The sequence below is a fragment of the Aulonocara sp. 'chitande type north' Nkhata Bay genome, linkage group LG2, assembly GCF_057382095.1.
Source record: "Aulonocara sp. 'chitande type north' Nkhata Bay isolate Kocher_YH1m ecotype deep benthic linkage group LG2, A_spYH_male_GT1.1, whole genome shotgun sequence".
NCBI classification, from domain to species: Eukaryota; Metazoa; Chordata; class Actinopteri; order Cichliformes; family Cichlidae; genus Aulonocara; species Aulonocara sp. 'chitande type north' Nkhata Bay.
The window spans coordinates 31,670,029-31,736,280 of NC_141345.1; the positions used below are offsets into that span (position 1 = coordinate 31,670,029).

At 38.2% G+C, this 66,252-nt stretch overlaps 2 protein-coding genes across 3 annotated transcripts; one reads left to right on the forward strand and one right to left on the reverse strand.

Moving 5' to 3' along the window:
- Positions 1 to 25,385: 25,385 nt before the first annotated feature.
- pcgf1 (polycomb group ring finger 1) lies at positions 25,386 to 37,646 on the forward strand. 2 transcript variants are annotated; one of them, XM_086259141.1, is made up of 9 exons: positions 25,386 to 25,534; positions 29,283 to 29,388; positions 29,533 to 29,685; positions 29,921 to 29,992; positions 32,854 to 32,956; positions 33,159 to 33,204; positions 35,857 to 35,940; positions 37,087 to 37,167; positions 37,449 to 37,646. In XM_086259141.1, exons 1-9 carry the CDS (start codon positions 25,448 to 25,450, stop codon positions 37,497 to 37,499), a joined length of 783 nt encoding a protein of 260 aa, XP_086115267.1. In that variant the 5' UTR covers positions 25,386 to 25,447; the 3' UTR covers positions 37,500 to 37,646. The 2 variants fall into 2 exon arrangements, with proteins under 2 accessions (XP_086115267.1, XP_086115260.1); XM_086259134.1 differs by having other exon boundaries at positions 35,854 to 35,940; positions 37,449 to 37,642.
- Positions 37,647 to 42,050: 4,404 nt separating this feature from the next.
- On the reverse strand, positions 42,051 to 45,021 carry lbx2 (ladybird homeobox 2). The gene is made up of 2 exons (XM_086264217.1): positions 44,248 to 45,021; positions 42,051 to 43,465 (listed from the first exon to the last, which is right to left on the reverse strand). Exons 1-2 carry the CDS (start codon positions 44,570 to 44,572, stop codon positions 43,005 to 43,007), a joined length of 786 nt encoding a protein of 261 aa, XP_086120343.1. The 5' UTR covers positions 44,573 to 45,021; the 3' UTR covers positions 42,051 to 43,004.
- Between the last annotated feature and the right edge of the window lie 21,231 nt (positions 45,022 to 66,252).

Consider the following 66,252-nt stretch of genomic DNA (forward strand, 5'->3'; position numbering starts at 1 on the left):
ATCTTTGGATGTCCTTGAAATACCAGGAAAACTATACCTGACAAATACTTAAAGATTTTACAACAAGATGCCTAAGAGAGTTCGGGCTTTGTTGAAGAATGGGGTGACCATGCTAAATATTGATTTTCAAGCTTGTCAGAGTTATAAAAACTCTGTTTTTGCCTTATATACTATATTTCTATTATATATTATACTTTCCTGGTAAAATATGAAGAAATGAGTGGAAGCTCAAGATTTTTGCACAATACTTTATAAGTATTAAAAACAAAATATAGATAAGCATAATAGGTCCACTTTAAGGAGTGCTAAGTCACATGGGAAACATTGTAGCGCTGCAGTCTAATCAGCAGCGGTGTAGCAGACGACAAAGTTTGCCTACCATTATATTTGTTAATTTATATATCCCTTGGGTTTTCTTTCCTCTAATCTACACAATCTGTTATTATTCTCTCGTCTACATCTGCAAATAAACAAACTAAGCTGCTCAGTGATGAATGGTAATGCCCTGAGCTTTGTCCATAATTCCTCTGTCTGGTGTTAATTAGCACTCCGGGGCTGAGGTTGACCATGACATAATGCTGTGTCTGATGTCATGGAGTCCAGCGACCTCGCAGGTCAGCCGCCACATTGCACTCAGCTTCTTTGATGCTCAGAAATACTGAGTCATTTGTTACGGTCTTTGGGTGGCATTGGATATCATCTTCCTCAGTGTCCTGCGAGTGCTTGTTCTCTGGAACAGCAATAAATATCTGACCATTACCCTTCATTATTCTCTGCTAGGTTGCAGGAGTCTGATCCTCCCCAAAACAGACAACTGATTTTTTCCCATATGAGTGAAGAGCAACAGGATAGCCGTAGTCACAACAGAGCTGGGAAACAATTGTTCAGTGTCTGTTATTTCAAACAACAGTGGCATTGAAAGGATTTTCTTTATCTATACACCTAAAACATTCAACAGAAAGTAGAAAGCTTAATTAAAAATCCTGAGTAAATCCAGTGAGGCATTAACCTACCACACAAGAGACTTCATATCCGAGATCTCAGACTCATTAAGTGATATACAACTTCCTAGAAATTATTCTAAAAAGGATCTTAGGCCATTTCATGTAAACAGTATAAGTAATTAAATATGCTAGTCCTAAGCTTTAAAAATCTGACTCCATAGTGTAGCGGTTTACGTATTTGCCTAACAAGTGAAAGAGCTCTAGTTCAGTTCAAGGAATAGACATGAATTCTTGAGGGTTGTATCAGGAAGGGCATCCAGCATAAAAAAAGCTGCGAAAGCAGTCACATGGAGCTACCTGGTGGAAACTCCAAGGGAGCAACCAAAAGTGGCTTTGCTTTCCAAAAATGTTAAGCACTGAGAATAAGCATGGGAATTAAGTATTAGAAAAAACATGTATAGCTCTTTGTAAGACAAATCAACTGCCTGTCTCACAAAGAGACAGATCTCAGCAAAAAATACTTAACGCAGGTCAAATGTTTCCTTATTACAAGAAGAATTATGGTTTGTGGCACCCTATTTGAATAAATTAGAACCTTTTTAACATAATCTTTTTTTTTTGTCTCTCCTGGCTTCAATCCCTGGTAATGACTTCAAACCCAAGGGCATATCCAACCCTGATTTGGGCACCATTGCGCCTATAATTGGCATCAAGCTAGATTCTAAACATTTTTGGAAAGTAGGGACACCTGTTACAGAGCTCTTTTAATAATTAAAACAGCATAGTCGTGACAGAGAAAACATTGTCTCTTGTGCACTGGCAGCCAGTGCTGTAATTAATCAGTAAAGTGATCAAACAGAATGCTGACATGGTACTAAAGACAGAGCTTGAGTAATTAACTTGCGCAGCCAGCCCAAACAGTAACTATACAGATTAATAGTTTGCGTAACTCCAATTAAAGGAATTCTGAGAGACAGAACCAAATATTTTTGCCCATCTTACATGCACTTACATTTCTGATCATATGCACTGAAAGACTGGGATGATAAAAGTGGTTGATAAGTAATGCACATAGATTTTTTTTCCCTCATTTCACCTGTACCTTTATGGGACATGCAAATGAGCCTAAATTACATCCATGAAATGCCAAAAACAATGTTTGTTTATCAAAATGAGCATCTACATAAACAAAATTATTAAACTTTGTTTAATAATTGTCTGGTGTGTCTTAAATGCAAATGCCTCTAAGACACATCAGAGGTTGTAATTGTAATTTGCATCTGAACATAAATATGCAAAGACAACTGCATTTGCAATTTCATTTGCATTTTTCTTCTTGTATTTGTGTATCACATCCCCCCCACCACCCTGACAGCACCACTGGCAAACAACAAGGCTTCAACATGTGTCAGGGAGCAAGCACAAGCATGTGGGAGGCACCTGATCAGCGTACCAGTCAACCGATGTGTCATTTGCATAGAAAAGGATAAAAACAATTTGAATGAACACAAAAGTGGTGTCAGCTTGCAAAGTAGGACTAAGTTTACCTGTTGGGACCACATGACTGACTGAAACATGGCATATCCATTTGACTATGACAAGCCATTTGGACATTTGAATTGTTTGAGGCAGAAACCGTTTGTTCTGACAACGCACCAACAGGAAACTTATTCAGAGTTGTCAAGCCTTTGCCAGCTTATGTTTTAAGCCAGGTTTGTTTCACCAAGCAAAGGTGCTTGTAAAAACAAAGTGAGTAACAGAAGACTTCTCTTCCTCCTCGCCTTCTCCTTTGCTCTAACAAGGTGCAATGTTTTCTGAAAAATGAAGTCAGTGTTGAGATGCCATAAAGTTCCTTTCCATAAGTAGCCAGGCTGGTAAAGCCAAAAACCTGTTTTGCTCTCTATGGGTAATTTTCTTAAGGTTATGCATTTTCAGTTTTGGCTGCTTTGAACGACATGTGAATGTTTACACAAGTGTCTCAAACTTTATACTAGTCTTCACCTCAACTACTTGAACACTAACACTACTTCAACAATAAAGCACTTACCATGTGGCACTGGTGACTTTGGTTGTATTTTTAGCAGCATTAACTGATACTGAATAATACTGGTTCTTTGAAGATGAGGAAAAAAGACAATGATATTCTCAAATACCCACACTAGACCCATGCTCATTGCTCTAGAAGTTACTTTACAAAGTGTTTATTGCATGGCTGCATGGTTTATTGGTGTTTATTTTCAGAATTATACCAAAATTAATTTAATGTGCATCTTCAAACTAATTCTAGTTAAAAAAAAAAAAAAACCTCTGTGCTCATTATCACTGAATAATTTCTGTGTCTTTAAATACAGTAATGTAAATGTATTCTTGAATGGATAATGCCTATTGTAATTATCCTTTGTATTCTTAGTTGTATAACTTAGAAAACAGAATATGTGAACTTGAAACACCAAGAATTGCTATGCTATGTTGCCAAATCACTTGGACTGACTATCTGCCTATGACATCTATGATCAATATCACCAATTAGGATTACCATATAACCCAACACCATGCATGACTTTGGACTGTCAGAGGAAGCCATTTTCCCCTTTCAAGCATGGAGAGAACATGCAAACCGCACAGAAAGGCCAGACTCGGGAAGTGGAATTGAATCCAGGACCTTTTTGCTGTGAGGCAACAGTGCTTACAGTCTGTCTAATTACTTAAAATACTATGGGCATTAAAAAGGTCTACAAAATAAGTGACTTCATTTGTCTCTTTTTATTACTTATTCAAACACATTCACTAGATTTAAACTTATTATAACAGCTCCAAAACCAATGAAAACCACATCTTCTGTCTTGTTCTTTCAGATCACTTCAGTCTGGAGCATTTAACCCTGTTTGTCTGCAGGTACAATATGGGTTACATTAGCCGTTTCTGCAAGTGAATACAAACTTTGGACATCAAAGAGCATTGCTAGGACAACGTCATCTAAACAAATGATGAGAGTTTCTATTTTTTCATTGATGAGCGTGGAAGCCTGCACAAGATCACTACAAAAATATGTTAATATTTTCCTTAGCGGAGGTCCAGTATTTGATCTATTCCCACCCAATTTTGATGTGACAATTAACATTTTCAGTTTTGACACTGAAGATAACTGAAAGCATATTATGTTTGACAGGCTTGTACATTGTGGGTCAAATTATGTCAAGAGAACATTCTTGACACTGCGATGCTGCGATGCTGTAAGATATGAACAATAGAGCAGCAATGAGGAAAGCAAAAATATTTTGAATGTCAAAGCTGTTTTATCAGCTCTAGATGCTGCCTTGCAAAATTGAATGAACGATTCTGAGCTGAGGATATAGAGTTCACAAAATACATTGTGCTGAAGAACAAAAGGAACCAGATGAAGACAGGAAAAAGACAATGATCTGAAGAGGTGGACAGCTGCCAGGACGAAACACTAGTACTAATGCAGTTCTGTGAAAAACTAAGTACACCCTTATTGCTTCCACAGGAATCAGGAAGTGAGAAGGAGCCAGGTCCTGCTAATCAAATACACTTGATTGCCTGATTATGAGAAAGTGTGTGCATGTATATAAAAGCAGAGGTTTTGAAAGTTTGGATGCATTTCAGGTCATTCATCTGAAGAAACCACAAGACTAGCAAAAGGGGCGGTATTTGGCCATAATGCACAGCACCACATTTGGCAAGAAATAAAACAAAAAAACAAACACAGCATATCACCACAAAAATCTCATGTCAAATGTCAGAAAGGTGGAAAGGTGGGGATTTGGACTGGTTTTTCAGCCATGGGATCTGGGTATCTTAGAGCCAACGAGTTGAGTTGGATCCAACTTGACGTAGTTAGTCCAACAACTAAAGCTTGGCCCAAGTGTGTCATGCTACAGGGCAATGATCCCAAGCACACCAGTAAATCTACAACAGAATGGGTGAAAAAAGAAATCAAGGCATGGCAGTCAAAGGCCAGACCTCAACCAGATTGAAATGCTGAGGTAGGACCTTAACAGAGCTATGCATCAATAAAACTTAATGAAATAACAGATCACTGTAGAGACTAATGGGCTAAAACTTCACCACAACAATATGAGAGATTGGCAAAGTCATACAGAAAGCGATAACCTCAAGTTAATGATGCTAAATTTGATTTTACAAGGTACTGAATTATAAGGTGTACTTTTATTTGAATTTCTTTTCACAAACTTCTTCTTCTAAATAATGAAATTAACTGGTCTATTGTGCATCATTTGAACTGCTTTACAGACTTTTAGAATTTAATAAGCACCAATAGATTTTTCTTTACTATATCCTGATAAATAAAACCTGACAATGCCTACATTTATTTTTACAATGGCTATATAAATGAGAGGGAGACAAGGGTAACACTGAACATGCAAGGAGCAGTCATAGTGAAGGTAGTTAAGTTTAAGTACGCGGGGTCAGTCATTCAAAGCAATGGAAGGTGCACAGTGCAGGTAAAGAATGTTCAGGCAGGATGAAATGGATGGACACAAGTACCAGGGGTGATTTATGACAGAGGGATAAAAGGAAGAGTAAAGGGGGAAGTTTACAAGATGGTAGTGAGTTTTGCTATGATGTATGATTTGGAAACAGTGGCATTGACAATGAGACAGGAGGCCAAGCTGGAGGTGGCAGAGTTGAAGATGCTAAGGTTTCCATTGGGAGTGGACAAGATTAGAAATGAATACATCAGAGGGACAGCTCAGGTTGAACAGTTTTGAGATAAGGCCGAGAAATGTGGAGAGAAGGGATATTAAATATATTGGACAGACAATGGTAAAGATAGAACTGAAAGAAGACAAAAAAGTTGTCCACCAAGTTGATCCACTGTGGCAAACCCCAAAGGTATCAGCTAAAGAAGATGAAGAAGAAAGATGACTGTATGGCATTTCTGAATCTGATAAGCCGTTAAATGTAAAATCTGTTGCATCAGCTGGACTTCCTTGCTCGCAATTTATTGTCAACATGTTTCTGTACAGCCTCCTGTAGAGTACAGCCTCGTGCTTTAATGCAAGGTCTAAATCCCTACATAAAGTCTTTGCTGGCAAGAATCTAATGCAAATCTTTTACTGATAGAGAGCTTCAATAGTCAGTATGGTGCAATATGGTGTAGAAAGTAGATAGGATTATCCATGATGGATAACAGTTTGTTGCGCGTCTCCTCTCCACCACAGCTTCAAAAGTGTCAAAATCTGCGCTCACCACAAATGAGTGATAGAAAATCTCTCCATTTTGCTGCCACACACTGAATGATGTCAGCTTCTTTCCTTCTGTCAGAAAATAAATGTTGCTCATCCCCTTTTTTCCTCTGTCTTCCAATTCAGCCTGTTGTCGATGTGTGGACGCCCGGGTACTTGTGTTCCTCCACCGCATCAATGCAGAGACAGGACAAAGAGCTTTCCTCTTGCTTCTGGGGTTGATCACCATTTCTCTGGTCTTATTTACATTCAGAAGTAGATTTTTCTGCTCTGACCACTTCAGAAAATCATCCACTAGTACTCTGTACTCCTCCTCCTGCCCATCACTAATATATCCAACCACTGCATGCCACGTCAGAGTATTTCTGGATGTGGCATGACCGGGAGTTGAATTAAAACTCTGCAGTGTACAAAGTGAACAGTAATTGAGACAATGTAGTCCCCTGTGGAACTCCTGTACTGAACTACAACATCATATTGGTGATCCAATGGATGTGTTTAGTAGCATTTCCTTTAGCTTCTCTCTCAGTAGCAGCAGCTGAATCGTGTTGGACTTGAGAAATCAAAGAAGGGAAGAAGGTGATCCTCACCATGCAGCCATTACTATCTAGATGGGAGTAAGCTCTCTGCAGCATGTAGATGATTTCATCATCCACTCCCACTTGGTCTGTATGGAAACTGCAGAGGGTCAAGGGTGTGTTTAACTCGTGGTCTTAGGTGAGTAGTCTATCCACTACCTTCATCAATGGCTGACAGTTGATAAACTCTCACTGTGTTGACGACATAGGCGAGAGGTGGGGCATACCCTAGACAGCTCACCAGTCTATTACAGGGATAACTGAGACAGACAACCATTTATTCTAACTACAACCAATATAAAATTGCCAGTTAAACTGATGAGCATATATTTGGCATTGCATGTGCAACTTTTTTTTTCATTATTTTATATTATAAGTTCTTTACCCATTTCATCTGGATGTTTCAAAATGAAACCTAACAAGTGGTGCTGATCTGAGAACTGTTTTGATCTCCTATGCAATTACTGTAACTACTATTATATAAAGACATAGAATTTTTAATCTAGGAGGGTCAGTTGTTGTTTGGCAGTAACATATGGAATCCAGTCATTATCCCAGATATGCTAGAAAATCCTGGCTTGCTGAGGGTACCAGGCCCTCAGTCCTCGGCATAGTTTGAGGCCTTGGGGACGGGACATAAGCAGTATGAGAGGAAGAATAATGGTTGCTAGGCCAAAAAGAAACTCTAGCCAGTTGACTCTACCCTTAATTCTGCCGTTCAATGACTGCTTTCAAACAGCTTCAGCCATAACTGGGTTTTTTTTTTTTGTTTGTTTGTTTTGTTTTTAGTTAACTGCCTGTCCTTCATCAGCATTGAGAAAAATGCAACCTCTGGGCCCTATTTCTACTTCCTCCCATATTGGAGTTAGGGTAGATTGTACACTACAGTGACTCACTAGCTCATCTTGACGTACAACATTGTATCTTGTGAGGGTATAGGGGCTGGTGCTAGCTAGTTAGCATGCAAACATCACTAGATGTCTCTGGAGTAAAATAGGCACAACTACTTATCCTTTCATAGTCATTATTTTATTGCACGTTCTCCTGTTAAATAGTCATAAATGTTTGCTTACACTGGATTTAAAAAGTACATTAACCTGGTAACCATTATCATTATTTGAAAAATAATGTACTAACATCACCAAAAAGAGCAAACTGAGAGGAAAAACAAAACAAAACAAAGTTACAAGCCAAGCGAATAAAACCATATAACATATCTGAAATCAAGAAATATTGAAACAAATCATATAACAATCTCTATCCCATCTTGTTTGAACTAACAGGTGCTATAACTGCTGATTTAAAAGCCTTGTCTGTTGCTGGACCAATTAGTGGTGTGCATTTACATGTGTCTGGGGCTCATGGTCACTCGTAGATCATACTGACTCAAGTGGGAGCCGTTTGGCCTAGAGCAGCATGAATGAATTATAACAGTTTCCAGCTTTTGGAGGGCCCCCGTGTTCTGGGGATGAATCAAGGTCCTACACTGCCAAAGTGTCCATCTTAAGAAATCACCTTGCACTCAGCCCAGATCCAATATATTTCTGCAAACAAGGAGTGAGCAAGATTCAAGATACCCAAGAAATGAGTGGGATGATACCTTTGATACTTTGCGTGTCGGTGCTCATAAAGCAAAGATTGGAAAAATGTAACAAACAGTCTGATCAAGGAGCTTGATGAAAAGTCATGTCATTGTGTTTGTTGTAGTTTGTTTACAACAAACATGTTGTAAACTGTATGCTGTTTCCAACCAATAAATTAAAATAAATGCTCAATGGGGACAAACTGTGACTACTGATAGAGAAAGGGACCCCAAAGCCATCAGTAGTCATCCAATGGGGACTGCAAATATCTATACTTAATATGGTTTAAACTAACCAGATAGACCAACTTTGCCATTTCTAGAACCACTTCTAATAAACACTTGGTACTACAGTTGTCCTGTATCTGACCTTCAAGATGCCAGGTGTATGCTGTCTTTTAAAAGAGACTGTCTGTGTGTGTTTATGTGTGTATCTGTGTTTCTCTATTAAAGAGAAATGTGACTCTCCTAATTGGATGTAAAATGTCTGCAGCATGTTTTCCTCAAGTGCCCCATATCGAAGGAAAACAACTAAAAGGAAAGGTGATTCAGCCTTTGTGAGACTGAAAATAGCTAATAACTTAAATACGGTACTTTAAAAAGTTTTGCTTTCATGTCTAAAAATACATTCCTAAAGGGACTGTTCTTTTAAATTCTTTTTGAAATAAGTCTGTGCATTTGTCATTTACTCAGACTGACTTCTTGTAAGAAATGTCAAATCATGGACTTCACATTAAGTAAGCGCTCTCGTGTTCAGACTTCAAGCGCAAGATTTAGAAACCAGAATTCACTAATCAAAAGGTGATGTTGAGAAGAAGCCTCAAGACATGATGGTAGATGAAGGGGGGGTAGAAAAACACAGCAATCCTCTCTGGACTAAACATCCTGCTCTTCATAAACCAAGTGGTCCTTTTTTTCTTCTCCACACTATTTGCTAATGAGGGTGAGTGTAATTGTTGCAGGAAACACCGCACTGATCAGAGGTGCAATTTGAGGGAAAATGAGGTTCTGTCGGATGACCTCATCTCTTTGGTCGCATAGGCCGAGCCCTGAGGCTTTTCTGATTTGTCTTCTTTGGTCAGCAGCAATACAAATGTGGGCTGTGTATACCTAGGTGTGTGTGTGTGTGTGTGTGTGTGTATGTGTGTGTGTGTGTGTGTGTGTGTGTGTGTGTGTGTGTGTGTGTGTGTGTGTGTGTGTGTCACTGAGTCAAGTGAAGTCACAAGGGGGAAAAAGTTAGTGAGGATGAGTCCTGATGGGGAGCTTAGATGATTAGACCACCTACACGTAATTCAGCACCAAGTTTAAGAGAGTTGATTTTCAACAGTCTCGCTTCTCTGTCTTATCAAAGTGGAGAAGCACTGATTAGAAATCTTTGATTAAACGAGAATGTAGCTCAATTTTTAGTTTAGTTGATTAAGGATGAGCTAATGTAGACATCATTCTTACTGTCTGTAAAGACCACGGGTCATATCCACAAAGGGTCTTATCTTACCACTGGTAGTCTCTCTGTATGGCAGTTTTCTTTTTAAAACCTTTTCGCAAACTTGATGCAGGATGTATGGAATCAGCAGACCTGTTACCAGCTTTGAGTGGTAACTGCCGATATTTGAGCCCCTGAAAGCTGAAATATTGTGTATACAGATTCCTGTAATTAGTTAATCAATCAATATTGGTTAACCTTTTTAAAAAAAGTAAAGCATGTGTTTTGATCGCATATCAGTTGCTATTATGGAGGTTTATAAATCTAAACAATACTGTTACTGTCGAGAAATTTCTGTAACTGCATCAAGGTAAAGTCAAAGAGGGTTGAGAAAACCACCATCCCCTGTGTGAGAACAGTGTTTTAATTTGTCATGATCTGTCACTATATTCTTACTGCAAAAGTGCAACTTTTCATCATCATTTTACCAACCAAACAATATGTGTGCAGGGGTGCAGATGATCAGCAGCAGCTACATCTGATTGTGAGCAGATCTTAGTGACACCTGAGTCCTCTGGACTACTGCTAACCTCAGTCAGACTAATGAGCTATTTAATGCTTTATGAATCACTTAGTAGTAACACTCAGAGTTACACACCCATTATATTTTCTTCTACCTAAGCAAGTTATGAGCTACTTTTAGCCTTAGGTTATTTTGTGAATACAACTCCAGGTATTTGGAATATGATAGATGGCTATACCGAGCTTTTAATCAGACCAGAGCGACTCTTCATCAAAGCATGATACAAGGGAACTGTGTAACTGACTTACACCCATGATATCATAAAATCTGAATGTGCTTGAGCTTGCCAAGATGATTTAAAGCAGGGGTGTCAAACTCAAATACACAGTGGGCCAAAATTCAAAACTGGAACAAAGTCGCGGGCTAACATTAATATTTATTGAAAAAAAAATCTTCCTCCAGATATAAGAATGAATATTTTCTTATGGACTCAAATAAGTTTTGCTGGAAAACTGAATATGGAACTAGCAAAGCTTAATACTAAACAATATATATATTAGCTGTATAATACCAGTAGGCCAACTCTAATAGTAATTTGTTATGGCTTCGCGGGCCAAATGTAATTAGGCTGCGGGCCAAATTTGGCCCGCGGGCCAGAGTTTGACACCTATGATTTAAAGTGTAAGGAAGAGGCACAAAATCTAAATTAGATTTTTCTTTTCAGTCTGAGAATTCTGAACTGGATGTCTAGTAATATGTTTAAAGCTATAAACATTAAGCAGAAGGCTGAGGAGATGTAAATGAATAATGTATTAATTAAAGTAAGCACAAATTATGCTCACCTCCTTGTTTTATTTTATATGTTACAAAGAAAAAAATAGTAACAGAAGCTTCTGAAAAAGTCCATTGTTCATTTATTTCTCAGGGAACCACGTGTTTTAGTTCTCCTTTAATCATATCATATCTTTGATCCACCCACCTTAAAGCCTCTTACTCACAATCTCCATTAGTTGGGAAATGTGTGCACTAGACTGGTTGTCCTTTTCAGACCTCCATATCCTTCACATTGAGTAACTGTGATGAAGCCTCACAGGAGAGGGATATGATCAGATCAGACAATAGGTGTATCCGGTCTGAGTGCAGGGAAGAGGCTGAGTTAAAAATCAGATATCCCTGATCTTTGTGTCTTCCTGCCACAAACACAGTTTTGTGTTTGTGGCAGGAAGAAATGGTTTGAAGGGGCATTTAAAGAGACACAGATTACAGAGACAAGGGCTAAATCAAGCATGTTGTGATTATATGATTACATTTCTGTCAACAGAGCCAATCGCATTCAAGTTAAGATCGTTGTTATATTTCTGAGATAGGAATGAAATGTAAGAAAAATCCTCAGAGCCATTGTAAGATAATGAATGGAGAAGAAAAAAATACATACATACATACATACATACATACATACATACATACATACATACATACATACATGCATGTATTTCAAGACAATCTATAATTTTGGTTAAGCAGTTTCAGTTGCCAAAGATATAAAACCAGAGATGAAGCAATGGCTGGGGACCACTCATCTGGAGTGTGCTATTATTACTAATTATTACTTATTATGACTTATTTGTTTGATGGAAAATTAAATTTTCCACATAGCTGCTTGATTTTGCTAGTGCAAACTAATTTCTGTAGAAAGATCTATATAAAAAATAAAAATCTGTAGGCAAGGAATGACCCCCACACATGGAAAACAGGAACTCTTGGCCCATATATCCGCTTTAAAACATTGGATGACATTCCCAGAGGCTAAGTCATCAGACAATAGGTGTTGCTTTCCCAGATTGCCCTTAGGCCTATGCACAGATTAACTGTAATTCAGACACTGAGATTTTGAATTAGTTTCATAGTGAACCACAGAAAATATAAAAGTCCTTTTCAGCAGGTTAATTTTTATGTTTTGCCAGTTTTTCATGGGAACATAGCACAGATTTAAAGAGATGTTTAAAGGCCTTTAATCCTCAGTGAAAATCAACCGATAAAGCTTACAATTAGAAAGAAGACATCTTAAGAAGACTTAATCTGAATATTCATGCAGCCACATAGACAAACATGAAATGACTGCAGCCAATTCATTGCTAAGGACATGTAAGTTTCCACATGTCAATGCTAAGCAAACATGCAAAACCTGCAAGCCGCCAAAACTTTATCCCCAGTAATCTCTGACCCTACATCACAGACCATGAAACAACAGACAACCCCCAACCCAAAGCCGAGGACAAGCGAGACAGCACACCTTTGACTGCAGAGAGTAAACAGGGGAGAGGGGAAATCTATATTTCACAAAGTGGCCCCGGCACTCAGGGCTTGGCAAAAGTAAACAACAGCACTAGCAGGCCCATAATTGATGACACCGTTCCTTTTAATACAGTAAATAGATGTCAAACAGTGGTGGAACACAGCAACCAGATTACAAAAGATTTGCAACACCCCAGGATTACAGAAGAATGCCTTCCTTTGATCTTGCACCACTTACTCTTTGATTCCCTGTAATTACTCCAAGCAGCCGCTGTCTTTGACATGACCTAAAAAATGATGCATGGCCTTTAACAATTTCTTAATTTTATGAGGTCTGGGCTCTCTGAGGTGGGGGGGTTATACAGATTGGTAACCAGTAACTAGGGAGACATTTAACCAAAACATTTTATTTTCCTTGATTTTAAGTTTCTTTATAGAGAGACTGAAACGTGTCCATTGTTTGAGGGATTGCTATGGATTCCCAAAGGATAGATTCTAATGGTGAAATGTGACTTTTTCTCTATTGCAACTAGTCCCTCAATATCTATCAGATGGATTAACACCAGATTTTGTACAGACATTCATTGCTCTCTGGAGATTAAAATTTAAAAATGGCTAAAGCACCTTTTATATGATCCTTAGGGAAATCTTTTGATACATTTATTCATCTGATTGTTAAGTGTAAAAAAGATCAACACTACAAATATATAAAATGACTGAACTAAACCAGAAATTAAGACAGAACATAAACCAGAAAATGCTGATTTTCTTTCATGTGTATTAAATACAGCGTAGGCTTAAAACTTCTGGAAAAATGCAATAAAATATATCTCAAAGTCATATATACAGTAATTAAATGCTACGGACCAACTGTGACTAAGATTTCTATAAACACGTCAAAATATTATGGCTTTATATTGGAAATGTCCAGTACTTTTTGTTTTAAAATCTGTTGTATGTCCAAAAAAATCCCATCTAAGTATGTAGTGGCTGCTCTCTTTTCACTTATGAGTACCTTTGAATGATATCATATACATGTAATGTGTTTTGTAAACACAACACTCATAATCTCATCCTGTATGTGTTAGTGAGAGTGAGCAGTGAGCGTCATTAAGACGGCCCTTGTAGATAGAGTGCTTCCTCCTGCAGCGAGAAGTGGTGGTGGAGCGGGTTGACGATCTCAGAAGTTGCATGCTACGGAAGGAGATGGTAAAGATAGATGAAAGACTGCCTGCATGTATGACTGGAAGAGAAGAAGATTAGACGAGGGTAAAGTCTCCAAAACAGTTCCATTATTGACACAGTAAGTGCAGGCAATAAGGGTCTTCTCTTCTGGGTCCTCATCAAAGTTCTTTACAGGAGGCCAAAAGGGAAATAATGCACCAGAAAGCTTCAACCAAATCACTCTTGGGGATCAAAGGATTTCCATTATCTCACACAAATTCACATGCACGCACACACAAATATTCTCAAAGGCATCTTGGAGCAGAGTAATGCTTTGAGGTTCATCTATCTGAATGTTACAAGCTGGTGTTAGAAGACCACCGTGGTTTAGGAAATTTAGGAAATTGAACTACAGTTGGTTGAAAATGATGCTTGCTGAAAATTTGCATAGATGGCATAAGGTAAAGGTAAGACTTACAGATTTCAAAGGCTGTTATTCTTGGTCGTGAAACCAAGAACTTTTTTTGTATTGCCTTTGCATTGTTTCATCATTGTATTAGCACTGCTAAGGTTGTGGGTCTGAAAAGTGAAACCAACACAGTAGTGAGTCAATGTCCATACGCTCCCATGGTAAAATGTCCGACATTTCAGCATAAATATAAATGCTGTTACAATGATTTTGGGCTAGATAGCTAATTTATTCTCTGATGACAACTGTTTAAATTCATCTATTTAAGTCAGCAGTCCCCAACCCCCAGGCCACGGACCGTGAGTCGTTTGGTACCGGGCCACAAGAGTTGAGGCTCAGGTGTGAAATTGATGGTTCTCAGGGTTTTTATCATTTTTTAACGTTATTTTTTATCGTTTTTATCGTTAACTTGGTTTCCCTGGGTCTTTTCCCGTGTGTTATGAATAAATCTTCTTTTCTTGGTACCGGTACTGGTTTTGTTTTGTTGTATTTATTCGCGACACCTTAAATGCCTGTCCGTGAAAATATTGTCGGACATAAACCGGTCCGTGGCACAAAAAAGGTAAAAAAAAAAAGGGAATCGCTGATTTAAGTTGTATGACAGCTTAAAGTTGTGCATGATAAAGGTCATGGCCCCTTTGAATGAGTGGAAGATGCTGTTTCATCTTGTTCAAAGTGAAAGACACTCAAAGGAGCTAGCTATCAATTTTTCAGTTTCTCAAACTTTGCTTTGTGTTGACCAAAACTGGTATTCCATGCACAATTTGGTGATCTGGATCACTTAATTACCAAATTTGGAGTCGAAATATTAAAAAGGGAATATAGGCTATCAGTCAACAATGTCAAACAAAAGACTGTCACTTTGAAAGTGCTCTACTCACCCTCCTCTCAAATCATATTTATTGACAATAATCACAAGTGATATTGTTGTATGAAAATAACTGTACATTTGTGCAAGATAAACACAATTTGTAAAGGTCTGCTTCTGCCACAAAGAATTATGGGATTGTTTCCTTTTATATTGTCATAGGCCCAGAAGATCATATGATAAAGGAAGAAAGACAGGAAGTATTGAAGCAGCTTTTCTCAGCATTTAAAGAACTTGACCAGCTTTTGTCCTTGCTTCCAATTACCATTGCTTGTCTGGGTCATCTTTTTTTTATTTAGCACACTTTTTCATATCAGCCTTTAGTATTTTTTGTGGCCTTTTGTAGTCAGTATAACCTTTTGCAGGATTTTGTTTTATGACCTCGGTGCTGAGCACAGTAGTGTAGTGGTTTGCATTGTCCAAATGCACGCATGTCATGTTAGCTGGTGATTATAAATTGCCCATATGTGTGAATGTGAGTGTGAATGGTTGTCTGTCTCTTTGTGTAGCCCTGCAACAAACTGTTCAGGCTGCAGGGTGTGCCCCCCTCTCACCCTGTGTCACCCCATCAACCCTGTGTCAGATAAGCCATTCTTTATTTATTTTTTTAATGGATGGATGAACGTCTGTGCTTGTGTAATTACATGTGCATACTTATTCAAGAAGCGCAAATGATACAAGCAAAATACTATATGACTGGCAAACATCTAAAACTTAACAAAACAGTAACACCTAAGATATCGCTCTAGTCTGCTGTAGACTGACTCTAAGGGTGGCACTTGGCTAGCCTGCATCCTTCATTGGGATTTAGATGACGCTTCCTTTCTGCAGCGCATGTTATTCCTTTACCCTTATTCTCTTAAATGTCCGTGAAGATAAGATGCCTATGATAAGTAAGCATGTACCTGGACAGAGGAGATACAGTAGAAAACAACAGGAGGAAGTGTGCCTTAGCCATTTGTGGGGCTTAAATTTCAAAAGGAGAACAGAGTGGGCAGAGGAAGCTGGCAATCGTACACGAATGACTCAGCATGCCGTCAAACATTTCCGTAACATCACGTGAGATATAACAATGTTGAGAAGTAGATGGTTGATTGGAATTTATATTTTCACAAAAGCATCTGAAATTTGGTGTTATGCAACATACCCATATCCATAAATAACAAGATTTGCTCCTTGTTATGAGTGTGTGGATTATGAACACAAGTAACAAATCACCTTATCTTAACATGAGTCTGTGTGTGTGTGTGTGTGTGTGTGTGTGTGTGTGTGTGTGTGTGTGTGTGTGTGGGTATCAGAGAGTGAGAGATAAAGACAGAACAGTATTTTATCCTTTTTACTTTTAAGGAGGTGGAAAGAATTACCCAATCTTAGAATTTGGACCAGACTGGTATCATGTAATAGCATTTAAATAACACATCACGTATTTTCACGTTATCTTAACACTTTCTTTTCACTCCACAAACTGCCTTCTAACCCTGACCCTAACTGCGGATTTCTATGCTTGACAGTGTGAGTCCTTAGGGTTTCATAGTATTCAATTAAATTCCAGTGACACAGAAAACCTTATCTATTTATGTTTTCAGTGAATTTTACAATATATTTGTAAGATTTTACAAGTAAAAGGGTAATGTGCTCTACCACATGTGGAGAAAAGTCAGACTCATTATATAATCCTAAAATAACTAAGATAAGTGAAAGCCATGTAACCATGGCTGCGTGAGTTTTTGTGTGCTCTTGATGAGCACAGGCTAAAGCACACACGCATAATTTGAAAAGCTGCACACACAAACACACACACACACACACACGAGTAATGAAAATTCGATAGATGACAGACAAAGCTCTATTGTGCCACATTAATAAGATTTAATACGGGGCTTTCTTTTCTTCCGACACTGGCAGGATAACTTGTTCTTATTGGCAAACTAATCTTATCTCAGTATCTTCCAATAATGTCATTCATTAGTTTGCCTCTAGCTTATTTATACTGTGGACTACAGTTTTCAAAGCACCATTACACACTTGGTAAAATGTAGAAGCTCTATTTTTTTCTCTTCTATCTTATCACAGCAAAGTAACTACAACAGCACAAAAAGAGGAATGATAAAAGCGTTTGTGTGCATGGGCTGTTACAGACATCATCAACAACAGCTGATGTCAAAGAATGTATCTTGAAAGTTTGCAATAATTCCGCAATTACCGGCATGACAGTTAGATATAACACATGCATCCACCAGCTTCTGATAGATAACCATACAGAGATAGAGTAACTTCACTTGGCTCGGGTAAAATCTGCAGGACATTTAAAACAATATGGGATGTGAACATGTTTTGCACTGCTTTGTCACACACCGTGAAGATGTGGTGTATTCTCGAAACTTAGCTTGTCAGCACCTCTTAACTCAGTGTATTTTTTTGGTATGTCGTCCTCTCTGCTTACATTCTGAGTTTTGTTTTGTTTTTACTGCCTTTACTCTCTCTACATTTGTTTCTTTACATGTCAGTTAAGTGCTTCTTGTTTACTTTGGATCATTCCAGACTGCTTTTGTCAAATTATTGTTCTTATATCTTCTGTAACACATACACAATATATATTAAAAAAAAAAAAAAATTCCCCACTCGCCCCTGCGGGCGGTTAATCCTTCAAGCTCGGGTCCTCTACCAGAGGCCTGGGAGCTTGAGGTTCCTGCGCAGTATCTTAGCTGTTCCCAGGACTGCGCTCTTCTGGACAGAGATCTCCGCTGTTGTTCCCGGGATCTGCTGGAGCCACTCGCCTAGCTTGGGAGTCACCGCACCTAGTGCTCCGATTACCACGGGGACCACCGTCACCTTCACCCTCCACATCCTCTCGAGCTCTTCTCTGAGCCCTTGGTATTTCTCAAGCTTCTTGTGTTCCTTCTTCCTGATGTTGCTGTCATTCGGAACCGCTACATCGATCACTACGGCCGTCTTCTTCTGTTTGTCTACCACCACTATGTCCGGTTGGTTAGCCACCACCATTTTGTCCGTCTGTATCTGGAAGTCCCACAGGATCTTAGCTCAGTCATTCTCCACCACCCTTGGGGGCGTCTCCCATTTTGACCTAGGAACTTCCAGGCCATATTCGGCACAGATGTTCCTGTACACTATGCCAGCCACTTGGTTATGGCGTTCCATGTATGCCTTGCCTGCTAGCATCTTGCACCCTGCTGTTATGTGCTGGATTGTCTCTGGAGCATCTTTACACAGCCTGCACCTGGGGTCTGGCCTGGTGTGATAGACCCCAGCCTCAATGGATCTTGTGCTTGTTCCTGTGCTGCCATGATTAGTGCTTCCGTGCTGTCTTTCAGTCCAGCTTTGTCCAGCCACTGGTAGGATTTCCGGATATCAGCCACCAACTCTATCTGCCGGTGGTACATACCGTGCAGGGGCCTGTCCTTCCATGATATATATATATATATATATATATATATATATATATATATAGATAGATATATAGATATATATATATTAGGGGTGCAACGATACACAAAATTCACGGTTCGCTTCGGTTCGATACTTTGGTGTCACGGTTCGATATTTTTTCGATACAAAAAAATGTTCATGCCTTTTTAATTTGTCATTTATTAAAATTATAAATATATATTTTAACTCAAAAGTACAGTTTTTAAATTTAATGTTGCTGAAACAACAAAGTAATAAAAAATAAATTTATCTGATCGAGAAATCACTCATCTTTGGAAAAGAGAGTTTATTACAGAGAAATGGCTCTTTCCAAAATAAAAGCTATACTATACGCTTCTTCTGGGCTATATTCTCAGCAGCATATTAAACATATCAGGTCCCCATAAGGAGAATCATGTGCTAACGGCTGTCTAAATGACTCGGGTAAAGTTTGTAGCATGCGTGCTTGTTGTTTTTGTCTGCTTCCACTTGTCTTTGCACTACGATGATGTCGGTGTAAATGTGCAGTCATATTCGTTGTGTTCCCACTAGTGCTGTCAGCGTTAATCTCGTTGAAATGACGTTAATGCCACAACACGGCAAATCTCCGTTAACGAGCTACCGCGGATCGCCCCGTGCGTGGGGCTGGACGGCCAACACATTAACGAGCTAACTGCGCTAACGCACTAGTTCCCACCAATGTAATTGAGCATTGCGTGGCACATCCGACATGCTGTTTTACTTTTGTTACCTTCAGGGTCATACTTCACATGAAAACCAAAATAGTTCCAAACGCCAGATCTGAATGAGGGTGGGGGAGGTTCAATTTGCCATGTTGCAAGGAGAGTTTAACTTCTGTGTCGCTAGCTTGCCCTGCGCTCAGTGAATCTGCGTTCGACTACTCCGCCTAGGCTGCACTGTCGAGCGCAGATCCACTGAGCGCTCAACACAGACAGCATCGACAGAAGGAAAGTTGATCAAATAAATTAAAATTTTGTATTGTTCGATACATATGCGTACCGAACCGAAAGCACTGTATCGAACGGTTCAATATCGACACGAGTATTGTTGCACCCCTAATATATATATATATATATAGATATAGATAGATAGATAGATAGATAGATAGATAGATAGATAGATAGATAGATAGATAGATAGATAGATAGATAGATAGATAGATAGATAGATAGATAGATAGATAGATAGAATCTAAAGATCATTTTCCTTGCTTTATGAATTGCATGTTTATTATATCTTTTACCTTCATTTTTTTCTATCTAATTCCCTTTTATGCTGTTTTACATGCTTGGTTAAGGCCTGTTTCGGTTTTTATCTTAGACAGATCTTAGAGTTAGATAAACTGACTGTAGAGGGAGACAACTATAAATAAAATTTATGAAAAGTATCCACAACTTAGATGAAATCAAATAATTTTACAATCAAATGCACAAACATACTTTAGGCCACAGTGCCTGCTGCACATTTCTGTGACATCATAACATTTTCTGTGCATGTATTTCTTTTTTCTTTTTTTTCAGTGTTTAAAATGATTAAAATTGTGATATTGTAGGTTTTGTGCCAGGGGGAGGCCTAAGGGCTTGCCCTACATCATTCATTATGCCCTCGCCCATCAAGCAGCACAAGCAGTATTCTCTGGAGTAATTCCAAAAGGGCTCTCATCATTAGCTTGCCACTTGGTGGCCAATTGCTAGAGCAAAGGAGACAAAAGCTGAAGTCCACCCCTGCATGCTCTGATTGCTCTGAGGGAGAGAGAGGGGGGGGAGACAGAGAAAACGAGGGGTAGAGGAAAGATGGGGGCCTCCTTTTTGGCCTGGTAGAACACAGATTCCTACTGCAGAGTAGTTTTAGCACAGGGTGTCCTGAACAGAGGTAAACAGAATCTCAAGCTTCTCTGTGGGTTTTCATTTGATTTAGAGCTCTGTGGTTTAAAGGAGTATCCTCAAGGATGATTGAATTAGGAGGAGTGACAGTTAACATCAGACTCAAGGACAGACAAAGAGGTTTCCTGTTATCTGTCTGATTTATTTAATTGCAAATAATCCTCAAATTCTTCATAATAGCAACGCCTTTGTATTCTTGGCAGGTGTTTGATCCCTCAGATAAACTAATCATTTCCAACACAAGTGAAGGACTATTGAAATAACTGTCAGATTATGGACACACCGTGAAAAAGGGGGATTCATTTTCCATGATTCTGACATGAAGTAATGACATTAAATTAAAGCCTTTGATTTATCTTGATCCTCTTCCTCCTTGTTGGCTTTTTTGCCTCTTCTCTGACTTGCTTTCACTCTTCCGACTAGTAGATTTGGCCATGCTGTGATCTTACTGTGCCTCCAGGCCCTCAGGTTATTTGGATATTGTGTGGAGTCAGAGCTTTGTCAATCAGATAAGCAGTGACCTTGCAGACCTAGCAGATAAGACGTTACATGGCAAGAGGAAATGGCAGCCAGCATGGGACACAAGGCTCGACTATGAATGCTCAGTGAAGCGACACTGATCACAGCTGTTCTGTACAAGAATGAAAATATATTACTTGTGCCTTTTGTAATTTCCAATTTATAGTGACTGATCTGATTTGGACCTTGCTGACAAGTGCTTGTCTTATTATCTGTTGAATAAAATCCCTGCAAGGTATTACAAGTTTGACTAAGAAAACAATGACTGGAAAAGGAAACAGCCTTGTAGAATTTTATATTAAAGGCCAATATTATGGGATTGTGATCATTAGCCATTAAATTTTTGTACCATCTTTTAAAATACCAAAATTTAAAATGGGTTACATCAAATCCGAGTATTTTTAAACAGCTACAAAAAACACAGTCCCGATAGTCACAATAAATGACTTGCACATAGCCATTTCAACTGCCATGGAGTCACTGAGTTTGTAAGGAATAACACAAACTTGCCACTCATTCCATTGCACTGAGAAATTACAAAAGGATGAATGAGGGGCAGGTCTTTGTCTAGGACCGCAGCTTTGGGTGGTCCACAGGTTGGAAGCCCTCTGGGAGGGATCAGGCAGACCTCCACGTATAATGCCAAGAAGACGACTGTTATTTTTAAAGGGTACACACTAATTTAAAGGCATCTTTGCCACAGCCCAGAGTTCATTTTTGTTTGAAAATTATTTTTTCCACAAAGCTATTACTTTGCTTTTAACCATAAGTAAATAATTGTAAGTGATTTTTGGAAAAATAATCTGGTTTTAGCCAATGTCTGACTAACAAAACCTCAGCTTCATTACATATATAAAAGCATGCAATGTCTCTCCACTGTGAAACCCAAGAGAAATACCAAAAATACACCATAACACAATATAATCTATTGATTTAAATAACAAATACATAAGCCACACGATAATCTTTGAAAATGTTTGCTGAGCCTATACTCATTCATTTCAACACTCTGCTTCATATTCACACACATTTAGGTCTGGGAGCTGCCCAGGGCAACCACAGTTCTCTGCTGCTGGGGCACTGAGCTGATGGTTCACTTCTTTTCTCAAGAGACCCTTGATGGATGTTGTTCAGCAAGGGAAGAGAAATACCCATTCAGCCCTCTAACTGTCTAGGAGTTCAAGCACTTCACTCACAAGCTCTCCCAAATAAAAGGGTTACCACTAGAAATATCAGACAAGTAAAGCCAATTACACTCACTTTAGCTGTTGTGTAAGTTCATGGCATAAAGGTTTCCAAACTAATTTCCTCAGTGAGCATTAAGTACAAATTTTTGTCTGCAGTGGTGGTATCAGCCCACCCTCCACGATGCCTGAGTACTGCAGTCAGAGGATTCAGGTTACAAGACCTACCGTGTTCTGCATGTAGCTGTTGATTGTGGTTTAACACATGAGACTGTGGTGTTTTCCCCACACTTCAACTTTTCTCCAGGGACGCCTTAAGGTATTGTACCACCATACCAAACTTTCCCCCATGTCAATCCAAAGGCAGGCTTGAAATGTCCCAACTACTAACTACATACGATACATGGCTGCATAAAAAACTGCAGTCTTCATGAGTCTGTTATCAAGTACATTCCCGTGTCCAATCAATAAAACACTAACTCAGAAAACTCAGTAATTTAATGTACTAACTTGACTAAGTTACCAAGGCTGTTTGTGTCAATACTTTATATAGACCAACTCAAGAGTCAGGACCCCCTAAGTCAATTTGCCAGATACAAAGACATCTTTTCAGAAGCTTCAATAACTCTGAATGTATAAATGACATTTACATATGTGATGTTAAATAAACAGAGATCTATTTAATCAGCAGCAAATCAGAAGACCTGAAAGCCTGCAGACAACTAAATCAATTGTGTGACTGCAGCACCCTCTATTGCCAAAAGTGGAGACTAACTTATGAATGAATGCTTCCTAGACTGAGCTCGAAGACTATCCCTGGACAGTCTGTCACAGGGCTAACACAGAAAGACAGACAAACATTCACACTGTCATTCACACTTATTGACAATTTAGAATCATCCGTTAACCTAATCCCCACATGTCTTTGGACTGTGGGAAGAAGCCTGAGTACCCTGAGACAACCCATACAGACATACAGGAGAGTACATGCAAACTCCACACAGAAAGGCTTCAGCTAATTGGTGGATCCAAACCCAGAGAATCTTTTTGCTGTGAGGCAACAGTGCAAAATAAGCTGAGTTGAGGGTAATTACTCTTCCATTTCTATCTTTCTATAAGTATCCTTACTGGCCAAACCCAAGAATATCTAGAACCGCTTTGGTTAACAGCAGCTCCCTTTGTAACAGATCTTAGTTGGTGGAAATTTTTAAGCTGTTAATACACTTTTAATGTTAAAGAATTTAGGATTCTAGTGACAACTGATCAGAATCTTTAAGTAAAAATCTGACTTAGCCATACACACATTTTAAATCACCAGAGAGACTAGTGGCATTTTAAAGACGGTTTTTGGTGTACTGTGTTTGACCATTAAGTCAAACACAATACATACAGGAGAGTTTTACTTTAACTACTCTTTATATGCTTTATTTAATGCTTGCTTATGGCAGTTTCCCTCAATTAAGGGAGGTCTGCCGAGTTTTGAGCCACTCTGTCTGGGAAGCAAGAGCCTTCAAGCACCTCTACAGTTAGTGGAAAAAGATCCTCGCTACAGGTGGGTTGGACTTAAAATGATCTGTGAGGATTTTAACATGAACGTCCATTTCTGTTATCTCAGTGACAAAGTTTACTAAACATTACACTCCTACTACCATTTGGAGACAGATCCTGGATGTTCTAGACATGTATCGCTTATGTTTAGCTAAAAATGTTACTAGCCTCTTTTTCCATTACCATGTGTCCATTGCTTGACTATTTCAACTCATTTTAATTAATCATAATTACAACCATTTTCTGTAACCTTTAACTTCATAATAACACAAATACTCACTGGTCACTTCATTAGGTACACAAATCTAATCAGCCAACTGGTTAGATATTTGAATGTCAATGAATTTCAATGCATTTAGAGATGTAGAGATGGTCAAGCTCACCTACATTAGTTCAAACAGAACGTAAGAAAGGGGAAGAAAGATTATTTAAATTTGACAGTCTAATGTGAGTATTTCAGAAGCTGCCAGTCAACTGAGATTTTCTTACACAACCATCTCTAGGGTTTATAGAGAATGGCCAAAAAAAAAACTGGCGACCTGTCCAGGGTGTACCCCGCCTCTCGCCCTATGACAGCTGGGATAGGCTCCAGCGCCCCCCGCAACCCTGAAAAGGATAAGTGGAAGCGAATGGATGGATGGTCTAAAAAAGAGAAAATATCCAGTGAGTGGGAATTCTCTGGGTGAAAATGTCAGAGGCCAAAGGAGAATGCTGAGTTGATGGGAAGGAAACAGTGACTCAAATAACCATTTGCTACAACAAAGGTATGTATCTCTGAATGCACAGCACATCAAAACTTAAAGCAGTTAGGCTACAGCAGCAGAACACCACACCAGGTGTCACCCCTGTTAGCTAAGAACAGGAAACTGAGGCTACGATATGCATGGACTCACCAAAACTGGACAACAGAATAATGGAATGGAATAATGTTGCCTGGCCTGATGAGGTGAATTGAACTCAACTGAGAAATTAAGTCTCAATTGAGATGGTAGAGTCAGAATTTGGCATAAACAACATGAAAGCATTGATCTGCCATTGTATCAATGGTTCAGGCTGGTAGTAGTGGTGTAATGCTGTGAGGGATATTTTCTAGGCAAACCTTAACCTCCTTAATACCAATTAAACACAATATAAATGTCCCAGCCTTCCTGAATACTGTTGATGTAACTGTACCCATATGGACTCCACTATTACTAAATCTTAATCCAAAAGCACTAATAAAATTAGGTGGAATGGGAGAGTAACACTAAGAATGTGCAGCTCACAAATCTGTGGCAACTCTCAGATGTTATTATGTCAGTATGTACAACAGTCTCTAAGATCTCTAATTTCTAATGTTTCCAGTATCATATTGACTCAGACAAAAAGAGTTAAGGCCGTTCCGAAGGTTAAAGGGAGTCCAATTTGGTACTAAAAAGTGTACTTAATAAAGTTGCCAGTGAGCGTACACGTCTTTCTGACAGTTTAGCTAACAGATGACTAATTTAGTTTCAGCCACGTATTTCACCATTTTATTATCTATTTAGTATTATCTTTAGTTTTAAGCCTTTTCCCACACTCTCACGCCCTTATTTAAATAATATTTTTTTCATAACAATTGTGGGTTTTTTTTATGTTTCCATTGGGGAAAAAATCGGCGTTTGCTCCCACTCGTTCTTTAAGTCATTATTCTTTTATTGTCCTTATTTAAAATTCGTTTTTCTCCTATTTCATTTCGCAGCTCCCCGCCTCAACTTAACACCACCACAGCCACTTCCGGTTTACCCGGAACTTAGCATAAGTCCCAAAGATGGCGGAGCAAGGTCCGATGGCCATAGCGATGCGGCTACGAAATCAGCTACAGTCCGTTTACAAACTGGACCCACTGCGAAACGAGGTGAGTATTGGTGTTACTTGAGCTCGTCCTCACAGAGGGGGGAAGGTACCGAGCGTCGAAGTGTAGCAAGGGGGACTTAATCCCACGTATTAGCGGCAGATCGTTGTCGCCTCCGCGGCGCTGATGGAGAGAGAGGAGAGCGATGCTGCTGAAGCGCTGCGAGGAGAGACGTGCTTGAGCATGCGTAGAGGGCATGAGTGCGATCGTGTTGTTTTGTAGAGCAGCGTGCTGAAACCTTTTCAACTAACTGTTATTTTGCTTTTTCCAGAGCACACATTTAGCACTTATTCTCAGTTCAAGTTGGGTTTTTTTGTTTATTTACATTTAATTCAAGCCTTGTGTGAGTGAAGTGGGGCGGTAACGATCGTTGCACTCCGTGGGTTCTTTCTCGTTGTGTAATGAAGTAACGGCTCTCGTTTCGAACTGCTGTTGGTTTGTGGTTGATTTGATCGTACGCAGTTGTTAGTAAGAGAACGCTTCGTTGCTTTTACTCGATTTTCAATGTTTCATCGCGATGCTGCCCGTAGTTTCCACCAAATCTGTGCAAAAACGTGACAAACATCATTCCACTTTTCTATTAAAATGTCCCCCTTTGTTTCAGTTTAACCCATGTTTTGTATCAATATTCACCGGCGCCACTAGTAGGAAAACTTTCTTTTGTTTTTGTTCGGTTCGTGGGTCTTTCCCACAGAGGTCAAAGGTCAGGGTCAGCTTAGCGCAGCACCTCTCTGAGCTGGACAAACCCGTTTTCATGTTTGACTACTTGAGCAAAACACAGACACTTGTCTACAGGGATGAGTTATAAAAAAGTTCTTGTTAAATTCAGCTTTAAACTCCGAGTTTTCATACATTTAAAAAAAATGGCACCCACTAAAGAGCCTTTTCCATTCCAAAGAAAATCTTCAGTACTGCACCTTTCTAAGTTTTTTAAATATTAAATTTTCTGAAACTTTAAAAAAAATGTCTGCTAAAAATATAGCAAAACCCACAAAAACTGTATGTAGATCAACTGGGCTTAAGTGCAGAATCACCATTCAAAGGCCCATTGTGCGCATGGATATAAAAACAGTACAAGTCAGAATGCTCGACCTTTGCAGTGACCGCATACTATGACTCCACAGGAATTGTGCTGTAGGGGACATTTTAATTTGGTCTCTGTTGTTCCTTTAGAAAGAGGGGAATACACTGCACTACAAAGTTGTCCTTAATAGTCTGTTACCTTTATCTTGTGAAAATCCCAGCTCATTCAGATTTTTAAGTAAGCTTTCTAGTTTGATAGTGCCTTCATCCATAGCTCTTGTTATTTAAATGCAGAGTTTCTTTTTATGGCCTTTTGCTTGCTTTTGCCAGCAGTCCTTCTCTCATCTCATCAAGGCTTATAAGCTGTTCCCTATTTTTCCATGTTCTTAGTTTAAATCCAGAGGCAATCATAATTTTGATATTTGTACATGTAGTGCCTAAACTATGGAACAGCCTTCATCAGACCAACAACTCAAATGAATCAGTGGTTTATTTGTTTTGTTAAACACTGGCCATATGCCCTTTGACTTTGGCTATATTTCACAGCAGTGTTTTCACTGGAATTATACCCTTACTGTTTTGTAAGTATAATTCTACTACGGGTATCACAATAACCATTACATTCAAAGAAATTAGACATCAATGTTGTGACATAAATGCATAAAAGCAGTGTTTTTGTAAGAATCTTTACAGTTTTATGTACTTTTATTTTGACTTTAAATATTTCCCATAAATGACACAATTCATACATACATAATAGAGCTGGGCGATAGAACGATAACGATATGTATCGCGATATAACTTTTACTCGATAGAGAAATTAAGCTATCGCGATAGACCTCGCCGCTCTTGTACTCTTAAAAAAAAAGGTCAGCCAATCCAAATTAAGTAGCGCAGAGCCGAACCAATCACAGCCGCAGCGTCACGTCGCGTGACTTGTTACGTACAGCACAAGTGCCAAGCCGCACGTGTGTTTGTTTGGGAAGCAGCCAGCGGGTAATGGAGCCAGCGCGTAATGGAGGAAATGAGTGTGCCGACTAGAAAAATCAACCGAGCGTGACCGAAGAGAAAACAGATGATGGTTCCAATGCCGGAGAGATTGTCGAACGGAAGAGCCATAGAAGTTCCGTAGTGTGAAGGTATTTCGGCTATTTCAAGTCTGACAAAAAACAGAGTAGCGTGCACTGTAAATTGTGCCGAAAACAAGTCTGGAAATACAATAAACTGGTGCATGCGTCACACTGTGCGCCACATTATTGTTTCGGTGAAATGAATTTCTACAATACTGTTACTGTTAATTCTACTCTCTGCAGTGTTTAAATGCTTACATATACACACAGTTACTGTCCCTCCACACATACGACTCGGTTCTGCTTCTATGCCCCAGCTTTGTTTACTTTTTCCCACCGAGGCTTCTAGACTTCTGATTGGCCAGCATATCGGCACAGTTAGGAATCTAGCGCCACCTGCTGCTTTGGCATGTTCATAGCAGCGTTTTCCTTCATTTCTGCCTTTATGTGTGGACGGGATTATTTTTTAAAACGAAAACGGAAAATCTCAGTTTTCAAAAATACCCGTGTACGTGTGGACGTAGCCTCAGTCTCTGAATGGAAGCGCTAATTCGTCATTCGGCTTTTGTCAGACTAAAGTAACTGTTAAAACTGTTTGAAAAGATAAGCTATACAACAAGGAGAGATTGAGAATTTCCTTTTAGTTCTCAGTTTATTTGATATTGACAAAAGTTAGTCAGTTTTGTCTGTTCTTCTGTAAAACAAACTAAGATTTATTTTTAGAATTAATATTTTGTTTCTAAGTGGATTTGACAATTTAGTAGTCTGTTTCGTTTGTTCTATTTTGAAACTTAAACGCTTTAGCGGCTGCCTTTTGTGTAGTTTGCAATATTTGCCTTTATTTATCTGAAAAAGTCTCATGTTCCTTAAGTACATCTACCCTGTTGAACTTATTATGAGAAATAAATATTTAAATCAAAACAAGCTGCTGATTATTTCACATTTTACTTGTGAGCAATGGCACATTTAAATCTTACAAATATAGTTATTTGGCTTATATCGTGATAGATATCGTTATCGCCTGAAATGAAAAAAACATATCGTGATATGAAAAAATCTCATATCGCCCAGCTCTAATACATAATAAGCAAAGATTTGTACTTTGTGACATAGGGCCTTTTCCTGCTGGACCACATCCAGCCTAAACCATTGATACAAGGCAGGATGGATCCATGCTTTTGTGTTAGTTACACAATGTCCAGTTTTATATCCTGCTCTTAGCTGAAAATAGTGGCACCAGTGTGGCCATCTGTTGGTGTAGCCCATCTGCTTCAAGGTTTGACATGTTCAGAGATGCTCTTCTGCATACCTTGGTTTCATGAGTGATTCGTTGTCAAAGCAGTCTGAGGCATTTTCTCTTTTTGGGAACATTGTCTATAAACCCTAGAGATGTTTGTGTGTGAAAATCCCAATAGAGTAGCAAAATACTCAGTCCAGTCCTTTTGGCAACAAGAACCATGCCATATTGAAAATCACTTCAAGTCATTTTTCCCCTCCATTCTGATACTGGGGTTTAAATTTAGCAGGCTCTGTTGACCATGTCTGCATGCCTAAATTTCGTGTTGCTGCCATATGACCTGCTAGATATTTGTGTAAACAAGCAGTTCCACCTAACAAAGTAGCCAGCTTGTCAAAACACTTTGTTTTTGTCTCCACAGGAGGAAGTGAAGTTGAAGATCAAGGACCTGAACGAACACATTGTCTGCTACCTTTGTGCAGGCTACTTCATAGATGCCACAACAATAACAGAGTGTTTACACACCTGTGAGTGTTAACAGAGCCAAATGATCATTTATTCTAATATCATTTGCTGCCAACAGCCTTAATGCCATTTCACAGGCACTATTAAACTGTCTGTTATCAGCATAATGTGAAGAAAATATCTCTGTTTCTTTTTTTCCTCTACAGTCTGTAAAAGTTGTATCGTAAAGTATTTGCAAACAAGCAAATATTGTCCAATGTGCAACATCAAAATTCATGAAACGCAGCCGTTACTCAACCTCAAATTGGATCGAGTGATGCAAGACATTGTCTACAAACTGGTGCCTGGATTACAAGAAAGTATGTAAACAAAACTGCTCTCTACTATTTGCTAGTTATAGTTGGAGTCGGTTAGTTTTTCAAGGCACGTGTGCTTGTTTTGCACCTGCCAAGCAAGTGAATGCTGGAGTAATAACCAAATGAAAGCATCCTTTAACAGAATGAAGTTTTTAAGTGATGTAGGCTGTTCTTATGAGTTGCTGCCTTTCACATTTGAATGATTTTCTTAGTAAAATCCTTTGTTGTGTTTGCTTAGGTGAAGACAAAAGAATAAAGGAATTTTATCAGTCACGTGGATTAGAGAGAGTCATTCAACCTGCTGGAGATGGTAAGTCTTCATTTTATTCTTGCATCTGTCAGCATTATACAAAAAGACACTATCTGGAATCCAGTGCATTAATTGGTTGAATGCAAATCATGCCATATTGACCAAGCTGTTATCAAATAATGCAGTGGTTTTGAATTAGTTAATGAGTGACTATGAGACTGATGTTTATCTTAATAACACAAATCTTACCTTTTGGCTGATATACTGGACAGAATTATGCCACACTGGCCACAGCTGCAAATTCTTTTTCAAGGTTATCATCAAATTTCAAGCATTTATGCTTTTTTGCAAGTCCTGAGCACCATAGTCAGTTAGTGACCGAGGTGGTGATTGTCTGCCCTGAGTCAAACTGCACACAGCAAAAAGACCAGTGTTAAATGAACTCCCACAGAGTCATTTTCAACACTTTTTCAGGGTTTATATAGCTCCACACTCTTTAGAGTTAAATCAACATTTTTGAAATAGTTAAAATATTTAACACTGTGCCAGAGTTCATGTTTTAACTCTCAAAACAGAGTTAAAGTAACACTTTAGAGACTGAATAAGTGACTCTGCTGAGATACAGTTTTTAACCTTCTGGTTAGTGTTGGCTTCACTCCCTATAGTATCAGGCTTTCTACACTGGAAAGTGTTAAAATTAAATTCTGAGAAAGAATTATATTGCACACAATAAATTTTCCCAAAAAGGACATTTATTTTGTCATCTAAAAATTGTTAAAAGGGTACAATGTAGACTGTCTAATCTGAAACATTGTATGACCTTTGCATATCGAAAGGTTTATAAAACTTTATTTTTGACATTTTCACTATGCATCTCTCCTCAGTATGTACAACTCTGAATGCATATAGATGGTTATCAAAACACTCTGTAAACAACATGTTTCCCATAAAAAGATGACATCTCAACCAAAAGTAAATCACTTGTTTGGCAAAAGACAGGCAGGTCTTCTTCAACTGCGCTGGAAATAACAAGTCCAGCTTTATATTATCTTGGGACAAATTAAACACAAAGTGTGCTTTGAAAAGTTCATCAAATGCTCCAAGTGAGTGGCTGCCTGGCATGGAATGTGAGATGCTTATCCATTGTGATGTAGAAGGTGTCAGTCTTGCTCTTCTGATGCCTGACAGCGAGGAGGTATGGTTGCCAACCATACCTCCTCTGGAAGAGCATCAATTGCAGAGATGCTCTTCCAGACTGCAGCATGACTGGGGTTGACATAAGGAAACTGAAAATTATTCACAGAAATGATGTCCAAATACAGAAATAAATAAATAAATATAGAAGAGATTGCTCAAAGACATATTATTGAAATTTCATGATATAATTACCTTATGAAAGACTACAAGTCTCTGACTTGCATCACTTGCGCTGATTTTTGGACCTTTGTCCTCCTGGTGGTGGTGGAAGGAGATGTAACAACAACAACAGCGATGACATTTCTTGTTCAAAGGCTGAAGATGAAAAGACACAAAATTAATACAATTTCATCAAATGTACTGATCTGTTTTACAATGAAAACAGGGAAAGTTAAAGTTGAAAGTTGTAAAAAGTAGATCAATTTTTAGAGATACACAAGAAATTTTAAAGTTTTTTAAATTTAGTCAGTTAGTATGCATTTATTTGGCACAACTATAAAGAACACAACATACACTGAATACATACCCATGACTATCAATCATGTGAGCCACAAGTATGTTAACCATTTGTCATCTTGTGGCATCCTTCGTGGTGTTTGTTGCTTGGTATTCCTGTATTTACTTGGTCACCACCAAACTTACTTCCTAAGACAGTTTCAATTAACTATTAAAAATGAAAAAACAAACAAAAAGAGAAAAATGAACATTGAGGAAAAACCTGGCAATAAGGAATCTTTCTAGGAACTTGAGAGGAAAAAACAAAGCACAAGTGTCAAGCTTTGTAGCAACCTGTTTAGCAAATACTGCAGCAGTATTGTTAACTCTGCATCTCTTGCATGGGACCTCATCTACGATTATAGTTGAGGCACGTGAGCTGAAGCTTGAGTTGGAGTCAGGCAACTCAGAAGCAGAAGACAGGTCAGGAAACACTAAAGAAAAGGAAAATGTCAAATAATTTGTTCAATTGAATATAAAGTGCTTGATTATACTTTTTAGTGTATCTCACCATGATCGGTGAATACTGTTAACAGCACGTTGCCTTTATTTTTTTTGCAGTTCTTTTGATGTCAAACTGCATGTCAAATTCCACAAAACATCGAACAATAGAGGGGCATTAATGCCAGCCTGAACAGTTTACTTTGGTTTTTTTCATCACTAACAGCTTGAATGTGATCTGTAACATAGATAGTTAGAGGCTGTTAACAGTTTGCGTTAACTCTTTATTGCCAGCGCCAATAGCTAGCATATTTTCTTTGTTTAAATCTTTTAAATGCACAAAATACATTTTATAGCACCAGTTTCTAACTATCTTTGTAAGTTCTACTTACCCTGTAGAACTGCATGCAGGTGCAAAATCAGTACTGTTCTTCCATGAGGCTCCAACTGATGAAGAAAAATGTCCGCACTGGGGGTGTCTGGGAGGGCTGGGCTTAACTTGAGTTCAAAATGAACTCTATACAGAGTTAAAGCTATTAAGTTAACTGATGACAGAGTTAACATTTTTAACCAACCTCTGTGCAGAGTTTCAGAATTTGGAATTTTCTCTTTTAAGAGTTAAATCAACAATGATGGGATACATTTTGTCAAATAACTCCAACATTGAGTACAATTTAAGTCAGAAAGTGTTTAAATCACACTTTGAGGCTTAAAATCAACTCTGAGACATTTACTGCAGCACATTTCAACACTCCAATTTTTGCTGTGAATGTCTTTTTTCTGTCTAGATGGTGTACCAGATGCTACAGTACCTTACACAAGCTTTGACCACTCAAAAGCTCACTTCTACAGATACGACGAGCAGGTTTCACTGTGTTTAGAAAGGTTAAGGTAGGCTGTACTTTTGCCTGTAATGGATTATCTTAAAGTGATCTGTGTGTACTTTAATAAAATATTTATTTGAGATAAGGCTGATAGAATGTAAATATGAAGGTGATTATATTAGTCTGCATGTTGTAAGCTATGAGGTTCAAGATAAACCTGTTTTAACAAAGCATGCATGTTTCAAAGCTCTTTATTTCTTGTGTTTCAGTTCATCACTAGCTGAAAAAAAAGATAAAACAAAGCTTACTCTTCAGGTAAGTCACTAATAAGCCCTGATAGAGTACCATAAACGTACATCAGCAAGTCTTTTTACTTTGTGAGATTGTTAAGTGTTTATTATTGCTTTTAAAGTGGCCTCTTTCAAACATGTCTCCGGGGCACATTTTTTTGAAGCTTTTACAAGTTATTTCCACACTTAACTGTACAGCAAATACATGGCACAGTGACAAGTGCAGACATAGAAGGTCTGGTTTGTCTGGCTGCTGATGAAACATCACACTCACAGAGAGACAGGGATAAGTGGGAGAAATACACCAGTGAGGCATATAATCATTCTTTATTTCCCAACCAAACTGCTTCTTTCTCAATAACTGGATTTTCGTAGTATCTTTGGCCCACGTATTGAAAGCGGAGGCTTAAGCTGTTGGGTAATGTTAGCAGTGGTTAGTGTTGAGGTCCTTATGTCAAACAAGCTGTGTTAGATCAAACATCACAAAGAAGTGTATCATTAAATAGTTGGAACTAATACATTGTTTTAAATTGCTTTGGGGACCAGATCTAATGTATACTTGTCAAGTTTTTGCTCTCTAAGTGCACAACCGCTTACTCGTTGTTATGTCATCTATTCTTTGGGCCAAACCGTTTGGATTCATGGAAAATGAAGGCTGCTACTAGAATGGCTTCAATGGATCTTTGCTCTATATATATTTCGGACAGTGTTTCTCAAACCTGGAATGCTCAACTTTACAAGCAAAAAACTATTATTTTATGCAGTAAATTGAAACCCACACTTACAGAAATGGTGAAATGTTCTTATTTCGTTTCAGGGGATTTCCTTTTGCTGGAAAGCCAAAACTTGTACTCAGCGTACTGTATATAGACAGGTCCATATATATTTGGACAGACAGTTTTTTTTTTCTACTTTTGCTTCTGTACATTACAACAACAAATTTTAAATATATACATATATATTTAAATTTATACATACATAATTGTTATGTTTGTTGTTGTTTTTGGTTGTGTACAATGTCCTTGAGTGTTTTGAAAGGCACTTTCTTAAATAAAATGTATTATTATTATTATACATATATAAATACAGAATATATAAGTAAGCAATGAAATATACTCATTAACGAAATGTAGCAGCCAAATGTCTATTGCACAGTATTTTGACAATATGAAACATGGAAAAAAGAAAAATATATTGGTGGAAATGTTGCCTACTAAACATTTCCATATTTTGGTTTAATGGGTTAATTTTGATTGACAAATTTATTGAAGGACAGATAAGTACAAAGTAAAATGGAACTTATTGTCCAGTTCAGGTTGGGTATAAGGATTATTAGGGGATCCATTTAATCCAAACATGCTGTACATCATCGGTCCCCAACCTTTTTTGTGCCACGGATCGGTTTATGTGACGGGCCGGCCTTTCAGGTGTTGCAGATAAATATAACAAAATAAAACCAGTACTGGTACAAAAAAAAAAGATTTATTCATAACACACAGGAAAAGACCCGGGTAAACCGAGTTGACGATAAAAAATGATGACAAAAACCGACAAAACCCATAAATTTCACAGCCAAGCCTCAACTCTCGTGGCCCCGGGGTTGGGGACAGCTGCTGTAAATCATCAAAAGTGCAATGACTTGTTTCTCCAGCAGAGGGCACCATTGTTTCACAGACGTTCATGTGATTCCAAAGCCATGTCCATTTCCTAAACTCTTCCACTTAAGAGGAGTTTGATTGGGAGAGTTAATTTTGATTTTGCATGGGTTCAATTTCATAATAAGGCAGATTTGGGCTTTGTTGTTTAGGTGTTTCATCACAACTTTTAGTATTGAAAAAATTAGTGACTATATTCAGTTGTACTTCACCCTGACCACTTTCTCACTACTCTGCATTTGCAGTCGTAGTCTGCGTTGTTTTTTTTTTTTTTTACTGAGACGTGAAATAATTAAAGCAAATTTCTGAGTTCTACAAAAAGAACAGTAAAACTCACCCTGCTTTCGTGGGGATAAGTAAGTTTAGCACCGTGGCTTAAGAGTGTCGAATAAGTCAGTCGGGACTGGAAAATGTCGAGCAGGAAGCAGAATTTTTCTTCACTGTAAATCTAATTGTAACACGAATAAGCCACACCCTGGTGTTTCACTCCCATCTAATTTATCTTAGTTTATATTTCCTTAATACTTGAAATGTGCTTTTGTAACAAAACACGGTTAGAGTGGGTGAGACTGTACAAATGTTGATATTATAAACATTTTATTATTTTAAGGACAAAATTTAAGACCACTGTTAAGACAGAGGCGTGCTTTTCTAGCTTTACAGACAAATCTATAAATACTTTTTATAACTATTGGTATAAAACTTTGACTCAACCCTGCAACAGTTCCTCCATCAATACAAAGTGTGAGTGTTAAAGTCCAGAAGTTTAACTGAGCCCAGTTTATCAGTTTTACAGTTTTTTTTTTTTAAGAAAAAGGTATAAATTTGACATATTTACCTTCAGAATAAACAAGAACAGTCCCTGAACATCTCCCCTGGGGTTATAGGAGGCTATGCAGTAAAATAAATGTGCAGCTGGCCATAATTTATTTGAATTATTTTCAGTTTGAACATGTTAATGACTCATTATATTGCTTGTCTGAAGTTTTACAGTGCACTGTTTGACTTTATCTCTGCAGCAGAAGTTTGTTCGCTGTTCTGTTCGAGCAGAAGTGAGGCACCTACGGAAAGTGCTTTGTCATCGATTAAACGTAGAAAAACACCAGGTAAGTCAGCCATACTCTTTTATCTCATCAAACTGTAACATTACAATATTATTTCCCAGCATTTTTGTTCTTCCCTGATATAAAAAGTTATTTGTTTTAATTACTGTGTAAAATAATTGATCTGTCTAACCAACCCCACTCTTGATCCCTCATCCTTATTTTTTACAGGGTCAACTTATCCTGGCCCTTAATTACAATTAATTTTTAATCTTTATTAGACATGTTTGTCGATTTCAGACCAAAAAATCCAGTGAATTTCTCTAATAATAGCTAGAATTTCACCCCAGGACTACATACCTTAAAGGGCTTTTTTCCTGTTTGCATTTGCGCTACTAATAATTAACGACATACCACATGTTTCAGTTTAAATGTGTTAAACTGTGTCACATCTTGGTAAACCCAACAGACACAATAAAGCTGCATCCTTGTTTAAGAAGTAAAGAACTTACTGTTTACCTTTATTTGTGTCAAAATGGTTAAGTCGGACTTAATTTAATTTCCATTAAGATCATTTTATCTTTACATTATAAATCACAACTCTACCTATTAATGTTTCTGCTCGTCCTTACTTGAATGTTTTGTTTGCGGGTGTCATTGTGGCGCATTCATAACATAAGCCATTTCTGTGTTTATCTTTGTCTGTTCTTTCTTGCCCATTTTGTTTTCTTGTGTTTCACTGAGATAGGTTTTAGATTCTCAGACAGGAAAAAAAAAGCTAATTAAAATGTTGGTTAATCTTCCAAAGAGGGCTGTATTATATGCAGTAATAATAACATTAGTATAGTGTTTTACTGTTAGGACCTTAGCTGACTTGCTCTGTCAGTTCCAGCTCTCAGGCTGTATTTTCCTCATGTGTGCTACAAAAGGATCAAAATAGATTTGTATTCTTTCCATCACATATAGACTTAATAAAGCCTGGACACACTGGTCAAACAAATGTGCTATTATGTTTTTGGGTTGTTTTTGTTTTCATTAAGGTCTCTCAGGGACAAATTCCATTTAAAAAATTCAGAATAAAGTAGTTTAGTCCATGACAGTAGCAGTGTCATTAACGCAAGCTGCCCAGTCATGTTTTCAGTGAAGAAAGAAGTAATAGAAGTCTATATCAAGTTTTTCTTCACATCTGTTTGTATGGCCTCCCTACAGGTCCAGATGCTGTTCAATAACGAGTTTCTGCCAGATCACATGACCATGAAGCGGTTATGGCTCTCACACTGGTTTGGCAAGGTACAGTGCACCCACTGTCAGCTAGCACAGATAAATGCCACACATTTCTTTACACCTGAACAATTCCTTTGTACTAGAATTCAGTTGGTAAATAAGGAGAAAGTTTTAAGATGTATAATAAAAAATTCCAGTCATAGCTTGAAAAATAACTGTTAAAACAATCTGTTTCAATTGAATAAAACACAGTCTGGAAGTAGTGGGATAGGTTTTGCGTTATCTGTGCAAGATGTGTATGGTTATGTATATCTCACTTTAAATACTGCAATATCTTTTCCCTTTAGGCCCAGCCATTAGTTCTTCACTACACCATCAAGGACAAAAGGAACAGATAGGACTTGTTTTTCAGTTGGACAAAAGCTGTACATATTTTGTACAATACATATTCTATTTTAATAGTGTTTGTGTACATATACTTATTTTCCTTGTTTTGTATTTTTGAAAATAAAATTTTAAATGGAAAAAATGAGCTTGTGTTAATGACTGGGTAGATGTTTCCATCAGCATAAGGCCTGCATACGCAAAAGGTTCTCGGTGTCTAATTCATTATTTATTGTACACATCACCTGACAGGCTGAATGGAGGGTTGTGGACAGAATACAAAGAGATTGGTGCTCATTGCAGTTTGATTTAATATCTTGATAAAAGCTGCAATAAGTTATTCAGTACGTGTGAGTTATGATCCAGTTGGCAATGAAGAAAATCCACTCAGCAGTGGATTTTCTTTTCCCTGCGTACAAATCCATAATCATTAGTGAGGTTACGGCTGCAGTTGTGAAACCATATTATTTATGGGGGGGTTGGGTTTTTTTGGAGGGGGGGGGGGTTGTGTGCCTTATTATTAAAACTTGTCAACAAATAGCTTAACTGCAGCCATGTGTTGGCACTGTGAGTGCAGTGTTTCGTTTAATTTCAAAATTGAACACAAATTATTTTCCTATGTTTACATTAAAAATATATAATCATTACTTGTTTTGCCATGAAGTTATTGGATGTTTTTCATGATTTCTTTTTTTTTTTAGTTTAAGTTTTAAACTTTAAATGACTACTAGCAAAATAAATGATGTGCAGAAGATATAAAGATCAAATGTGAAAAACAAAATCAGATTCCTTAGCTTTTTCCCCCACTTTCATGATTAAAGTAAAATCCGTTTTGGCTGCAGATACAGCCCCGAATACGTCTGCCATGCTTTACACATCTGGACTATTTCCCCATCTTCCATGAGAAAACTGTTCATGCTTCTGCAGGTAGTTTATCTCTGAAATAAAACATCTTCTAAGTTTGTTTGCAGAGCGCAGCACATTTCACACTGGTTTTTGCATTTTCAGTTTTTCTGGGGCCTCTCACAGAAAAGTTGGGTGTATGATTGTTTCAAAGATCGTGGTTTTAATAGTCGCCCACGCCCCACAGCAGTAGTTTTTTTGTCCAGTCAGAAACCTGTGACTCCTAATATTAGGAAGTGTGAATATGCGTCTCCTATCTCAGCCATGTAGCTGCTTCTGTGTTGACACAGACCACTTGGTTTCCTCTCTCACAGGCCTGCTCAGGCTAGATTTACAGCCATGCCATGTCTTTTCCATTTTTATAATTGACCTTACTGTAATCTGAGCGATATTCAGCGCCTTGGAAACAACTACTATCCCTCCCCTGCATGGTAGTTCTCTGTAAACATGTCAGTGTGTAGATTACTCAGGATTATCCCTACATGCACATTTAAGCTCACTGCTTATGCAACTGTGTGTGTGTGTGTGTGTGTGTGTGTGTGTGTGTGTGTGTGTGTGTGTGTGTGTGTGTGTGTGTGTGTGTGTGTGTGTGTGTGTGTGTGTGTGTGTGTTTTCCAGTCATCCACATGAATTGTTTGCTTTTATTTACAAAGCAGGTCAGGAAAATTGCGAAGTAATTCAGTAATATAAAAAGTCTGAACCTTAAAGTGTTTCTCCTCAAAGTCACTTAGTTACAACTTTTTGTTGTTGTTGTTGTTTTTTCTTAGCAGTTAAACATTTCAACTCATAAGTTAGGATTCCTGCAATATACAGATTTTTAAAAATCACGAAATTTGTGGCGACGCATCCTGAGATTATATGGTCTCAAACAATCCCTGAAACCAGCAAAAGTTTTCATTAGGTCCTGCATACCTGATAAATGCCCCTATCTATGAAGCACCATGCTCCCACACTCTGTTACAAATCTGTGGTTCACATCCCAAACTGGAGATAAGTGCTTTAGAAAGCTCCCCCGTTTCAACCGAACTGCTGTTTTCAGAGTCACTGCAGCGCTTCTTATGGTGACCTTCATATTGTTCAGTGAGTCCAGTGAATTTTCTCTTTGGAATAACAGAATGTAAAACCACCTCCTTTCCTCCCCCTCCCCCCCCCCCTTCTTTCTATAACACATGGATATTTTTCCACATGGCTTTTGGGGAAAACTGAGGGAGTTTTATCTTTGCACTGAGTTTTATCTCTGTCACATTCTGTGGCTGTTTTGCCCTTCTTGCAAAGCGAATCCTCCCAGATGGGCACTAGATGGCACACTTGGTGCTTTTCAGTTATCGGACTAGCTTTGATGTGTGCGATCTTGTCCTGAGTGAAAGCAAAGTCTCTGATAACCTGACATGATCTGATAATACATACAAGCCTTCTGTCTCTACTCTTTCTAAGTACGCTGTGGTGTTGCTGCCAAACCATTTAAGCAACAGTTTGCTGGGCTGCTCGATGGGTTTCTTAAAGATCTTTTTTGGACATTTATATTAAGAAAAAAAATAACAGTAAATGTTTAACAGTTGTGTAATATTGCATAGATAACATCTAGGATATTTTTGTTCTGTGCTAGATGTGGACAGACATCAGTGTTCATGTGTCTTAAAGGGCAAAGGTTAGAAATAACTTTAGAGTTCATATTGAAGAAATCCTCGTCTTCATCAAGGGGAAAACAATTTTCCAAGTGTGGAGGTCAGTAAGCTGTAGTAAGGCAGCTGTTGAGTAAAGAATCACTGGAATTTCTCATGGTGGAGCTTGAGGGAAAAAAGTATTTTCCATGTTTTTTACATTAAGCTTGATAACATCTAAACGTTACTATAAAAAAAAAAAAAATCCCCCCCTCCCCAACAAACACACACGTGATTTTCCACCCTTGAGGATGTCTCTTCAGGGTACTCTTATGTTGCAAACAAAACGATAATCTTCTAAAGCTGTGACCTTCACGCCAAAATATATGTTTCCAGTTCTCTGTTGGAGCTTTTAACCACATTACAGGTTGTCTCTGGGTTTTTTGGTCCTCTTTATACTAAATTATAAATGTGCATCTAAACGTGACCCAGTGACTTTGAAAGCCAAGTGCCTGCTGTCTCTTGATGCACAGGACTATCTGTGTTTTAAAGTCAATTTGAAGAAAAGAGTCAAATAGATGGTACACGTTACCATACAAAGAAAAACAGCTATTCATACAGCAATTCAATTAAACATGTTAATTATTATTTCTAAACCAAGTTTTAATTAATGAAATTGATACTTTGTAACAAAAAAATAAAGGATTGTAGAGATTTATCTGATTAATAATTAAAGCGGTTGTTATAAGCTCAGTAAAAATCACAATGAATTGAAGTGTTATTTATAAAGAGAATGTTGTAGCTTTATCAGGAGGTTAATCCTATTGGGAGCTTTATCCATTTTACACTGACTTTTATTTAAGGCTCCATCCCCTGCGTTGTTCCTGCTGCCAGAGTGTCTTTATAATAAAAGGCCTACTTGACTTTTCAACCTCCACGATTCCAGCCGATTACTTCTATTGTGTTTGCCAGTCTGCTGTGTTTATCTGCCCGCCCAAAAGAAGAGAAGAAAAAACTCGGTCCTAACAAGCCCTTTAGTTTTCCCTCAGTTTCACCTTCTTTTTTTTTTGATTGAAGTGAGTTTTTCTAATAACGGACAATTAAAAATAAAAGACAATTGTCTCAAATAAGAAAACATTTTTCAGTCTGTTCTTCTTAGTAATAAAATAAATAAATAAACGATGTGATACCTTTTGCGTTTATTTTGTAAAATGTTTTATTCTTTCTAATTTAATTTGAAATGTTGTTAAATTCATTTTTATTTTCCTTATTTCATGGTCGACAAACTGAATGCGAATTATCCGATTTTTCTTCTGAAATATTAAGAGCATTTTAAATTAATTTCGGTTAAAAATCATACATTTGAATACGCTTATCTGATTAGGTTTCTAAATTGAAAAAAAAAATAACTCGAAAATATTTTAAAGGGAAGCGCGGAAAAGCAATTTTAAAAATCCTGCAGGACGGTTTTTATGTTGAACATAAGCTTAAGGGAAACTCAGTTTAAGATAAATTACGTTCTGTCATTATATAAACTACAACAGCAGCCACCTCCCCTCCCTCACTAACGCACATTCACCAAACTTTTGGTGTGGCTACAAAACTGTTGCAAATGGTCGGCTGGCAGCAGCAGCAGCACGTCGCATTTCCACTGCCTCCCATTGAGGTTTATTCATTAGGATCCTCACACTAACCCATTTGCCATTCATTGGTGCCTTCTTCTCCTTTTTTCCAAACAAACCCGAGTCAAGAGTGGCAGATGCGTGCCATTATTGCCCACGGCTCGGTGGAAGCTGTTTTATGCAAGGCAAAGGCGGGTTAACCTAATCAATCATGTCCACTAGTTGTGTTAAAGACGATTCATAGAAGGAGGAAGAAAACATATGGCGCAGGGGTGGAGGCAAGCTTTTCTTAACACCGCAGCCAGACCGGGACCTTCTTGCGACAAGATGTATTCAAAGCCGGTGGAGAGAATGGGAATAAAGGCGGTGGACGGCTGCTAATTGAAGTCATGGCACTTCAGGCTTGAAAGCAGAGGTCAATTATTCAGAAAGTCCCGTTTTTACCAAGCGAAGCAAATTTTAGGGTGAATGTTTTATGTGTCTTCTTAAACTCTCAAAGCAAATCCAGAGGTCGTTTGAATTCTATTTAGTGCGTCTTTATGATAGAAGATTTTTTTTTATAGAAAACAGGGATTATGGCCCATTTTCCTCCCTCTAAAATGTAAAATCAAACCCCGTTTATTTCAGTTAACTCTCTGGTTTATTTTTAAAATTTGGGCTCATGTGCACAATCACACATCCAACAGCGCCGAAAGCTTCTTGAAATACCATATAACCTTTATTTACATAGATGCTGATTAAATAGAATGTTACAATAAAATTATCGCATAGGATGTTTGATCTATATACAGAATTCAGAGCGTGTAAAAGTTTGCAGTCGATAGCGATGGACGCCTTCTTTGCGCTGCGAATAGGCCTCCAAGCTTGCAGACACACCTTTCTCTCAGGACAAAAAAATAAGTCTACTCTTAAGGTAGGATGAACCTACAAGTTGGGGTTTATTTGCTTAAAAAATCATAGGGGGTGTGATTTAAATATTTGTCACGTCCGATTAATTTTATTAAAAAAGGCGAATAAATGGCAAAAATAATTGCACAACTTTTCCACCCCCTTGAATCACGAAATAATAAAATGTATACTTAAATGTTTAGTCTATACAATTATCAGTCTTCCTGTACCATAACAATTTGGTCTGTCTGAAAGAATAGCAGGGATTCCTCAGATTTTTTTGTGGTGAAACTTAAATGACAGACCCGGAAGGCTTTACAAGTTCCAATAATAAATTAACATGAAGACGAAAAGAAAAATGGGGGAGGAAAAACTTTCTCGAAATGTTTATATATGTGTGTATTCTCCTCTTGTCTATCATCCGTGCAAAAGTTTGGCAAGAAAAATGTCCCCTTTTGATATTTTGTTGTTGTTGCTGCTTATGAATCACAGACCCCCCTGACTGTCAATCGTCCACCTCGATTTCCTCGTCATCCTCCGAGAATTCATCCGTGGTTCCTCTTGACGAGGAGGGGGACTGTGGGAAGGCCCGTTGTCCTTGAGAAGTCGGGGAGCAACTGGGCGATCTGGCCCCGGGGCCCCCACTCTGGGGGTCCTCAATGTTGTCCATGGTGACAAGCTTCTGCAGGGTCTGTGGGGTGATTTTCTTGAGCGACTCGACATCTGCTTTCATCTCCTCCAGATCCCTCTTGAGTTTAGCTCTGCGATTCTGAAACCAGGTGATGACCTGCGCGTTGGAGAGTCCCAACTGCTGCGCGATTTGGTCACGGTCGGCCGGAGAAAGGTACTTCTGGTACAAAAACCTCTTCTCCAATTCATAAATCTGGTGGTTCGTGAAGGCTGTCCGCGACTTTCTCCTCTTCTTAGACGTCTGCCTCTGTCCAAAAGCATTTACATGCTCACGACCTTGGATGAGTGGGAGAAGAAAAACAAGAGGGATGAAATAGCCGCAAGAGTCACTTACCCTCAAACTCCAACAGCAACAGAGGGCAGTGCAGAACAGGCCTGACCACGCTCTGCGGGCTTGCTTTTGACATTTTCCTTGTAGCAAACTATTTATCACACTTAATTTCTAATGACGACATTTAAATTTTACCCTGCAGAGTCAAGGTAACCACTGCTGCGATCATTTTGGAGTGGTTTAAATACTGTGTAAAAAAAAAAAGAAAGAAGTAAATTTGCACTGGAAATTAACCTTTCAATTCCCACCATATCATTAGCCAAGCAAAAAATAAGGGAGTTGACTAAGAATAGCTATGCTTACATATTTCTGCTGCAGGCCTACATCAGGAATCAGGATGTAAAATAGCGTCAGTTGTAAAAAGAAAAAAAAAATCTGTTTATTTAATCCAACGCAGCGCTGCATGCAGCAGGCCATAGTGGCTATTTGATGTTTTGACAACAGACACGAGCATATTCAAAAGATTACCCACTTACATCAGTTTATGTATGATATGCACGCATATTTGCATGCGTAAATGTTCCGTGTCCTTTTCCTTATCTTGAATTCTACACGCATTCCCATGCAGCTGTCCTAGCATGTCTGTATTAAAAAGTCAAAACAAACCCAGCTAGCAGTGACCTTAGTTCTGAATCCCGCATTTACTGTACTTGTTCCCCTTAAAAACTAGTTTGAATGCTTATCCTGCCTTCCCGAAAACTCAAAATTGGGTCAAGAAAGTTTTTACCTTCCGCTGCCTGGATAACGCTGACTTCCAGACCCTTAAACGTTTTGCTGGCCAGCTCCTCCAGCGCGCACAGCGGCGAGGACGGAGTGGTGATCCCGTTCCTCGCTGAGTTGGAGCCCGTCACTTTCTCAAGCACTCTGGGCGGACAGATACTTGCGACCGACTTCTTCACGGAGGGTTTGTTAAGGATATCCTCAATACTGAAAGGCGTTAACGGTTTGTTGGAGTTGGCCGGCGGCGGCAGCTGGTCCAAGGGAGCCCGCCTCCTCTCCTCGCCGCCGGACTGCAACACAGAACCTGCTTTCATGTCTTTACTGGAGGTCATCGCAGTCCCGAAGAAGTGCTGCTTTCAGGAAAGTTGATTATTTCATTCAAATGGCAGATTTAAGCGTCCACAAGTTTAACTCTGGTGCTCTCGTAGACCTCCACAATATTTTGAAACGAATGCTGCAACTTAGCTCGTGTAAGAGCCTTCCTCCAAAATAACCATGCTTCGGGCGTAGTTGTAAAGGCAGCCGGACTATATTCCCTTCAGAGTCCCAGTTCCTCTGCCAAGTTCCATGTAGATCTTTTGGAAGTAACCGGCTGGAGGGGGTGAAACCCTGCAAGGCAAGAAAGCTTTCACAGGCAGAGAGAAAAAGAAAGCGACTGCTAACGAGTTATTGTTGATTGGGCGAAGTTCAATTAGAGAAACACTACACTACTTGCTGACCCGCTGCTGCGTCTTAAAGGGCCGGACCATAATAACTAATTGGACGTGGGGAATAGGAGGAGTCTGTTGCTGCCGAGGAGAAAGATGCCCTGAAATGTTTATGCATCTGTTTCCCTCTGCTGGAGTATTCTCCTAAAAAAGGGAGAGTTAATAGCCATTAGAATAGAGCCACCAACATTTCTGCATTATTGAAAAGTCTGGAGGAAGAAAGAACCAGCAACAATCTCTTGCCGTCATGTGAATTTAGTCGTTCTGTCACTTTTGTGCGTAATTACGCATATAACGTTTTGCGTAATGTGTTATACAGACGCCTTGTTGGACTGAAATTTGAGTTAAAAATAGACACAATGAGCACATTGAGGGACTCGGTTATGGGATATATTAAAATGCAACAGAACCACGATAGAATATTTTTTGGATTTTTATTTTATTCATTATTTTTAACGACAGGAAATAAGGAATCTGAGAGTAAATATTGTCATTATATTTTAAAAATAAATTTAAAAATAGCAATGTGCTGAAGTCTCTGGGGAAAACACGTCTGCTACAAAATCTTTTCATTTTGTGGACAGATTCGAGGATGAAAGAACAGAGAAAGTCAGCTTCATCTCTGGACTCAGTTGTTTATTCGGTTTTGTCGATTAAGTTCTTTTGTTTCTCTTTGGTAATGCCACACGTGCTCCGGTATTTCCCTGCAGGTAAAACCCCGAGTTCCAGTGTAATTTAATGCTGTACCGTGAAACAAGCGAATAATAAAGGTGACGCCGTGCTGTGGCTCAGAGTCTGAGGACGGAGAATGTGAATTTCACTGAAGGAGGCTTAGGATGTAAAGAGAGAAAAGAGAGAGAAAGGAGGACGCGTGGGACGCGTGGGACGCATGGGAGAGCAGCAGGTACGTCTGATCAGAGGGACACACCTTGTTTTATTTAAGGTTCGGTGGTCTTTGTCACGATTTGGATGATATATTCGTTTAGATGAATTACATGAGACTTGTCGGCTGAATTAAATTAGCATTTTTCAGATATTAAGATACAGAATTATGTATCTTACATACGCCACCTTGAATCAAGCGCAACTTTAATGGGCATTTCTTTATGCAAAACGCAACAAAAGCTTCTCATGATAAATAAACAATGCAGACCATATTTTAGCAGTTGTATTAGAATTCGAGTACCACCTGCTGAAAGCGGCCGGGGGCTGAATATTACAAACGCTGGAGAAACATTTTTACAATACAGTCATATTTTTTGTGACCCCACTGGGTAAAGCCTGCCGCCCAGGAAGCCACTGCGGAGAATCTTGTGCCAACAGGAGCATATGGTGACATTGGTTTAGGGACAGAGCTATAAAACAGCAGGAAATTCTATTATCTGCCTTGGAGGTCCACCCTTTGTGACTGCTTTGAATACATATTTCTCCATAACGAGCAGGAGTTGGTGGGGATAAATTCAGTTAGGGAATTTGGACAGAAATGTGCACGGTTTTGGAGAAAGTGCTGGTACCTGAAAATATATTAATATCACAAAGAAGGCGATTTAACCTGACACTTCAGACTTGAATTCAAAATTAGGTTGAAATTTAAGGAAGTTAGAAGCTAATCTTGTTTTATTTTGCTGTGCAAAAAAGAAAAAGAAAAAAGGTTTGATTTTATAGACGTGGGCGAGTACTTTTAAATATATATTTTGTCTTAGCAAAACTCTCTTTACATTTTTAATATTCAAAATCATTTAAAAACATCTGGGCATTGTATCATATTTATTAGTCATATCATCTATCAAACATAGTTATAAAAGGGGCAAAAAATCCTCTACTTGAGGTGTAGTTATATGCTCTTCACAAAGATGGACCTCCTCTGAGCTCCGCTCAGATCCGGACTTCTGTACATGATTAACCTTAAATTGGGTTTAAGCCTAAATAACCCTGAGACCTTTCTACTATTGGTTCAGTTGGCTTTCAGTTCTCAAGTGAAGTTGGTCCGAAACATATTCCCCTCCTCTGGCTTAATTTAAACGTTAATTAGAAGCAGAACAGCTGACACCATCAATCATCAGCTCTTGAGGGATTTAATTGGATGATTCGCTTCGATTTTTGCCTCCTAGGTTATCGCTCTCCAAAATATTGCGCGTTAAATGCTTTAAAAAAATCATTTAAGAAGCTTCTTTTTGTGAGGAGCTGTGTATTGAATGGTAGTACTGCGTCACATTTCGTTTTTTCTTCTTATCTTTAGGAATCACAGATCTACTATCAGAAGGGCCAAGCGTGTTTGTGTCACCCATTAACTCGATAAATTCAAAGCAGTGTGAGAACTCCCTCCCGATAAAGGCCAACCTTTCTGTCATTAATCACCAAATTAATTCACTGCGGTCCAGGGCGAATATCAGGGGATGCAATTCAGGCTCCACTGGAGACTCAAAGAAGGCGATGACAAATGCAACAACTGCAAAAAATAATAGCGACAATGTAATTTGTTACAGTGCTGTAACGCGTTACCGACAGTCTTTTCTCCCCTTGCAAGAGGCCGTGCATCTTCACCGCTGCAACTCAGGTGTTTCACAAAAGGAATAAAAAAAAAAGTCTCGAAGCAAAGGATAAATATGAATGCACTTCTTTCGATTTCGACAACGCTGTTAATTATGGAGTAAAGCACATTTTGCTCATTCTAGAATTAAATAATAAACATTTACAGGAAAAACTAATTTTGAAGTAGATATTCACGTTTAACATGCACAGGTTCCATAGACACGTTTGTTTCTTTATTGCATTCTAATTAAAATATTTTTAAAATAAAAAATTATTATCGTTAAGTTAATTTTGTTAACTATCAAACTAATAATTTTAAAACGATTTATGCCCACCCCACTAATCCACAGAAATGTTTATAAAATATATTTTTATTGTTGATAAAAATAACAACTTAGTTTAATGTCACTATAAACACTATAAACACAGAACCAAACAGACACTTTAAACCCATTCTGATGTTTTCAAGGTCACTGTCGATAACTGAGGTAAATCTGTCCCTTGAAGAAATTAAAATACTAATAATTTCTATTTGCAAAGGCCGTGGAGGCTTTAATGTTGTCGTAAAGAGGCAGCTCTTACAGCGCAGCATGTCGTCCTGTACAAAACAGCTGTAAACGCCTCTCAGTATAACATGATACAGGAGAAGGCTGCTCGGGGCGCTGTGGGTGTGTTTGTTTCCATTCTTAACTGGACTGTTTCCACTGTAAAACACACTGTGCGGCTGACTGAAAAGCCTGATGAAGGCGCGTGTTGATGAGGCTCCACGTTACGTCGGTGTGATACCAAATTAAGTGGATCATGTGTGGCACCTTTTATAGATTCAGTTTTCTGCCACCCACAGCCATACTAATAGCTTCTGGTCAGAAAGGAAAATATCTTCGTTGGCTGTTTTAAACGATGCGTGGGCAGAATGCAAAATAATAAAAACACGAATGCAGATGGATAATAATGAATTATTATTTGGGGACCATAAATTTGACCATAAAGGGTTAGAATTTATTTTTTGTTTTTTTAATTATTAGTTTTTACTTATTTTTATTTGCGTAGTGGCGATGGTGTCGTGCACCTGCCTCGCTCTCGCCCAAAACATCAAGTATCAGGCCAACTCGTGGGTGACGGTGTTGTTATGGTGTCAGTGCAGGAGTGTCTTCTTTCTAAGCTGTCCTTGAACGCACCGTTACGGTCTGACAACTCAATCGGCAGCGGAGACGCACAGGTGTTCACCTTCACAGCAGCTTCACTCTGTTTGGAAGTGACGCGTCCTTTTGCGCTGTGACGTTGTCAGTTCTCATTGGTCAGCAGTCTCAATCCAACACCATACATTAAAGCTTTTATCCTAAGGGTTGTATCTTAATATATTATTTTGAAAGCTGTTGGTTGTATTTCTGAAGAGAGACACTGGAACAATAACTGGTGACAGAGCAGTTTTGACTCTTATGATTAGAATCAGTCTGCAGGTAACAGTTTGTACACAATGAAGCACCTACTGCTGGTAGATTTTAGATCATTGTATTGGTTTCATGACTTCTTTGCTAGCTTTAAACATTTTCAACAGTAATTTTGCTTCAAACTTTTGATATTATTGCCTTAAACTTCTCCTACTTATGCCACCTGGCAAAGATGATGAAAATAATTACTGTTTTCATCATCATTTATTCAATTTTCTTTTTTTCATGATTTGCTTTTGAAATGTCACAAACATAATTTAATATTAATATTTAATGGTAAATGGTAAATGGCCTGCATTTGTATAGCGCTTTTCTAGTCCTTAAGGACCCCAAAGCGCTTTACACTACATTCAGTCATTCACCCATTCACACACACATTCACACACTGGTGATGGCAAGCTACATTGTAGCCACAGCTGCTTTAATAACTATAATGTTATTATAATTCTTATTTTGACCAGAACATACCTATCCAAGTAGAAAATGTTTGCCCCTTTTTCTTCAAAAGTAGTTGAAGTATGCAATAAATGCGATTAATTATAGTGGGAACAACTTCTGAATTGTCAGGTGGCCCAGACATCAAGCTCAGGTAGAATAAAATTAGAACATCCTTTTAAATTAAACATAATACATTCCAGTAATCTCTAACTGGTAACATTAATGGGTAATAACTGAGTCACAGACAGCATGAACAAGATACTGCTGTTATTGCAATGATTGATGAAGAGATCACAGTCCTCACATCATGAACATAAAATACCTGCTTCCATCATAGATGGATTGAGTGATTGAAGTGAGCATGTTGTGTTGATCAACAAGTCACCTCCTGTGACTGTTATGCATTATATGGTAGCATCACTGACATTCCCTGCAAGGCTGCTGAGATTTTCAAATAAACATAAGCATTTCCAAGCTCTCCAACACATTTAAACACAAAGCTACTTCATTGCCTGAGCCCGCCGCCCCCCTCTCCACCCCCAACTGTCTCATGGGAGTTGACTGTGGTCGTCCTAGTTGCCCTCTAATGGCCCACTGGGGCCCATTTAAGATCATAAAGAAGGATGACAAGAAAGTTCAGGCAGGATTACAGCATTACGGGTGAATGTTTGTCCTGTTTGACTAGCTTCATTACTGTGTAATTAGCCTGCTGACTGGAAGTACAGAGCATGCAATCTGATATGAAACATGAGATTTACATTGTTGATGTTTTGATATGTCGCCCACGGATGAGCACTTAGAACTGCCAGTGATACAAACTATATTACTATTATTATTATAATTATGATTATTGCAGTTTTAATAGTGTCAAATGTGGGTTTACATTTATATATGAAAGCTGCTTATTCTCATTAATTGTTCATGTTTATTGCAGAATTTTTAAATCACACTTATACAAATATACAAATATTACTTTTACAGTTTTGTTCAGGAAATCTTGCATTTAAGCATATTATAACCAGCAATCTATTTTTAATGTAATCTGAAAATGTTTTCCAGGAAATTATCAGATAAAAGTTACTGGATATGTTGTAGAGTAATTCAGTATTTTGTCAACACACATACAGACACTCACATAGTTCACGTGGCCAGATCTATTTATAGACGGTGATGGGATTCTGCCACTCAGTTGCTCTGTGATCAGGAGCGACCACAGCATGAACGCTAAACAAGCCAAGAGGATAGCAGAGTTAAGACCTTCATAACCTTTGGTATACAGGACAGTTTAAACTGCAGCTTGGCACCATGCAAAAAAAGGGAAAATCACATACGTTCTTAACAAAATCAGCTCAGAATTGCATCAGTCATTGAACTTGCTGTCATTAAAACCTCTTCATGTTTGCTATAAATTTTCCTCATGATGATTTATGACCTCCTGAAAAGTAAGGTAGCTCTCTCCTGGGAAGCTGGGTAAGATGACTCTAATTTGACAATTGCTTCATTGCAACCTACAACATTTTATTTGAGAGTAACAGTGTAATATTCTTTGTTTATTTTAAATTATGCATACATTTTGCAAAAGTAAGACTAACAGCATCTTTCAGTTAATGTGAGAATTTAAAATAATTTTTTAAAAATTTTTTTTAATTTGTTTTCAAAATTAAGAGTAGCTCATTAAAACAAGATTAAAACACACACAAACAGAAAAGAACTGTGAATCCAGAACTGCCAGAATTCCAGTATTGATTACTGACAAAGTGCTATCGGACCCTGATTTAAAACCAATAACACATAAACTCTTGTACTTTCCATGCCATTGCAGAATACACAGAGTAACCATTCACAGTGCAGGCTACAAAAAAATAAGTGAACTCTTAAATGCTGTAACTTTAGCAGTAACAACCTACATAAGGCATTTCCTTTAGCTGTTCAAAATACTTTCCTAACACCGAGGGAACGTTGCAGGATCATTTGTTCAGCAGACATTTTTCAGTATTATCAATATTTGTGGGATGTCTTGATTAAACAGCCCTCTTGAGGTCATCCCGCAGCATCGGGCTAAGGTCAGGACTGACTGGGACATTTCTAAAGCACGTTTTTGTGTGTGTGTTTTCAGCAACTCTGTTCTTGATTTACTTGGTTATTCTCATGATGCATCAGCCAGCCAGGGCTGCCATGATGTTTTTAATTCATCGTTCACTGCCGCAAAGTGTCAAGACCTCAATGTATCAGAGCAAGTGCTCACATTTATTATACTTCACAGCTGAAATGTGACTTTGGGATAGGTGTGCAGTGTTTTTTTATTTATTTATTTTTATTTTCCTGCAAACATAATGTCATGTATTTTTACATACTTTCTCTCTCGCTGTCTGTGTTTGTGTGTTTGAACAGGTTTCTTTCCAATACCACCATTTTTATTCAGGGTTTTCCTTAGTGGACATACAATATGGATAGTTTAATAAATTGCAGAGCTATCTGTAGATGTCTTCTTGTTACACTTTGGGTTTTTTTTAAACCCTATTTAGAATTGTGTTTGGTATATTCTTTGAAGATTGGCCTCTCTTAGGGAGAGTAGCAATCTCGAATTTTCGTAAATTTCTAGACAATGTGTCCTTTTGTGGTTAGCACATCGAGATCTTCAGAAGTGCATCTGTAGTCTTTTCCAGATTTCTGCATGTCTACAATGCCTCTATAAAGGTTGTGTGAATGTTGTTTTGATCAAAGCATTCTGAATTTTATTTATGTAATGCCAAATCACAACAACAGTCACCTCAAGGCACTTTACACTGTAAGGTAATTTCCCTAAAACAATACAGTGAAAACCCAACTATCAAAGAGACCCTTTGAGCAAGCACTTGGTGACAGTGCAAGGAACAACTCCACTTTAGCAGGAAAAAACCTCCAGCAGAACGAGGCTGAGGGAGAAGCAGAAATGTGCCGCAATTGGTTGGAGGTCAGGACATGGCATGGGTCACATTATCCATGCTGTCTTCAGAAGAGCAGACTTTTTATGTCTTTGTATGGATGGGCAGTATACAATCCACACTTCTAATCTCATCTTCTTAATTGGACATAGTTTCAGAAGAGGGTTTTTTTTTTTTTTTTTAGAATAAAACTGTATGTATGCTGTTAATTAATTCAGAATGTCGTTGTCTATAATTGTCACTCAGATGAAGGTCAGACCACATTTCCAAGGTAATCAAAGCAGAAATCCAAGTATTGTCCTAAGCCTCTTCCTGTAACTGACATTCAGTAGCAACAAGAATAACAGACATGCATACATGTTCATGTTTTTCTCAGTATTTTGTATCTGTAGGTTTTGTAATTACCTGTTCAATTACAGAAGTGAAATATGGCACTGACATTTCATTTGCATCTGCACAGGCCACAAAACAAAATGTGTGTTTTAGCATAATGACACTCATTATTAGTCCATTAGTTCCATCGTTTTAGCTGTTAAATGGACCAAGAAAATGGTTTGTTTTTCTGTAGCTCATGAACACGACTGACAGTTAAGCAATGAACGAGCAACAAATGATCATACAGTGTGTGCCTGTGTTTTTTTTCCTTTCCTTTTTCCTTTTTTTTTTTTGGCCTTGAACTTTTGTATTCCATTATGAAAGAAAAAAACCCCAAAACAAAACATGGCATCCAGGACTCTGAAGGCCTATCTTCTCATGTCACTGTACATATCTTGGCAAATGAAGACAAATACTTGTGTGAGTACACCAAGTTCCAGGGGAACCTTCGGCAAATTAATCACTTGCAATTCTATCCATGTCCACTTGGGCGCCTGGCGGGTCCCTGATGCAGCGCCCAGTCTGTAATGAGGGGCACATCGTCCAGTGCTCTTTACAAGCCAGAGTTGCTCCTCAAAACAAGAAAAAAATAAATGAATAAGTGACGCCACCTCTCTGGAGGGGCGTCATTTTCTCAAGATGGCGTGGCGCCTCGACCTCCAAGATCACCCCTTTACCCCACCACAAGTCTTCCTCTCCCTCCTCACATGAGGATTTCATTAAGTGGTGAGCTACACCAACCCCCCCCCATACACTTCACTCCATCACCACTGCCACCCCTTCTCCCCCTCCTTTGCTCTCTCCAGCGCCACTTTGCTCCCAAACCAAATGAGGAAATAGCTCGTCTGGTCGCTGACAGACCTCGAGTTTGGCCGTAAAGATAAATGACCCAAAGTATTAAAGTTTAACACGTTGACAAAACCCACCTGATCTGTGGGATTAATGCAACAAAAAATCCAACTGTGGAAAAAAGAGGAGGGGATGGAAGGGGCTGGGAGGGGTGACGAGGACTCACAAGAGAGTAATAGCTGGGCACTGGGAAGGTCAAACAATATTTAGGATAAGTACATATCCAGTGCTGAGAGGGAAACTTTGTAGAGACATGCGCTGTGTCTCAAGTTTCTGTGCATTAGGTTTTGGGAAGTAAAGTAAAAAATGTGCACATCGGGTACAACGTGCACATTTAAGACTTATGATACTTAATTGGATTGCATGAAAAACACAGTGAGTGCTTTCACTTAAAACCACATTAATAATCTGACGCCAGACTGTTGTATCTGAACCTAAAAAAAAATGCAGGGGTTAGAAGAAAGTTGAATATGCTTGCTGAAAAAAAAGTTATCAGTCAGAACTCTGATCTGATATTCTATAAGTATTATTTGTACAATTGTTTTCACATATTTCAATGTTGAAGGTCTTTTCTTGAACATACCTGCAAAAACAAAAACGTGTTTTTCTGGATCCTCCTGTGTCATGTCAAATACTGTACATGTGAGTAGTTGTTACTTCCATTGATTTTCTACTTTAATGAGAATAAACACTTTGAATGTGAAATGGATCCAAAGATAGTAAATATACTGGTGGCAAAAAACACTGGATAAAGGGAGCTATAATCCAAAACCATCAATCAGTATTGGCCTACAAAACCACAGTATCTGGGATTTACCAGTGATTCTTGAAGTCACTGTTGTATCAGTTTACAGATGAAGGCTTTCAAACTTCCAGAGTACCTGATTGTCTAGCTATTTGGATATCTATCTATCTATCTATCTATCTATATATATATATATATATATATATAATCTAATTTGGCTTCTAATCAGAATGTGAGATCATTTCCAGTGTATGTATGAATGCGGTCCCAGCCACATCATCAATCGTCTCATTAGACTGAGTTTGTGTTATCCTATGTTTAAAATTAAGGTTAAAGGTGAAACAGCTTATTTACACATACAGTATCAATATTCAGATGTCAGGGATATGATGGGAAGTGTTCAGAAATTAAACATTTCTGGTATTAAAATAGTGTTGGTGGGCATTCTCAAATAAAATACAGGTGGAGTGTATTTGAAGTAAATTAAATTAGTCTCTACATCAAATTATATTCGTATCTACATCAAAAACACCCAATTGTGTTAATAGCAGCATGCTTTTACCTTTCAACATTACCTCATTGCATGAATAAGGCAAAGTCCAGTACTTTTTCCTCACTGGTTTTCTTTTGCACACTTTGTTGTACTATGTACTTAAATAAAGCTTTGGCATGTTGTGTTGTCATTGATGGTCTGAGAAAAATATATAAATATATAAATGTAGAACAAAAAGTCAGTGCAACCTTTGTTTGCTGATTCACTTCTTATATCATACATTTCCCTACTTGTAAAATCATATCCTATACAATATGATGCATTTGAAGTGCAGTTGCAGTGATTTAAAAAGCACACAAAACCAGGTTGTAATTCATTTTCTGATCTCAGATTAGACTTACACGAGAAGGCAACATGTGTAAAGGATGTTCTTTTTTCTTACATTTCATGTTTGCTTTACCTACCTGGAGAACCACGAGGATTAAGATACTGCCAAAGGGTAATCTGACTGCCAGAAACTTTAGTCCTTTAATAGAAGAATGTATAGCCTCAGTTCCTGTGATTAAGACCTAATGTGAAATATGAATTGTCTTGATGCAAAAACTGCCTCTCACACCACAAGATAAAACAAACTCTGAGAATTATTAGCAAGCACATTGTTGTCTGGCTCAATTGTGATGCGCTTCATAGAATCATGAATGTGTCCAGATAAGTGAATTATAAGCTATTAAAATGCACTGAGGAGCACCACTGGAACATGCCTGGATGTTTCCAGCCAGCTGTTAAATCATTATTATTGCTTCCTATTTTTCATAGAAGATTTAAATTGAAGCTGCTTCTCTTGGAAGACATTCCTTTTATTCCCCGAGATATTTAAATCATGATAATGTATAAGAAGTTGAAAAGCAAACCCAACGACTAAGTGATAAAACCTGTCTTTAGTTAGAGCTATGCTGACATCAGCCACTCTGGGGAAAGCCTCAGCTCTACAGCTCACTGGAGCTCCTGTACTGATAATGACTAATTACTATGGTTAATGGAAAAATGCAGCACAGTAACAAAAGTAAATAAATATGTAAAAAAAAACAAATAAAAAAAAACTGTTGGATATTATAATTATTTGAGAGAAAAGTTGATCCCTTTTAGATCTTTTTATGAATATTAAACAAAAATAAGCTTCACAACAAATCATACATAAGCAGAGTTTATCTCTTTATAAGCTTATTGGTGTGGTTCTCCACAACGGTCCCAGATTCTCATGTGGCCACTTGGGAAAATTAATTGTCCATTGCTGTTGAAGTCTAAAAACACTGATTTTAAACACTTTAGTGCTTTTCCATAATTTTTGTTTCATAGAACTCTTTGGCTTACGTTATTCCTGAAGCTGAGGTATTGTAATGGACAGGAAAACAGGAAAAATAGCAATAGGAAAAAAAATGTTGGGAAGGATAAATATTAAGGGAGTGAAAACTCTAAGCGAGGTCTTGGCCCAATCTGTGCCCATAATTTACTCTGTCAGAGATGTTCATAAATATTAAGAAAAGGGCTCACAGTCACTTGCAAACTATGAGAAACTAATACATGGAAAGGAAAAAGAACTGTCTCACATCTGTGCTCCAGTTCTCTTTTCAAAAGCACAACCAAGAGGGGTTTAACTCTGAAAAGCTAAACCATTGTCTGGTATATTTTAGGCAATGAGCGTGTGGACCACAATCTCACGCCCAACATGAACAGCTGAAGTGAAAGTTTAGTTTGACTTTTAAATAACAATTTACAATAAAAAACAATACATTTTCACATAGAGTTTCAGGCTTGAAGTCTTAAGTGTTTTCAGCATGACCTTCAGCCAAAAGTTCACTCACCTCCTCATTCCCCCAACACTGTCTGTCTGAACGAATACAAATTGTAGGTAGACAGAAATGCATGCATTCACCCTCCCACTCACACCCACTCATTTCCTCTATGATTTTATTTCCTGCAGTAGAGCCATTTTAATAAATTTCTCTGCTTTATTTTATGTCTGTTATTAAAATCTTACCACATTTTCCATGTTGTCACTGTCGTCACCTTGAGTCTTATGCCCGGCTACAGGATAACTGATTCCATTAGCTTTGTGGTTGTTGCAGGCTCTTTTTGACTCACTACATAAAATGATTTGGTTTTGGGCCGTTTTTTTCTGATTAGCAATTCCCAATTACTGTACAGTTAACCAACTAAAAACTAATTAAACATCTCTCACATACACCTGATATCTATGGTAAACATTTCCAAATACAATTTCTTCCTTTTTTCAAATATTTTTAGTACAACAGATTAAATATTTCTTGTGAGGAAGAGGAGGATGAGCAGCTCCAAGATCAGCAAAAGAAACGCAACTTTATTATGAATCTGAATCCAGTAGAGAAGCCAGGTGGAAAGAAGAGTAAGCTCTGAAGTTGTTATCAGCCCTTATCCTCTTGTTAAAAAGGGGTCAGACCGCCCCTACCTGCCTTTGGAATGATACTGCCCTTAAACAATGAGTAGATAATTAAAAATAAAGGTTTATTCTATTGGTATTTTGCTTTTTATATGTTAATGAGTAAAGTGCTAAGAAGTCTCAGTAATTACTATGCTTACACAAAGGTGTCCAGATGTAGATGCATGTGTCTCAAATGAAAACCTGTGATGGGATTTGGCTTCTAAACTTTTGTTTGACCTGTGATTTATGGCCGGTGTGTTCTGCCTTAGAATGTCTCACCTCTAAGAGATGTTTATAAGCCACATGTAAGCCAAAGTATTACCGATAACTTTTTGCCTCTTAAATGCGCTATATCACAATACAAATTGCAATCATGATGAAGTCATCAAACCTTACTTCAGTTTTAAACTTTTTAAATTTTAAACAGTAGTTTAGGCAGTATTTTTCTGTTCAAATTTGCAAATGTAAAATACTGCCTGTAAACATTTACTTATATAAAATTCATAAATCAGTTTTCTACATGTTATAGAGTCAAGGCAAATATATTTAAGAGATGGAAATATGTATCCTCAAATTTCGTTTTGCAAATGATGCTTTTAAATACATGTGATTGGATCTCTGTGTTTAAGGGAGATATTTCATTGCTCATTTTCAACCTCCAAAAAAGCCTTATCTTGTAATTTCCTTGGGTGTATTTAGACCTGTACTTACAGGCTGCACATTTATGATTAGTTCGCCTTAAAAATGTTAGTGTCAATCATGAATAGGACCTTAGAAAGGTTTGTAGACGCCCAAATTTTAATCTGCATTTTCCATATAATCTCTTTGCCTTAAAAAAATAAAAGGAAAGAACAACGACAAAAAACCCACCAAAACACTTTAACACATCAGTCAACTTGGTGTCCCATTTTTGCTTCCAGAGAATCGACAGTCTGTGTGCAGCAGCCATGACACACCCCTCAGTGACCACATCCGCCATAAGCAGCCAGAAATGAAGCGATATGGAGATTATCGGGACAAAAAGCCTCCCAGCTTGTCATGGGATGCAGAGCGTATTGTACATCCACATGTATTGAACACAAACCTGTCACTGTCTGTGACAGCCCCATTCATCACACACAAAGCCAATCCTGTCAGCAGCACAATGCCTGCTATCTGTCCCTCCTCCCTTCTAAGTGACAGCATTGAAATGAACATTAGGACACCCGGGTATATATTGAAATGATTTGTTTTCCCACCTCCCACTGAAGCCAATTTCCAGAGGCTAATAAACCTGGGAATTATTTTATCTCAGAGAAAGCATTTTTCTTTTTTCCTCTCTGAAACATTATGAGATCCATGGGTGGCTGTCAGCGAAGATGAACAGTCTGTTATCTTAAATTTGCCCAATAGTTAGTATTTCTAGCATATTGAGCAGGCAAGGACTTAAATGAAATGTTATCTGAGTTACTGTAAAAGCTAATAGGCAGATTCAAAGAAAGGGGTTACTACTCACATGAACCCAAAGCAAAAGGCAATAAGAAATACTGAAGAACAATTATACTTTTATGAGGATACTTTGGCTCCTCAAAGATGATTTCACATGTAAATAATATATATATATTATACATTTAATGGAAAAAAGCAGCACTAGCTGGCTGGATAACAAAATAGGTTGACACTATTTATCTTTCCCCCTTTTTAATATATAATACGAATATCTTCAGCAAGTCAAACTCACTCTGGGAAACAAAAGGAGACTTTTTTCTTATACAGTGTGTAACACTGAAAAGTCTTACAGTAATTCCTGCTGCTCAAGCTACAAATGAGCCTCAGCTCAAATGCTGTAGTCTGTTTTTGCAGAGAAAATAGTTGGGCATTTTTTTTTTATGATCACTGGCACAGTTTTACCAACCAAGAGCAAGTATCACGTACATAAAAGTTCAGCAGCATTAACTATAAAATCCAAAGCTGTTGTTTAAGCAGCCAGACAAAACTTATGAGTGAGGTGTTTTCAACTGTTATACATCTGAAATTAAAGATCGTTTCAACAGATTCAAACACTCAAATCACATACCTACATGTGGCTAGTGGTTATTCTTATCACATTTCAAGTTTCAGTGTGTAAGTTAGTGCTTCAGAATACTAAACTTGCAACAGAGGACGAATATAAAAGTGCACAAAAGTATACATTAGGATGGAAGAGTGGGAGGCAGTGGCATAAATTACGGTGCTTTCACCCTAGTACATGTGTTCAGGTACTTAAAGACTATTATTTTTGCTATTTTGAATGGATGTTTGGTTAGGTTAAGCCATCAAAACTCCTTTTTTAAAGAAGATCTAGAAGCCCCTCTTCCAGAGACGATACAAACATTTCAGTTGCTGCAAAGGATTCACTTGCAGGACTATAATGATTAAGTGACACTAAAGGGGTACCTGCTCTAGTAAAATGTGACACCGTGTAGTTATGATCAAGTATCCACAAAGTTTTTTTCTATCCACCAAGATGAATTCTGCCCTGCTCTAAGAAATCTTGGTTGAGCTGAAACTCCCATCTCCAGTCTGTGCAGGAGCAACGCAATCAATCTATAGTAAGTCTTTGAAATTTAACACGAGCTCGTCTGTGTGCCTGTGCCGATACGCGAGCTGTTTTCTCGTGTGTAGGGCTCATATAGGTTTGTGTGTCTCCTGAGTCAGCAGAGTTTCCGTAATTACCCATGATCCAAAGGCAGAGGGGTTTTGCTGTCCTGACAGAAGGAGCATCATTTCCCGAGTGTTCCCATAGACTGCAGACTGCAATAACACCACTCAACAGCCCTATCAAGATGATCCACATCACATTTTCACACAATTGCGCACCTAACCTATTTATGCTGTAAACAACAGCAGAAAGCTAATAAAACAACTCATTGCTGTGTGTGGATGTAATCTAATGAAGCGCCTTCTTAAATAATCTCTCTTGTACTGTACGCAATATTGGGTAAAGAAACATTGGTCCCAATATATCTGTGATGAACATAATGAGACTTTTCAATAACAAATTCATAAAGAATGTATGAATTCAGGCAGAACTTGGGCCATTGCAGTCGACACGGCCTGCCAGAGTGTTCAGTTCACTTTGTGTCACTGTCCTCTGAAGCTGAAATTGTCCAGAATTTCTTAACACCAGCCTTATCGATGGTGACTCCCAAACCGCATCAGATCGACTGATTTGACATCTTACTGACATTTGAACATCAGCCATTATTTGTCTTGAAGCTGTCACACCCACTGGGAACTGACAGATACTGAAGGCATCTTTGCTGAGTGGCATTTCATGGGATAATGTCTGACCATAGATTGTTATTGCTTATATTCTGGTATGTGTAGATATCAAAATAACCTTGTTTTCATCTATTTCTTATATGGTTTAGGTTTTGAACTGCTTACAAAAGCTCATCACATTTTGGTCATATACTGGGGACACTTACTCTTGAGTAAAATAAAAGTACAGACAATATGGCATTAGTTTTTGTGCAACCTATACTACAGTAGAGGTATGGACTGCTCTGTTTTATTCTCATCTGAGCTCAACCACAATATCATTAATTTCAAAGGTTTACAGCCAGTATTTCATTAAGAAAGTGAATAAAACCATAAGTTAGAAAATATTTTAGGAAATTGGAAGAATATGGAAGTTGAAAATGAGCAAGAAGCTTATTATTTCTGGTTTTACATTTTTTTTAAATGAATTTGTGAGTAATTGCTAGTTATAATTGGCAGCAGGATGATAGCAGGCTGACTGTTTTTTTTATCACTATTTTATCCATATCTTGACAGTGGTTGGAGATGTTTGAAACAATCGCTTCAAAGTCAACAAGATTTCACGTTCATCACCAGAGTAGTGATATATTGCACATCATTTGTTACTTTTATTAATGAAAAGTATGAAAAGTAATTTGTTACGCTAATCATTACATTACTTTCTTGTTACTCAGTAGAAAGGCCAGAAATGCATGTGTCATAATTACCGGGTGACAATATACACACATTAACAGAAATCTCTTTCCAAACATGCAAGCCAACAACACAAAGCCAAGATAAAAACCAGCCCAAAGTGACTTCAAAGTGACTCCCACAATGATCTCTGGCTGCTGGGTTGACCGGATTCAAATCGAATCGATTCGGGACCTTGTGAATCGGAATCGATTCTAGAAATCAGTGATGATACCCAGCCCTAGTTGGAATCAGCATGCACTTGACTTTAACGCCATTCTGGACTCTTGGCTAGCTGTACGTTAGCATGCTATCAGTCTAGATGCCTGCAAAGAGCTGAAATTGTGTTAGCAGTATGAAGCAGTTGTTTCTGTCCTGGGAAGTTTGCAGTTTGCCATTGTGTTCTTGTCCTTTTGAGCAATAAAAATAAATGTCATGTCTATATCTAAGCTGTAGACCGATCCACCCTTTGCCTCCTCCTGAACACGAACTGAAATTTACTGGTTGTAGCGCAAGTGTGCAGGAAAAAAAGGGATCTTTTTTCATATTTTTTTCTTTCTATTCACCTGGCATGCAGATAGCTGAAGTGCCACTGTAAACCAGGTAATAACACAATTGTAACTGTAACATAAATACTGAATGTAGTACAATATTTTCTTATGTTACTGAAAAATGTAACGTTATTACAGTAACTAGGGTCTGACTATATAAAATTAAGGTATATGAAAATGACCAACTCCATAGGGCCTCATGTATTAGCTATCAAATGAGTTTTTACTATGAGTGTTTCTTTTCATACCCACCTCATGCTCCCCATGTGCATCAATTATATACAGTATATGTTTTAACAACCTTTTCTAAGGGAACAAAATAATTTCTGATATCTATTAATATTGCACAGACCTCAGACTGACTTTCAGTATGCTCACTTTCTGCTTTATCTCCAAACTAAGTGATTTGCATAATTTAATTTTGCTTAGCTCCTGTCTTGCTTTCCATCTGTCTCGTGACCTGACTGCTCAAACAGTAAGTCTTCATGTTCACAGATCTTAATACCATGATAAGAAATAGTTTTGATAGGTGATTAAAATGTTGGCTGAAACTATAAAAGCTGTAAAAAAAGAAGTTTTTTCTAAAAAACCTGAATAATTATGGCTGTGTATTATCAAATGTCCTATTGTCAGTTATTGTTGATCTACATGTGTAATATCCATACTGTATTTCTTCCAATATGTCCATTATACCATAACAATGTGCTTAAAAAAGTTCAACTTCACACAGGATGGCTGAGGTTGGTCAGTGTTTGGAGACACCAGGTGGCCTGCGCAATCGTTTTGCGATCAAACATGGTGAACCAGGTATTTCATGGTTCGGGTATGGAAATTCCAGGAGTAAAGGAAAAAAACAATTGTTGTGATAACACACTAAATGAGTGAAATGAACCTTTCCTTGTACTATGTTTTGTAATATTTCATTCCATGATATTTCCATGAGGCTTATTTGCTCTAGATCACCTTTATCTGTTGTTCACGACTAAAAGGTAAAAGTTTAATGTTGTCCACCTGGGCTCACCTGGTTGGTGTGCTTGATAGAGAAAAAAGAAAAAGTAGCTACTCCTTATAGTTTATTGCATGCTGAACACAGACATCCATATTGGAGTAAGCTTATTTGGAAGTCAGTTACTTTTCCCTGGTGAATACACCCTCTGCCCTTCCCCCTTGTGCTTTTATTTTTAATTAACCTCTCAAAGATACTCTGTTGTTGCTTCCTGTGTCTGTGCCAGAGAGGTTAATGATTTCACCAGTCCAGGGAGACGCTGCAGAGGACAGATCAATGCACCTCAATTCCCTGCGCCTCGTGTTCAGTCTCACTTGCCGGACCACAGTGAAAAGGAGCAGGGGCCGATACTGATTGTGTAGCAGCGGACACCTTTCCTCTGACACGTTTGAGGCACTCTGCATGCCAACAAATAGGAACGCACACAAACATGTCCGTGAGTAAATCAAGACACGCACACACAAAAACAGACATTTAAAATGCATTAAATACCTTCAGAGGCACAGAGAAACACACATTCTGCATCTGTATATAAGCAACAAAATGCAATGGCTTACAAGCAAAACATGTAATCTTATTTTTAATCAAAAAAAGAAAAGCAGACAAATTAACATAACACTTCCCCGCAAGCAAATGATTACCTAATGATAATGCTAAAGGTAAATAACATATGTTTGACAAGCATAAAGATATAGTAAACTTATCAAATAAAATATTAATATTTATTGCAAAATACATCAAAATAAGAGTACAAAACACTGTGACTGTAGCTCATATGTGCTATGTATGTGAGAGATGCGATGCAGAGACAATGTTAGCAATAGCTGTTTGGAACGAGCTCTCTATCATAAGGCACAACAACTCGCGTTACTACAGCAAACTAACAGAAATGATAACCAGCTAAGAGAACGTCAGGAGCACTTTTGAGTTTTAAATATGCACCACTTTAAATTCTTTGTTTTCCTTTAATGTAGAGAAAACAGAAAACACGCTCTAATTAATTGTGAATCTGTCAGTACTGAGTTGAAAAGTGCGACGTTGTGTTTACTCATTTACAGATTCAGTGAAGGAACATTGACTTTGTGTCAACATAGATGTTTATTTTTAAATGATATTGATCCAGAGGTAATAATGTCCACCTCTGGGAAACAAGCCATTAAAAAGTCACATTGATGAGGAGTTGTGCTGCTTTTTCTGTACACACACACACACACACACACACACACACACACACACATATATATATATATATATATATATATATATATATATATATATATATGTAAATAAATGTTTGATTTTCTATTTTTGGATTTTTACTTTTTGTGGGGTATATATGTTCATATAAATAAACAATTTCAGTCTCCTTTTGGGCACAAATAACAGAGCAGTGTGTATGATAGAGCCATTAAAGCACCAGAGCTAACTTGGCATGCTGACAGGAGGACGGGGGCTCCCCGTTGTGTTCATCTCAGCACGTCTCTGTGAGTATCTATGAAACACTTACTCTTCGACTCACAGTAACCCCTTCCATCTCCCTCCTTCCTTCCTTTCCCTTGATATGTAACAGAACTCAGAGGGAAGATGGAGTACTCGTACCTAATCAGAGCCGGACCGTTCCCCCCGTGGCGTCTCTATCACACTAGAGAGAAAGACCGTTACCACCGATCTCTGCTTGTGAACGTTTTTGAAACATCAAAACTGACTGTAGAGAGCCGCAGCATTAAAAACAGCACATTCACAATACAGTAGGTATGCGACATCTTGGCCCGATCTCTGAACTGACCCCATGCTGTGCTTTGTTCACATTTGGATGTCTCTATCTCTGGAAAATTCACCCCTTTTCCACCTCAGCCGCCTATCACCGCTCCCCTGCCTCCAACTAGTACGGAGCTGGCAGCCAGGATGCATCAATCACCGCACGCCAGGGGGATGACATCATTGTGAATTGGCAAGGCTATCTAAGCAGGGACAGGGAGTTTTTTGGAGAGTTAACAGAGATAAATAGAACTCTTTTGGTTCCATCCTTTCCTGTAAGAAGATGATATTTTTCAGGGTTTGAGGATGAGGAGCCCAAATCAGATCCTCAACGTCTGGCTTAGTTGTTGCCTATCTTCCCCATATTTGGCGTGCTATCATTTACTATCATTAATGGTAAATCTGAAATTTCACTTGTCCCACAGCTTATGATTGTGCCATGAGTCTCTATGAAGTTAATGCAAATGTGACTGATTTCTGGTGATTTTCTGGTGAAGCGACTATTAATCAAAGAGCAAGTGTACGTATGAAAGCAAACAAAATATTCTCAGCTGTTTAGGTAAATAGGAAATCATCTTGCCATGTACATACAAACCACACCAGCTGTGATGCATCGCCCTGAAAGCGCACCTGCACTAACTGTCACTTCTGTCAACATTAAAATGAATTCCAGACGTATAAGATGTTTTTAGAGAAATAATAGAATGCAATGTGTTAAATTATTAAAGTAATTTTTATAGTTATATTACCTATTACATTTTTAACAGTGCAACCTATAGTAATCTTTGACATTTCAGCCAACCCAACTCTCATTATGGACATTATTTAACATGTCTTTATTTTGCTAGCAGTCTACAATAGCATGCAGAAGAACTCATTAAAATGTAGTTAATCAGACGCAATAATATAGCTCACCTCTTTTCCTGAGCTCTCTGAGCATGACTGACACAGGAGAAACTGATACAGGAGAGAAAATCTGGTTTTGCTTTCAGCCCTCATCTCTCTGCTGGGCCGCGAGAGCCAATAAATCCCATATTCAGAGCTATTAGATTGACAGAGCTGAGCACCGTTTGATGTTCAAATGTCTTAGAATGGCCTCCGCACATTCCAGGGGCTAAATGCAGCTTGGCTGTCATCAGTACGCCTACATTTGGACATTGTGGCATGCATGTCAATTATCCATGCCTTATCCATGACAATTATATGTCCAAGATAATGCTTATCGTTTCACCTTTTCACCTGTGCTAAGACACTGCAAGGCTTTACTATAAACATGGTGAAGATACCACACAGGATACCTCATTCTTGCACTTAGTCACACCACTTGTTGGAATGGCATTTATGAGATAATACTTTAAGAAAAACAGAACCGTGCTTCCTCATGTTACAATGAAAAAAAAAGCAAACTGAAGTTCAACAAATCTTGAGACACTGTTGAATGAAAGAACAACAATGCATTTTGGCAGAAAGGCTCTTTAACAAAAAGATTTATTTAAAACGTAGTGAAGTCTCCTTACGTCAAGACAAATAATCAAGGAAAGACAAATCCTTGTGCGATAACCTAAAAGGGCAGCATCAGGTTAAATTAAATGGAGACAGCCAGAATGAATCTTTAGTCACCTAACTATAATTCATGCTCAGTATGTTTAAAAAACTCTGGGCTGGTAAAAAAGAGATAAAAGTCAACATGTCCTCAGAAGCGGGAAGTTCAACTTCTCTTCCAAGCTCGACAGCGCTCGGAACAATAAATTACCCTCTCAAGTACACCGCT

Coding starts and splice junctions, on each gene's coding strand:
- lbx2 (XM_086264217.1), bottom strand. CDS start 44,572: ATGACCTCCAGTAAAGACATGAAAGCAGGTTCTGTGTTGCAGTCCGGC. Junction 43,466..44,247: donor CGTTATCCAGGCAGCGGAAG/GTAAAAACTTTC, acceptor CACTCATCCAAG/GTCGTGAGCATGTAAATGCT.
- pcgf1 (XM_086259134.1), top strand. CDS start 25,448: ATGGCGGAGCAAGGTCCGATGGCCATAGCGATGCGGCTACGAAATCAG. Junction 29,389..29,532: donor AACAGAGTGTTTACACACCT/GTGAGTGTTAAC, acceptor TTTCCTCTACAG/TCTGTAAAAGTTGTATCGTA. Junction 37,168..37,448: donor TCTCACACTGGTTTGGCAAG/GTACAGTGCACC, acceptor TTTTCCCTTTAG/GCCCAGCCATTAGTTCTTCA.